Source organism: Glycine max, chromosome 10 (assembly GCF_000004515.6).
Source record: "Glycine max cultivar Williams 82 chromosome 10, Glycine_max_v4.0, whole genome shotgun sequence".
NCBI classification, from domain to species: Eukaryota; Viridiplantae; Streptophyta; class Magnoliopsida; order Fabales; family Fabaceae; genus Glycine; species Glycine max.
Window position 1 is genome coordinate 2,695,261 of NC_038246.2, and position 60,948 is coordinate 2,756,208.

The 60,948-nt window shown below is 31.6% G+C and overlaps 7 protein-coding genes across 13 annotated transcripts in view; 5 read left to right on the top strand and 2 right to left on the bottom strand.

Moving 5' to 3' along the window:
• The window catches only part of LOC100814646 (beta-carotene isomerase D27, chloroplastic), a 6,027-nt gene extending 1,515 nt beyond the window's left edge, over positions 1–4,512 (bottom strand). Inside the window, exons 1-5 of the mRNA XM_006588589.4 lie at positions 4,245–4,512; positions 4,006–4,145; positions 2,832–2,924; positions 1,144–1,205; positions 493–599 (exon numbers count right to left, since the gene is read on the bottom strand). Coding sequence (XP_006588652.1) covers positions 493–599; positions 1,144–1,205; positions 2,832–2,924; positions 4,006–4,145; positions 4,245–4,455 — 613 coding nt within the window. The 5' untranslated portion in view covers positions 4,456–4,512. The remainder of the gene's footprint in view (positions 1–492; positions 600–1,143; positions 1,206–2,831; positions 2,925–4,005; positions 4,146–4,244) is intronic.
• Positions 4,513–8,705: 4,193 nt separating this feature from the next.
• LOC100306323 (uncharacterized) lies at positions 8,706–10,290 on the bottom strand. The gene is made up of 3 exons (NM_001250096.2): positions 10,249–10,290; positions 9,911–10,031; positions 8,706–9,233 (listed from the first exon to the last, which is right to left on the bottom strand). The coding sequence occupies exons 2-3, from the start codon at positions 10,022–10,024 to the stop codon at positions 8,937–8,939; spliced, it is 411 nt and encodes a 136-aa protein (NP_001237025.1). The 5' UTR covers positions 10,025–10,031; positions 10,249–10,290; the 3' UTR covers positions 8,706–8,936.
• Positions 10,291–19,239: 8,949 nt separating this feature from the next.
• Positions 19,240–21,703, top strand: LOC100782749 (uncharacterized). Its single transcript, XM_041006281.1, has 3 exons — positions 19,240–20,638; positions 20,733–20,925; positions 21,032–21,703. The coding sequence occupies exons 1-3, from the start codon at positions 20,252–20,254 to the stop codon at positions 21,520–21,522; spliced, it is 1,071 nt and encodes a 356-aa protein (XP_040862215.1). The 5' UTR covers positions 19,240–20,251; the 3' UTR covers positions 21,523–21,703.
• Positions 21,704–30,925: 9,222 nt separating this feature from the next.
• LOC100787000 (guanylate-binding protein 4) lies at positions 30,926–41,437 on the top strand. 2 transcript variants are annotated; one of them, XM_003536750.5, is made up of 17 exons: positions 30,926–31,215; positions 32,042–32,144; positions 33,202–33,271; positions 33,378–33,416; positions 33,509–33,626; positions 33,715–33,772; positions 34,809–34,873; positions 35,063–35,069; positions 35,196–35,256; positions 36,810–36,869; positions 36,984–37,003; positions 37,101–37,166; positions 38,049–38,216; positions 38,841–39,098; positions 39,638–39,850; positions 40,220–40,491; positions 40,890–41,437. In XM_003536750.5, the coding sequence occupies exons 1-17, from the start codon at positions 31,124–31,126 to the stop codon at positions 41,023–41,025; spliced, it is 1,806 nt and encodes a 601-aa protein (XP_003536798.1). In that variant the 5' UTR covers positions 30,926–31,123; the 3' UTR covers positions 41,026–41,437. The 2 variants fall into 2 exon arrangements, with proteins under 2 accessions (XP_003536798.1, XP_040862207.1); XM_041006273.1 differs by lacking the exon at positions 33,202–33,271 and having other exon boundaries at positions 31,198–31,215.
• Positions 41,438–42,289: 852 nt separating this feature from the next.
• LOC100791066 (sec-independent translocase TatB-like protein) lies at positions 42,290–45,768 on the top strand. 6 transcript variants are annotated; one of them, XM_041005580.1, is made up of 8 exons: positions 42,290–42,475; positions 43,471–43,579; positions 43,680–43,801; positions 44,242–44,377; positions 44,491–44,549; positions 44,634–44,829; positions 45,386–45,494; positions 45,584–45,669. In XM_041005580.1, exons 2-7 carry the CDS (start codon positions 43,519–43,521, stop codon positions 45,484–45,486), a joined length of 675 nt encoding a protein of 224 aa, XP_040861514.1. In that variant the 5' UTR covers positions 42,290–42,475; positions 43,471–43,518; the 3' UTR covers positions 45,487–45,494; positions 45,584–45,669. The 6 variants fall into 6 exon arrangements, with proteins under 6 accessions (XP_040861514.1, XP_040861516.1, XP_006588656.1 ...); XM_041005582.1 differs by having other exon boundaries at positions 42,291–42,475; positions 45,612–45,669; XM_006588593.4 differs by having other exon boundaries at positions 42,291–42,475; positions 45,617–45,669.
• Positions 45,769–47,863: 2,095 nt separating this feature from the next.
• LOC100793177 (transcription factor UNE12) lies at positions 47,864–52,599 on the top strand. The gene is made up of 6 exons (XM_003536762.5): positions 47,864–48,362; positions 49,520–49,639; positions 49,770–49,835; positions 51,087–51,152; positions 51,735–51,812; positions 51,891–52,599. Exons 1-6 carry the CDS (start codon positions 48,069–48,071, stop codon positions 52,116–52,118), a joined length of 852 nt encoding a protein of 283 aa, XP_003536810.1. The 5' UTR covers positions 47,864–48,068; the 3' UTR covers positions 52,119–52,599.
• A 2,588-nt stretch (positions 52,600–55,187) lies between these two features.
• Positions 55,188–57,787, top strand: LOC100796160 (protein OSB2, chloroplastic). Its single transcript, XM_003536767.4, has 4 exons — positions 55,188–55,822; positions 56,066–56,159; positions 56,242–56,345; positions 57,447–57,787. The coding sequence occupies exons 1-4, from the start codon at positions 55,331–55,333 to the stop codon at positions 57,633–57,635; spliced, it is 879 nt and encodes a 292-aa protein (XP_003536815.3). The 5' UTR covers positions 55,188–55,330; the 3' UTR covers positions 57,636–57,787.
• Positions 57,788–60,948: the final 3,161 nt, after the last annotated feature.

Genomic DNA, 60,948 nt, shown 5'->3' on the forward strand with positions numbered 1-60,948 from the left:
TTTTTTTAAAGAAAAGCTTCATTTCATTAATTATTGATGATGTATCTCATATCTATATTTCGTTATATATTACTTTAAAATTAATATTGTTAGCAATATTAATAACATGAATTTTAAAGATCATAGTAAACACGTACAAATGAACACAAGATTTAGTGAGGTTTGAGAAGTGTATCTATATTATCAGAAGTAAAACAATTGTTTCAATTATTAATTGATAAATAGAGTTACGACAATATTTATAAAATAAAATACAATACAATTTTTATAATAACATCCCAGTACCGAACCGGTGTTCGTCCTTAGAATATTAGTAATGCACGATAAATATAATATGGCTTAATACTCGATATTCGGTATTCAATATTCAATGAATCTTTCAATGATTATTGAGTAATTGCTCCTCAGATGCAAATTAAATTCGTCTATGTAAACGTAGCTCTCTTTGGCCATGGGAATGTGCTCATAAAAATAGTTGTTAAGGAAACTTACTAGGGACCATGTTGACTGAAATACCCAGAGAATCCTTTATAAACGATTGAGATGGGAGTTTGCAAAGGTTGATACACATTCCTACACAATTTGTCCCTTCTAAGAACCTGCATATATTCACTCTTCTATTATAAATTTAAATCTTTACTCTTTAAATAAAGCATTTTTTAAAAACAAGTTGTGTTCTTTCTTATTGAGTCATGTGTCTTTTTTTTCTTCTTCTGTCAAATATATCATTTTTTGCTTTAATGTTTATATTATTTTTTGTTCCTCTCAAAAGCTCCTTATGCATATTTTTTTTACTCTTATTTAATAGTGATAATGTTTTGTTTTATTTTTAATTTGATTTACATTAAAATAAAATGTACAAAGTTGCTAATTGTCGTTTAAACAAATTTAGAGCGGGGGAGGGGTAGATGTTAGATTGCTTGGGTGAAATCATTAGAATGATGGGAATGAAAAATCATGATTTTGGGACTGGCATTACCTTGGAAGCCGACCCCACCTAGTAGAATAAGGCTTGTTGTTGTTGTATTACCTTGGACAGTGATCATGATATATAGTCATAGTCTCAAATGGAGCATAATAATTGGAGTCCAAAGTTCTTTGTTAAAGATAAAAGGTTCAAATAGAAATGAAAGCTAAACTGACCTGCATTTTTTTATGTGAACTACATTTCTTTCTCTTCTCCCCTCGACCTCCGATTCTCTCACCTTCACATGGTTAAACTAATGCGGTTAATCTTTTTAGATTCAAAAATGAACAAAACATAGGATAGAAAGTAAAAGGATATATACCTGCATATGCTTGTCCATTATGTTATTTATGCATGCAAAAATTGGGAAATGATTGCTTTACTACGCCTATTGCATGATGTCTAGGGTATTAATCATCGCAACACGATTTTATATCATAATGCATAGTCCTTTTTTCTTAAATTTTCTTCAATCTGTTCTGTTCCCCATAGGACTGGAAGGTTGTTTGTATTTCATGCTTGATGGAATGTGCTCCAACTGTACCCTCCTCAAATAGTTAATAACTATAAGAAATCTTAAATTTATTTATCACCTCATTACTCTTCACCAAAAAAATAGTGAGCAAATAAAATAAGTACTCGTTTGGCAATAGCTTTGTTTTGAGAAAATAATTCATCTTTTTTTTTTTAAATATTTCAAGAAATTAAGCAAAAGTTGGATTTTTTTAAAATAAATTGAATTCCACACATTTACGAATTTGTTTTCAAATTAATATTTAAATATTTAAAATTTCAAAAAAGTATATTTTAAGAATTTAATGGCTACACATTCAGTATTAAACTGTCACTCAATCACATATCAATGTTAGTATGCTGCATGACTTTTAAGGTAGTATGACTTTTCATAATTATTGTAAAATTAACAATTTTATTATACATGTTAGTTTTTAATTGATGAACTATATTATTTTATTTCACACTATCACTGCATAGTCTTTTTTCTATTATTTTAAAAACTAATATGATAATTAATTTTATTATTGAAAGACTAATTTAATAATAAAAAGTAGATATTTAACCTTTAAAATATTAGTTTAATAATCAATTTTTAAAAGGCTTATATAATGACCAACAATAACAATAATAAATATCACTTAATTTTAATTTTAAAACAATAGTAGTTGTAATTATAATTTAAAATAAACTTAATTTAATTTAATTTTAATTTTAACATAATAAGGTATTCATAATAGCAATAATTTAATTTTAAAAAATGTATATAAAATCTTAAAAAAAAACAATATCACTCACATAAGTTTTTAAAGATTATATAATGAGGGGGGATATAAAAAATAAAATAATTGAAAGAGGTAAAATCTCATTCTCAAAAATAAATACAATGTGCAAAACTACAATTATTCTTTTTAATTATTTGAAAAATGGACTCTCAAAAAATCTTAGTATTAGTCGTGGATTAACACTCAGCGAGCATAAGATCCAGATTTTCCTTTGGGTTCACAACAACATGGATGTGGTTTAACTTATCCCAACTTCTATTGGGCCATCATCCTTCGAGATCTCCAATTGTACGTTCCTATTATGAAATCAAATTATTTATCTTTTATTTTTTTGTATCAATAATTAAAACTAATTTTCCTAAAGAAAACAGTTATGAAAATAAAAATATTTTTATTATAAAATATAATATTTAATATTAAAAAGAGTTTAATTTAAATATATTGTTAGTGTAACACTCTCAAATCTCAATCAATTAAAAATTATCTTAATAATACATAGGATTAGGATTTTATATAACAAGTAGCATGTGCTCATCATAAAACTATATATAGTGTGGGTTGCTTACCTCAGAGGGCCCAACTAACCAAGCAAAGAACAAAGTGGTGAAGACGGCAAACAATTTCCTTGCGAATTTAGATGGTGGTAGCAGTTTCCTTATCTGCCGTTGCTCATGCATAACAACATATAATTAATCATTGCTCACAATTAAACTAGTTTAAATTCCAACAGATTGGAAATTGCACAAGTGGACCAGAAAGACCTTAAACTAGTGTATTGTATATTGGAATCAACAACAAGGAAAAAGTACAGTTCCAAGAATGTACGCTATGTTCCATTTTTCTCCACTTCTATAATGCCAAGCAAATGGAAGTGGGAAGTACTCATTTTGAAAGATAAGAAATATGGGAGAGAGAAAAAAGATATATACAAGAAAAGATCAAATCGAAACAACCAACGAGTTCTAAGATGAATGCAGTTGATAAATGATTGAACTTCTTAAATATGTTAACAAAATTTTGATTCCATAAAAATATAAGATTAACTTGATGGTAAAGGGTGAAAGAAAAAAGGGATAAATGAAAGTGAGAAGTAGTTATTTTGAAAAGACACAAAACATGGGAGAAAAAAAAAAGATAACATATACAGGAAAAGATCAAATCAGAACAATCAACGAGTTCGGACAAAATGAATGAGTTGATAGATAATTGAATTTCTTAAATATGTTAATAAAATTTTGATTTTATGAAAATATAAGATTGACTTGATGGTAAAGGGTGAAAGAAAGAAGGGATAAATGGAAGTGAGAAGTAGTTATTTTGAAAGACATAAAACATGAGAGGAAAAAAAAAAGATAACATATATAAAAAAAGTTCAAATCAAAACAACCAACGAGTTCTGTCAAGATGAATGCAGTTAACAGATGATTCAATTTCTTAAATATGTTAACAAAACTTTGATTTTAAGAAAATATAAGATTAATTTGATGGTAAAGTGTGAAAGAAAGAAGGGATAAATGGTGAGTACAAATCTTCCCACTAACATAAACATACCAACTAATAATTAACATTTGTTTATAAAAAAAAGTTTTGACTTCGTAATTATTCATACAAAAAATATTTTGTTAAAAGAAATAACTTACTTTAATAATTTCTACTATTCTTTATCTCATAACTTCTGCCTATAAAAATATCTTGACAAAGAAAAAAATAATCAAAGCAGAACACTAATGCACAACTCACCAATAAAAGCATTGGCTTGGGGAAGGCTCTGTCAAGGGATTGAATGACAAGTTGATGTTGTTCAACAGGACTAAATCTCTGTGAAGCCACGGTAGCAGCATCTACCAGGCTCTCATACCCACTCTTATTATTTCTGAGTCCTGCATATATTATAAGACTCAAAATGAAGAAAAATGACAAAAAGAATATTACAAATTACTCATTGAAGGGTAGTATGAATTAAAAGGGAAGCTAGGAACCTGTTGCCTCTTGAACGCATTTTGATAAATAGTTTATGGTTATGCGATCAAACAAACCATCTTTGTACACATGATTTGTTTTTCTTGCTTCTCCTGAAATCTCATCAACAGGCCTTGCCAGCACTCCAACCACCACACAAGGGTGTTTTGGTTTTCGGTGAGCTAAACTTAGTGTTGGACTCTTGCACTGTGCAACCAATTTTGCTTCCATTTTGTGTGAGAGAGAATGGGGAATGGAGGGATGAGAGGGCTTAATTAGTTAATTATATATAGAAAGTAAAAAGAAAGAAAGAAAAAAAACAAACAGTGCATGGAAAGAATCTTCACACAAAGCTTATGCTCCTGGTTCGGAAATAGTGGTCTCGGGGTATTACATGCTTTATTTTGTAGGTTATACGGAATTCGCGGAGTATGTTTGGATGGAAAAATTTAACAGGAGAATTTATTTTTTCAAAGAATTTAAAATGATTCATGATAAAATAGCTTGTTTGGATAGAGTATTGGAAAGGAGATTTAATTTTTGGTATTTTTATGAATCATTTGGATTCACTAAAACAGTGGGGTTTCAAATTCTCTAAAAAAATATAGAATTTGAAATTCTTTTTTCGGAGATGCTCACTCTAACTCACGTTCTTGCTCGCGACTCTTTCTCGCTCAACACTCATAATTACGGGTGACCAAAGTTTTTACAGCCGATATCGACATAAGTTGTTTTTCACTGACGTTGGTCGAGGTTTTTTGGGTCAGAATTTTTTTTTATAATATCAACCAAAACTAATTTTTATCGACTAAGATTTTTTTTAGATAATGTTGGTTAGGGTTATTTTCTCATTAACGTCAGTCATGGGAAATTTTTGCTAACGTCAACCAAGGATATTTTTTTTGCCATTGACATCCAGGTTTTTTTAGTTGATGTTGACCAATGATTTTTTTTGCCGATGTTGGCTAGATTTTTTTCTAATGACATCGATCATGGCTAACTTTCGAGTAGACACCTATTGGGATTTTTCAGCTGACATCAACTAGGTTTTTCCAGCCAACATCAGCCAAAGCTATTTTTTAACCAATATCAACTAGAGTTATTTTTTAGCGGATGTTAGTTAGGGTGTTTTGGCTTATGTCAACTAGATTTTCTTAACCGACATCGGTTAGGATTTTTTTACTAACATTGACTAGGGTTTTCTGGCTAACATCAGTCATAGTTATTTCTTAACCACATTAACTAGGTTTTTTTATTGATGTTGACTAGGGTTTTTTCTGTTAACATCAGCCAGGTATTTTTGACCGACATCGGGCATGACTATTTTTAGTCGACATCGACTAGGCTCTTAAAGTCAACATCCACTAGAGTTTTTTCGATCGACATCAGTGAGAGCTATTTTTTAGCCAACATCAGCCAAAGCTATTTTATAGTTGATGTTGGATAGGGTTTTTTGTCCAACATTGGTCAGGGCTATTTTTTAGCCAACTTCAACTCGAGATTTTTCATCCAACGTTGACCAATGATGTTTTTCAGCCGACATTGGATAGGTTCTATTGGTCGGCATCGACCAAGCTATTTTTTAACCAATATTGGGTAGATTTTTTCGTCAATGCCTGTTAGGATTTTTTAGGCCAACATTGGCTAAAAATAGTCTTGGTCAATGTCGTTCGGAAAGACCCTAGCCGGTGTCGGCCAAACAAACCCTAGCCGACGTTGGTAAAAAAAATCAAACCAACATCGGCTAAAAAATAGACTCAACCAACGTTAGCAAAAAAATAACATCGACTGACGTCAACTGACAAATATTTCGAGCATACTTTGACAAAGAAACCCTATTTGATGTTGACTGAAAAATAGTCTTGGTTGATGTCGATTTAAAAACATCACTGGATGTGGTCTGGCAAAACAACCCTAATTAAAATTATCAATATTTTGTATTTATAAATTATTAAAAATTGAAATTATTTTTTAATTAATATTTCAAAATTAATTGTGTTTATTTTCTATAATGTTTAATATTAAATTTTCATCTATTTAAAATGTAAAATTAAAATTTTGCATATGGAGGAAATTGAATTACCCTATCCAAACAAAGAATTTAAAATAAAAGAAATTTGAATTGATTTATCCTAACAAAACATTTGAAAAATGAAAATAAAAGCAATTCAAATTTTTGGCATTTGAAATTCCTCACCCAAACACAAGGTGAAGTCACAACTTGGCGAATTACTATTCTCATTTTTTTATTGAGATGTAAGCGTTCTTCATATAAAATTGCCTCCACAGAAAAATACCATTTAGAAAGGAAAAATAAAAATCTTGTTGGCTTATACGTTCTCCTAAGATGATGCAAATATATAATGAATTAATAATTCTATTGTTCTCTATTTCTATCTACATCGCCCTTTGGTGTTAAATGAAATACTTGTAATTACATGAATGTAATTCGTAATATCATTTTAAGTCTTTGTTAAAACTAATGTCTAGGATAGTTTTTCCTTCACTTGATTGTTTTTTTTTTTACAAACACCTTCACTTAAATTTTTGAACCTACAAAATAAATGTTAGCTCCATCACGTAACTTGGCATAACAAACTTCATATATTTCATATAGTTGCCATGTCTAAATTGCGTATTCTGTCCCTTCAAAATCAGCTTAATTAAGTTCCAGAAAATGAATTGTGAATATATAAATCCAGTTTCATATAATGTACTCCATCTTCTCTTTTTATCGGATTCCATCTGTTTTTATTTTTTCATTATATTATTTCTCCTCCTCCGGCCCCACCACCTGCTATCTATAAGACCTCTCCCTAATAGAAAAAAAAAAAAAATTGATTACACGTTGAAATAAATTATAAAATCAAATTACACCTTTCAAAGTTTCATATATAATATAAAAAAAATCTTACACATTGAAATTTTGTGTACATCAAAGGGTTTTTTTTTAAAAGGTGTTTCTTATCCAATAATTCAAGACTAATTCCTTAGGCTAAAGCATAGAGATTACAAAAGTAAATTTGTCCTCAACAAAACATTTTCCATAAACGTAGTTTAAAATATAAATATATAACCCTGATTGCTGTACTTAAAGAACTCAATTATTTTCTGACTGTCCGCTAGAATAAAATAAAATAAAATTATTGTTCTCCCTTTTTATAATTTACCCTAGAGGCCACAACTTTCCTCACTACATTAGTTACTCAGTTTGTCTTATTAATGTAAGAAAATACAAATGTTAAAATATTGAATTTAATTGGAATGCATAACATCATTATTGTAAAGGATTTTTACATTATTATCTATGTATAGACTCCTTTTTTTTAGTTCACTAAGTATAGACTGTTGTATTTTGTATAATTGAAAGTATTTAATTTTTACAATAGTTACTTTAAATATTATATTAAAGTAGTTTCAAATTAGGTGGCGGTTAAAAATCTTTACAATAACAGAATATTAAAAGTAAACTGTACTTGTAGTTTGATAATTAGCGAGAGGTCATTTAACAATATAATGTCAAATAGCTATTATAAATTGGATAATTGGCAAGAAATCTTTTAATAATAGCGTCATTTAGTTTAGTGCAGGGCGGTAACCAGAAGTACAGTATGAAGAACAAGATTTAATTCTCAACATGTTGGCAATTTTTTAGTTAATAGTCATTTTTTTAGTAAGTCAAGACTCACCTTTGAAGGACAAGATTTAATTCATGTTGGCAATTTAAGTCATTACTTATAACTCACCTTGGAAGTTCATTGGAAGGGGATTTCCTTGTGGTATCTTTCAATGACCTAATAGGGTCCAGCAAAAGGGATGAAGAACAGAAAAAGAGAAATTAAAATGAAACGTGTAAGCAAGAATTGAATCCCCATTCTTATTGAGTCACTTAGTTCTAAATTCTGATTATCTGGATTCTGGACTAACAATAAGATAACACATCAATTTTTGCACTCAAACCTTCCCCGCCAGGTTCTTATTTTTTGGGGGATCAAGACCTGCTCTTATACGGATTGAAAATATTGACCGTAAAAGAGATTGTATATTTGGGTAAAATATTATATTGTTTAAGTATGAGATTAGAGGATGCATCTGTCAATCTCACACGAGAAACAATAAACAGTTTACTCAAGAATACTATCTATCTAGTATTTTAAAAACTGAAAATCATGACCCAAAAAAACGTGAGAACAATATACGTATATGTAGGTAGAAATTGAATAGCGTGGAATTCTGGGAGCTGGGAACTAATTTCGTCTAGTAAACACCAGAGCAATACTTAATTTTATAATCAGCATCTTATCCGTTGCATAAATCCATCAATTGTTAAAATATTAATAGTTCTTAAAACATTTTAAATAACAAGGTCCTAAATAAATAACAGGTCACAGATCGCAAGATTAAAGTTAGAAAAACCATATATGAAGGGGTGAGGGGTCAATTGCCAACAAAGACAACAACAAATCACAGATTGCACCTAAAAGCAAGCATTGTCTAGCAAGCAATCCAACATGGTTAAAGCTCTAACAACAGACCCATTAAAATAGTTAAAGAAAGCATTGTCTAGCAAGCCATGTACACACTACAACCTGAGTTATAAAACTGTTAAAATAAATCATTCATACAAACCTACTACTGTGATCAATTCACAATAAACACAAACTTAGTTCTCAGTAAACAGCAACATGAAATCAGAAGGCCAAAGAGCGAGCTCAATCCTTGGCTGTTTTGTTGATCAAGGACTTGTGGATGTGAGGAATGACACCACCACCAGCAATGGTCCCTTTAATAAGGGTGTCCAACTCCTCATCTCCTCTGATAGCAAGCTGCAAATGCCTTGGTGTTATCCTTTTCACCTTCAGATCCTTGCTTGCATTCCCAGCAAGTTCAAGAACTTCAGCAGTAAGATACTCAAGAATTGAGGCTAAGTATACGGCAGCAGTGGCACCAACACGTCCATTAGCTTGGACCCTTTGTTTCAGCTGCCTATGGATACGTCCCACAGGAAACTATATTTCCAATACAATAAAACAGTTATAATAATCTATCTATATTGAAGTAAAGAGTGAGACAACCAAATTTCTATTTTCAGATGAATTTCAGTAAATAGTAAAGAACATGTTCAGAAAAGCGTGTTAAAGAATAAGATATTGGTAACGTTTCTCCAATTATATTGTCATCATTCACAATTAACATATTCACTTATATAATAGATTTATTCATTTTTTGAAAAAAAAATGCATTAAAAGTTATATCTATCTAGTTGATTAAAAACACAAGTATATAAAAATTTAACAAAAAATAAAGGCCTGTACTCATGCAAAGGGCAAATTCCTACAACAATTGAAGAACATAAAACCATATCTACTCATACAAAGTACAAATACCAAGCAACTACAACAAAATCAATAGCACGTGAAGAACAAGCCTTACATTTCATTTATTCATCTGTACGAAATTTTCCGTACGCAAAACTAAAAAAGATCCCTACTTTGCTGTTAAATTGCAAGTGGGTAAATCTAGGAATTTCGTATTTATCGCCCCAACCCAGTGTTCCTTAAATCCCAGAACAAATAAAGAAGGAATAAAAAATAGAATAGCGGAAATCTTCGAGAATGTGAAACAGATAAAGTAACTTTGAAATGTATAGCAGAGAGAGAAAGAAAAAGAAACAAATCTTTGTTACCTGGATTCCGGCACGAGATGAACGAGAAATAGGTCTCTTCTTGTCCTTGTCTTTGTCCTTGTTAGCCGCGGTGGTTTTCGCTGCAAGAAGCCCCTTTCCTCCTTTCCCCGCCATTGCTTAACTACACTTTTCAGTTTCAGAAAACGGAACACGGAGAAATAGAAGAAACAAGCCAAAGAAGAAAACGATTTTGAAAAGAAAAGAAAAGAACTTGGGAACAAAAGGTAAAAAAAAAAATGAAATTTTTGGTTGTGAAACGATGGAAACATAATCGGAGAACATGTTTCTTGGTTGCAAAGAACAACACTCGTAACAAAGGGTGAGAAAGAGAGAGATACCTGTGAGTGTGAGTGAGGGAGTTAGAGAGAAAGGCTGAAGCTGATTCTGAGGATTAGATCCAAATGGGTGCCTATGATGTCATTAAATGTGGTATGTGTTATGTTTGAACTTTGAATTCTCAATTTTCTCAAATCGAGAGGCGCGCAACCTTGCGTGGGAAAACACTTTTCATTCCCAATTTCAAAAATATTTCGCACTCTCTTTCCTTTTTCCTCTTTGGGCCTCACTGGCCCACCATGCATTTCATTAGAATGGCCCAAATTCTTTAAACGGCCCAGTTTTTGGTTGTGAACTGCAAACTGCATTGCTCTATTTATTAAGAGTGTATGATTCTTATCTTCCACCGACTACCATCATTTTCAACCTCCCTGCTAGTACTTTTCTTTCTCCCCCACCTCACTTTCCCGTATCTGCAAGTTTTCTTCTCATTGAAAGTTCAATACTGCTTTGGATTTTCTATCCAAAAGTTGGAAGAGAATTATCCAGGTTGCTATCACAGATAAAGTAAAACCATACCATCATTAAACGAGTGGCAGCGCATTATATTATATCAAATTCTAAAAATACGAATGTCAATTCATTTAATACTCAAAATTACGAAAATTTCATTTGAATTCTTAGGGAAGTGAAAAATAGGAATTAAAATAATTTATTTTTACTAATTTTAAGAATTAAAACTATTTTTTGTGAGAAAAAAAAACATATTTTCATTACTAAATTATTTAACTTAATATTTCCGAGTTTTATTAAGACAAGTGTTAATGCTTTAGGAAATTTTATCCCGCTAAATATTGGGGTTTTTTATTTTGTGATATTTTTACTTTTTATTTGTATATTTCATTTATTTTTCTTTTGGGTTTATTTTGTTAAACCTATTTGGGTTGGTCTAATTAGTTAGTAAGTTGATTTTTGGTTGGGATTAATTAGATTAAGTGGGTTCTACAATAAATTGGGCTGCTTCTGAACTCTTTTGGTCCAGATAAATCTAGGCATTTGCTATATGGGACATGCTAGGTGCACCCAGCAACATTGCTGGTGCACCCAGCAATTAGGTAAATGGGCAAAATTGTTCTTGTGTTAAAAAAATAATTCCTTCTTCCGGTAGAACAATATTCTACCGGAAGAACTTTCTTCCGGAAAAGCTACTGGAAGAAGTTTTTCCAATAACTTCCCCAGAAAAAGATTCTTTCAGATGAACAAATTGTTCTTCTGGAAGAACCTTCTTCCAGAAAACTTTTCGGAAAAAGGTTCTTCCGGTAACACAAATTGTTCTTCCGGAAGAAGGTTCGTTCTTCTGGTAGAACATAAATTGTTCTTCTGAAAGAAGGTTCTTCCGGTAAAACACAAATTGTTCTTTCGAAAAAAGGTTCTTCCAGAAAACTTTCGGAAAAAGAAATTATTATTTTTAATGCAAAGACAATTTTGCCCATTCACCTAATTGCTTGGTGCACCAGCAATATTGCTGGATGCACCTAGCATATCCCTTGCTATATCCACTCCTATCAAATGCCTAAATCTATTGAAAAAATATATTGGGGATTGCTACCTCCACATGAGTTTTTACTCTTCCCACCTCATACCTTTACAAAAATCATAAAACATTTTTGGACTCGGATACATAACAGAATCTTGAAGGTGGTGGAAGGAGAGAGGGGGCAGTAGTGGTCGAAAGGGAGGGTGGCGATTGGAGGTAGTGCGGCGGAGATGGGATCTGAAGTGACGGCGAGTATAAAAACCATCTGAATCTAAAGTTGAGATGAAATTTGTAATGTAAAAATTTTAATTAAAAAAAATATGACCACTAAAAACCGTCCTTATGTCTAAATAATTAATTTACACAATGTTATAATTTTTAGTCATTACGTCAAATTAATTAATTAAGTTTTAACGAAAAACTGACAAAAATAAACTAAAATATGTCTATGAAAACATAAAGAATTAAAATGAGTCTTTTGAAACATAAAGTATCAAATTAGAAAATACAAAAAAAAAATATAAGTAAAATGATATTTTAGCCAAATAATTATATTGCACATTATCATTAAAATTATAATCTAATATTTAAACCGTAAAGATAATATATTATGTTAGATTGTATATAAGTAAAATTCAATATTATACTAATTCTAATAAGTTAATTATTAAAAAAGAAAATCTAGCCATGCATTGCACGGACCTGGTAAATCACTAGTTAACATAAGTGGTGGTTGTGACTTGTGATTGCATAAAAAAAAAAAAAAAGCCTGGAAAAGGGTATTATTCAGTTGATACTTGACATTTGCAGGAAAAAGAAGTAATGAAATACTATAGTGGCGACAATTGGACAATGTTCTGATGCTTGGAATGAGGTGTTATTGGGAGAATGATCAAAATCGGAGGTTACGCAGATTTGTATCTAAGGATTTTGTTGTCTGCCACAAACACAAGCACAACTAGCTACACAATTGGTTGCACAATACGGCCAACTCGCAAAATGGGGCAAGTCTACTACACTAACACCACCGCTAACAGCATTTTTTAACTGGGATTCTTGAATTGGACTCTTCATTTCAAGAATATCAGTTCATTAGATTTATTATTATTTTTCTTTAAGAATTTTTTATGTTACAGGTTGAATTTAGAGAAAAACTTTCTAATAATTTCACTTTTATAAAAAAATTATTTTTTAATAGCATATGAGAAATAAAGAGAGATTCTAATTTTTTCTTCTCTCTGCAAGTAAAATCCAAAAATTTAAATTGGGATTCTACCATATTTTACCATTAAATTAAAAATGACAAAAGTTTTTTATTTTATGTTATATTATGAGACCCACCAAAAGTTTAAAAATTTAAAATGAACTTTTCTAGTGCTCTAAGTGTAACCCGCAAATTTTAGATTCTACCGGTGATAATTAGGATGTGTTTGATTTAATCTTAGATTGAATATATATATATATATATATATATATATATATATTTTGTCACATTAGGTTAGAAATAAGAAATAAAAGTTTTGATTTAAAGATGTTTGAGATCTTTCATTGAAAAAACAAACAGCACTTAATTTTATAGTCCATTAAAAGGATCAAAGGAACGGAATAGAAAGAAGGGGAGAGATTCTATCGAAAAAAACAAACACCTTAATTAGTTACGCAAAAATTATACGCGTGATAATAAAAAAATATAAAAAGTGTTATAAACATTCGGTTTGTAAAGTATATCACTATTTTCCAATATTGAAGAGATGGATATTTTATCTTGTAAAAAAAAACTGTTTATAATTCGGCCCATGACACTATTTCATTTATACAACAACGTTTAGGACGATTATTAAGTAAAAATAAATAAAAAATGCTACCAAGACAGATGTTATTAAAATCATTGCATAAATCTAGAAATTTCATGCTCAAATTTTAGTATAGTACTTTCACTACTTCTCCCTTCTCATTTTGGATAATCAATTAACAGAACTTAAGTAGCATACAAAATACAACCAACAAAGTCGTAGGACCAAGTCATACTTACCAAAATATAAAAAGAGGCCGTGCCATTGTGGCACCAGTTACTTATTTTTAAAAAAATTACTTAAATCAATTCCTCCAACACCATTTTAATGTGAATTTAGTATATTGTATTAAAAGTTAAACTAAAAACAACTAAAACCTTGTAAAGGCAGTGCTGACCAAAAGATTGGATAATTCATATTCCTATCAGATAGTCGAACACTCTAATTTTATGATATTTTAAAAAAATACTCTTCCTTTGTTTAAGAAAAATAAAAATGTGAATGATATATTTTTAGCACATTTTAATATATTTTTATTAATAAAAATATATTAAAAATTATAAAATCATAAATTAAACTCGTTAAATAAAAAATCAGACTCACAAAGTTATTTTTTTTAATAAATTTGAACTAATAATAAAAATATATTCAAAAGAATATATTAAAAAATAATAAAATAGATTCAAAAGTAATTAATATCAAGGCTACGGTAGACAAGTCTTTTAAGTGGCTCATCATGAACAAATTTTGTTAACCGTTGGATTCATTTGATCCTTATGGTTGTACTCTACGCTCCCCACACGTGATCCTTTTTCCTCCCCAACTCTCTTCTTCTAATAATCTCAATTTATCATTTTAGGGGTACCAGTATTTTTTGTGAAAGAGACGATGGTGGTCAAAGATTGTTGAGATGGGGAGAAATAAATCCAGTGGGGATAATGTAAATTGCAACTACATAAATAAGAAGAATCCAATGGGTAATAAAATTTGTTTCAAACAAATAATTTTATTTTTTATTTTTTTTTTAATTCAAATTTCAAACTTTTTTTCATCTCTTATTTTCTTTCCTTCCAACAAAACGGAACTCGTAAGTATATATGATCATGAGTTCCCAACGTGTGTGTATACCAAGTTGAATGAGGCAAAATAGGATTGGCTATGGCAAGATGTCCCATCAGATAAACTAGGGCATAGGGAAGTATATTATGGGCCTTACTTTTACTATATTGGAAAAAAATGTAAATTATATTAAATCAAAAATATATAACAATAAATGACACATATCCTATATCTAGATAAAATTAAAAGTCTCCCTAATATATCAAAATATTAAAACAAATATAATAGGTGCGCTTATTTATACATTAATCATCATCTTTTCTTTTTTCCACTGGACCCCACTTTCAAACTTCAATTTCTTCATTACGGACCACCATTTATTACCTTCTCCCACCGCTTCAAATGTCCTCCTCCACTTCTACCAGATAAGGTGATACTAAAAGTAAATCCCTCTTTTATTTTGATAAAAAAAAAATACAGTATTTATATATTTTTTATTAACTAACTGAAACTTTTAACCGAAAATATTTAAAATAGGTCGATTTGATATATTGCTAGCTCTTCTTTTAACTACTTCATAAATTTATAAATTTTAATTGGTAAGATTAAATTTGTTAATATTTTATACTCCAAATTATTTAATGTTGCCTTTGAATATTTTGAAATTTCACTTAATTAATTATTATATTTTTACTCAAGAATTATAAACAAAATAATTAATTTTAAAAAAACGGCCTTTTACAAAAAAGAATCTTATAGAAAAATAAAGATAATATCATTATTTCTACTATTATGCAATCGTTATCATTCATTTGTCCTTTTTCTCAAAACAATTTTTGTCTATTTTCTAGTTTACAATAATCATTGTCTAGAAATTTCCCCTCTCGTTCTCTCGTCGAAAAAGACACTTATCTTTGTTTCACCAAAAGAGAGGAACACAATTACGCGAACCCAACAGTTTTAAATATTGTAACTCTTTTTTTTTTATTAATTATGCTTGCTTAAAAAATGACTTGCGTGATTTTCATTTCGCAACAAACAATCCAACAGCTTAAAACTACAATGTTACCCGTGGCGTCTTTTGAAGGGCATGTCAACGTCGTGTTCAAAGAAGGGCCACATTCCCTGCATTATTATTTTTTTCCAAAAACAAATGCAACTGTATTTTTCCAAAATAGCCCAATATCTCAAATAACAGAGAGTGTCGATTGGAAGGATTGATTCTAGTAAAAAGAGTTAATCTTTTATAACATATAAATAATTGTTCAAATTTTTGTTGAAAGAGATATTTATATTTAATATCCAATCATGACTTTGATTGGATAACATCCGAGAAGGAGATATGTGAGGAAAAAAAAAAAAAACATACCTGAATGTCCCCCGACTAAAATTAACTTTCAACTTTGGATTTTTTTTTCCTGGGTACATTGGACATTTAGGGGGGGTTTGGTTTGATTGTTTTCTGTTTTCATTTTCACTGGAAACATAAAACAGTGATGAAAATGTGTTTGGTTGGATTTCTTAAAACATTTTCAGTGAAAATGAAAACAGGAAACAACCCGAAAATGAAAACAATAAATTCTCATTTTCAATGTTTTCAGTTGAGAACAGAAACCTCATTTCGGGTAAAATGAAATTGCGGTGGTAATAAATGTAATTTTAAGCAAATCTAAAAATACAAAAAGATAAGAAATCAATATATCATAAATTTTCAGTATTTTTATTTCATGAAAACAGAAAACAAGAAGTCAAACCAAACATATTTTCAGAATTCTAATCTTTTGAAAATGAAAACAATTCTCCAAAAATGAAAACAAGAAATGAAAACAGAAAATGAAAATGTAAATCAAACACACCCTTATTTTGCAGCATAGAACATAGATATCGCTGTGTTCCCTTTTTACCCGTTCACTTTTTCTTTCAAAATAACATCCTTTTCTATCTTCAAGTGGGCTAGCAAGTGGCCATACTCTCGAGATTTTCAATTTAATATGTTTCTAATGTTCATGAACAATACTTATTGTTAAGTTGTTATTTATATATACGGTGAAGATTAAGTTATTAGTTCAATGATTATTTCTGCAAAATTAATTTTAATGATCTAACCATATAATGTTTTGTTATATATTGTCTTAATTATTATACATACCAAAATTTACATAAACTAGACATGTGTAATTAGGCAATTCTACGTTTAATATTTACTTCAATTTTTTGAAAAAAAATTGTTAATTGCTATAACTTCGTGCTTTTTTATTATTATTTATTATTGCTAATGTTGACGAATCTAGCTAGCAAATGTTTTGAGTTTTTTTTTTCTGAATTAATGGATGCAAATGAAGGATTCTTTCAGTCTTTTTTAGATAAATCAACTTATAATTTTATACAATCTCAAATGTTGTCAAGAAATTCACTTTCTTCTCATTTTGTTATTCTTAAGAAAGGATTCGAAAGAGTTTTACATCACTCAAAGTGACTATAGTTGTGTTATCTTGATGAGTTATTTTGAATAAGTTGACACATCAAAATTTAGTTTGTGTAAAAAATAAATTGTCTCAGCTACAAGACATGCATATTATCACATGTTGTTCCTTTGAGAAAAACATTTATCATCTTTTCCTATCTTGTTTGATGACAAATCAAAATTGAAATATATTTTATGCATGAATTGATCATTTTTTAGGTCTTGACTAATCATATTTCAACCCATTTTATCTAGTTTAGTCATCTCTTGTTATTTGATCAAGGAAAAAAGTTTTATGGTATCCATACTTTTTTGACATGTTGTGCTTTTGTCTATTTAGATCATGGATAACAATAACATATTTCAGAGTGTTCATTTTTACTTCAACAATGTTTAGGACTTGATAAAGATCATAATGTGGACTTTACTTCAATACTCTCCTTTTCTTAATAGGGTATTGATTTCAGATATTGTCTTTGTTTATCCCTTTATTATGACGTATTTGATTTTGAATATATATTGTACTCTATTTTTCAATAACCTTTAGGTGGGAAAAAAAAACCAATTAAGGGTAGTCTAGACATTTTGTTTGGCGTTATTGATGTATATATATTTACTCAAATTTTGTGACTGCATTAGGTGATACAATAGAAAACCTATCCATCATTGTTTTCAATTCTGTCTTCTTTATGGTTCTCTTGTCTTCTTCCTTTCTATTTTTGTACATTGCATTGCAAATCTTGACATGGTATAAAGAGCAAGTATCTTTACAATTTCCTATATTGTATTGTAGCTTTTTGGTGACTCATTGGCAACAATCGGACGATTAACTTGTTTTTAGCAAATTGTATAGTCGGCTTGGAGCTATCAAATCCCATTGTTATTAGTATTTGATTTGATCATATATTTTTACATTATCTGTGTCGATAATAGTAGTAGAGTTAGTGCACAAGCAAATACGCTAAAAGTTATTAGTGTGCAATTGGAAAGGCAAAGTAATCATACTAGAGTTATGTGTTGAAGATTCTTTTTTTTAAGGCAAGAGAATGTGAGGTGTATGTTTCTAGAACCATGGTTAATTAATTAAGTCCAAATATTTTTTAAAAATGAGAAAAATGGTAAGTAAGTTAGGAGTATGGAAAGCAAACAACTATAAGTTAGTCACTTGAATCACTTATTTTAATTTTCAATTAGTAAAATATAAAAAAAAAAGTTTGGGATCATTTGAAACTGTTGCGCATGCACTCAATTTTTGTAAAAGAATACAATTCTAACTAGAAATAGACAAATTCTAGTTTCTTAGTAGACATGATAACCATACAAATTAATGATAAATTTGACTTTTCTCAACCTCGCAAAAACCAACATGACATTAGAGGCTTGGGTTTAAAAAAATCAGAGGTTAGAAAACATAACCAACCCTAATCCCATTGGGTTTTGTCAAGTAATTTTTTAGAAAATTACATTTAAAAAATAGCTTATATATTTTTAAATAAATATACATTAAATTGTTTATTACATTTTAATCTATCCAGTATATATAATAGTAAATAAAAAAAATTAGAAGAAAATAACAAAGATCTTAAAAACAACATTTACACAATAAAACAAAGAAAATTAAACAAGGTAAGATTCTTAATGAACACGAACTATATTTTTTAATATTGGAGTCCAAAATAAATACTCTAACATAGTAATTTTTTTATGCGACAATTATTTATTACTCAACTTCTAGGAATGCAAGCCATCCATATTATTATATTTTTTTAAGACATTGATTAATGTATTAAAAAAATATATTATTAACAACGATTCACACAAATGATAATAATTAATATTTTTTAATTATATAGTTCAAGATTTAAATATTGATTAATCATTACATATAAAATAAATCTTGTTGGCAAGAAAATATATATCTTATATGCAATCAAACAATATAATTTTATGATTATAATAAAAAAAATTATTTAATTTTTTTTAATTAGTGTTAATACTAGTTATCTCTCTAAAGAAAACACTAGTTGTACTTTGCTCTATAAATAAACTTTGGTTAACGAGATACTCTCTGGCCCACATTTCTTAGTACTATTTATTTAAGAAATCGATAAAAAAAAATAGAATAAAAATGGTTTTTTCTTAGACAGAATAAAAATTTATTTTTCTTTCTTGGTTAATACAGTATAATTTTTTTAATGCTCTGAAATATCCATCATTTTGAAATGTTTAATCTATAAAATATTAAGAGAATTGGTAAAAAAAAAAATTGAGAATATATGATTGCTGAAACTAATAACACAGCATAAATGGTTTTGGAATTGCCCCAGGGCCATGCCACTGTCGTGAGCCTGTCCGCATCACGAGGCTTTCACAAAGGACGACCACCCACACCTCCGTAACGTGGCTCCGTGGGCCGAGATCACGAACCAAAACCCGCTTCAAAAACACACTTCACCATGACGCTTCTCCAATTCCGCCACGTAGGATTACAGGTGGCACTTTCTTCCCACGTCATCCCATTTATTTTTTTGTCTTCGTTGCCTTTAAATAGTCTTCGCTTTCTGATCTGCTCTTTATCCCTCTCTCGCCGTCTCCTGCACGAAACCCATAACCTCACGCAACCACACACGCCTTAGCTCCTACCCACCCTCATCATCGGAAAATTCAACCACCACGCCGTGAAATATGGAGGCTCCGGCGGTGGCTGGCGGCGATCTTGGGATCCAATTGACGTTGTCTTGCCGCTACTTGTTTGGAAACTCTAAGCGTATCTGCTAGTACAACTACAAATACAAATTACAAAACCTAAGCAAAAGCAACTTTACTTAGCATAGTTTTCAAGTTATTCCATGCTTCATCTCATAACCCCGAGGCAGATTATTATTATCACTATATAATAATACGAGAGGGAAAAAAAATCGAAGAGGCTTGCTCTGATTTCAGCGTCTACAGTTTTGGGCAGAGAACATTAATTTTTTTATATTTTATTTTTTACTTTTTCCTTTTTCTGGATTTTTCTGACTTTCTCCGTCCTCAAATTTTAAAAACGAAGACGGAGAATCGAGAAAGGTGATTGCGCAGAACTTAGAGGTTTAATTGCTTTTTACACAGTTTTTGTCTTCTGAGTTCTCAAGAATCGGTAATGGAAAAGACGAACAAGTGAGAGTGTGAGTTTCAGTTCTAAACCATTGTCGTCGTCGTCGTTATCGCCGATGCATTTTCCGATGAAAATTCAGCCAATTGATTCCCAGGTTCCGTCCGAAGGGACTCGGCTTGAGCTAGCCAAGCCGGTTGTGAAGTCACGACTGAAGCGGCTCCTCGAGCGCCAATTCTCTGGCGTTCTCAGAAATTCGGCGCCGGAAAAGATTGCCGGAGGCGATGAACCGCTTAACGGCTCCAATGATTTCGAGCCGAGCTCGGCGTGTTTGGCGAAAATGGTGCAGAGTTTCATCGAGGAGAGTCACGAGAAGCACTCCGCTTCACACCACCGCAACCGATGTAACTGCTTCAACAGGAACTACGACGACAGCTCGGACGAAGACTCGAACTCGTTCGGCGACTCCAATTTCTCCTCCGGCGAGGCCTGCGAAACTCTCAAGGTAAACAATAGTTCAGGCAGGTTGTGTAATTGAAAGCGTTCTCAACAGAGGACGTTTCTGAAATCTGAAACACGTTATTTTCCGTTTTTGACAGGGTTTGGTAGCGTGCGCGAGCGTGCGCGATAGGAGTTTGCTTGCGGACACTGCGAAGATAGTTGAGAAGAATAAGATCTGCAAGCGCAAAGACAGTTTCTGCAGAAAAATTGTCACAGACGGATTGTTAGCCCTCGGATACGATGCTTCCATTTGCAAATCTCGCTGGGAAAAATCTCCTTCATATCCCGCTGGTACTTTAATTTCTCTAATTCACTTTGGATTATAGGTTAATTAATTGTGAGGAAATTTAACCAGCGTAGAGATTTAATTTAAATTAATGTATATGATTTTGTTCAGGGGGATATGAATACATAGATGTGATGATGGGGAAAGAGCGAGTTGTTATTGACATTGACTTCAGGTCAGAATTCGAGATTGCTCGATCCACCAAAGCGTACAAGACGATTCTCCAGAACCTTCCCTACATATTCGTTGGCACGTGCGAGCGGTTGCAGAGCATCGTGGCGCTCGTGTCGGAGGCAGCGAAGCAGAGTCTGAAGAAGAAGGGAATGCACGTGCCTCCATGGAGGAGAACCGAATACGTGAAAGCGAAGTGGCTCTCCCCTTACACGCGCACTCACGATATCAAAGAGGAGAAGAAGAAGGAAGAAGAACAACAACAGCTTTTTAAGGACAATTTAAACACCGCGGAGTCAGAGAGTTCCGGCGAAGATAACACGGCGGTTGTCGAATGGAAGCCACCGGAGTTGAAACCTAAGGGTTCGCTTTCCGGCGTGAAGGTTGTGACTGGTTTGGCAGTGGTTTTTCATGATGACAATAACCCATAAAATTTTGAATTTTTTTCGGCTTTTTTTTTTCAATTTCAATTGTCTAAAATGAGGATTAAAATCTATATGACTATATAACTGTAACAGTTCTGTGACTTCTATCCCCTTCTGTTTTTTTTCTTACATATGGGGTGGATTTTTACTGATATCAATAAAATAAAGCTGAAATACAGTAGTGATACATTAAGGTGAATTTTTCTATGTTTGGTGTTGTAGCTTATTACTGTTTCTGATGAGTTAGGAGACAAGTTGTTTGATTCTGTTTGTATTGAGGCTTGAATTCTGGTTCGGCTTCTTTCCTTCAAGATGAAAAAAATGTTAGTTGATGGAGAAATTTGTTGGTGGCTTGGTGCAGATTTAGGTGCCTTCGTGAAGAAATAAAGAAAAAAAAAAATAATAATTATGTGTAATGTGTTACCATGGTTTACGTTCCTCAAATCCATAGTTCACGCAATGAATTTCTGGATCATTCAGCATTTCAGTTATCTTATCTTAGTTAGGTTTTTCTTTGTTCTCTTGGGTTGTTGCCGTTTGGCAGCCTTGTTTAGAAAGAAATTAAAAAATTATAAGTATAAAGTAATGTTTATAATATTAATCGTCCGTCAATATTTTTGGCCATGTGCATCATTAACAAAATTAACATGCATGCATGAAATCATTTTAACATCAACAAATGATGCACACAAAATCACTTTTTCATGATAAAACTAAATTGCACTTTACAACCATCCCACCTATTTCAAATTTCGTCATTATAATGTTTAGAAGTTATTATTAATCAATTTAAGAAGAAATATGGATAGAATAGAAAAGACTCAAAACAGTGACACTCAGAACTCTTTATTTTGTCTTTTCTTTTTATATGCGAAATTATTGTAAAATACTTTTCCTTTTTTCAGGCCTGGAGTCGTATTCATACTTCAGGATTCTACAGTTTCCACCGTTTAATGCAACTTATTCACTTCGATGTGCTTTTCTTTTCAGTTCTTATAATTTTTAAACAGATGCAGTTTTTTGCCTTTTAAACTTTTTTTGATGTTTGTGCGCCTCGTACCAAATCGAGTGGATCCACGTAGTGCTCCAGAATTGAATCGTACTCATCTTTTCATTTATTTATTATTTACTTTAGTTATTATTTATTACGTTATTATTTGACTACAGTTCTGTACAATTGCAGACAATTGCAGATAATTAATCTTCTTATAGTAATTAATTCCAGATCGAGCACATAAATTTTTCTTTTTCATAAAAAGAATAAAAAACTGCATATTCTTTTTTTTTTTTCCTTCAAAGTAATAGGTAGGTGTGCTAGCTCTCTGACTTTGACACACACAAAAAAATACTATTGTATTATTACAATTAAGAATTAACATTTGGTACTAGTATTTGGTAGTTGGTACTAGAACTATCCATCTCTCGCGTTACAAAACTATTTTAATACCAATATCACCAAGTTGGAAAAGTGAAGTTATTTTTTTATAAGGAAAAATGATACTTTGTATACTACTCCATCGCACATCTATATCTTCAGAGATCAAATAAAAGAGGAGAGAGTGAAATTATAAAACCGGTATTGTAACAACAAAGTCAAAATAAAAATAGAGATAAATATGAAATGTAAAAATATTTTCTCGATTCTTATATATAAGACTTCATTATCTAATTTATTAAGATTAAGGAAAATTATTTATTTAAATAATAGAAATAAATTTATTTTAAATTTATAAATTTTTGCAAAATTATCTTTATTATTAATATTTTTCTTTCTTTTAATAATTTATTAATATATTTTTATTTTTTCTTTTAATGAAAGATATTTCTTGTCTAAAAATAATTAGTATTATAAATATTATAAATTAAATCTTATAAAAAAATAAATATTGTTTTAAATTTAAGTGTTATATATGGAGAGAAAAAAATCATTCTCGGAATAAAATTTTAAGCGAGTTCTAAGTACAATTATAGAATTTGGCGACTCTCCCTCTATTATTTTAAGAATCATTAATTACCTTCCGAAAGAAACATCTCACCTACTTTATTTAACGACCCGTATTTTTTTAGTATTATCGACCCATATAACTAAATATATTCCCAAAGATTCATAATTATACATAAATAGTAATAATTTTCTTAAATTATTATTATTATTATTATCTCAACAAACATAATCTCATCGAAAATTAATGAAGAGGAAAAAATTTTATTAAGAGGTCCTATATCTTTTTTATAAGTCTTTAGTTATGGGTCAATCTTTTAAATTTTCAATGTTGAATTTGATCTAAAATATATAATTATAAGTATAATCAAACAAACTAATAATATGCATTAAATAAAAGATGTTATAAAAAGAAGAGATGAACATTGAATGAGAAAGGTGTCATAGGAAGTAAAGAATATCATTGAAGGAATTTCCTCTATGGAAGAAAAGAGGAAATATTTGAGAGCATTATACTAACTCAACTCATTGATTTGTGAAAGGGAGACTTATGATATAAGGGTATTTACAAGTTTTCATTCTTATTATAACATACAAGTTTTGTATTTATAAAGTATAATTTATAATTATCCTTAATCTTATAAATTTTTATTAAATCTTTATCATCGATGACTTTGGTCTTCAATATCTATCATTGATGATTTTATCTTTAATTTTCATTGTTAATAACTTTGATATTCAATCTCTACTATAAATAGTTTTATCTTCAATCTTTACCATGCATAATTTTAGTCTTCAATCTTTATTTTTTAATAATCAAAATATCCAAAAACTACCATCACAAACATAATTATGTTAACACTTATACTATTGGACGGAATTTATGACACAATCTTAATTTTATTATTAACTATTCTCTTGCATTTATCTTACAAATCTTGTCACAAATATGAAATATCATTTTTTTATTAGAACAAATATCTAATCCTTGTTCGAGAAAAATGTTTTTCCTATACTCGCTCAATAAGAAAAAGAAAATTCTAATATTTTAAAACATAACAAAGAGATAAAAATAGAGATTTATTTCCATAATTTTCTACGTAGATAAATTTAAAAATCAAATCCAACAATTCCTAGTTCCTACCCAAAAGAAAAAAATCGCAACACTACATAACCTACATTGTCATGGGAATTGGGAAATGTTTGGTAGTTTATGCTAGCAACAATTAGACACGCTGTATGTGGTTCTCTTTACATGATTAACTAAATTTTTTTGATTTTTTTCCGTCTAACTTCTTATTTAATAACTTTATCTTCTAAATTAAAAGTGAGAATTATCAAAACGTATAATTTTAAATAAATTTTAACAAAATATAAAAAGACAGATAAAAAAGTAAAATTTTGCTAACAATAACAGAACCCATAAGCCTCAAAAACCCCAACTACATATGCCAACACAATCTCTGTCAAATAACAACATCTGTAATGACAAAAAAAAAAAAAAAAAAATAGTATAATAGTGCAAAGAGAAAAGAAATAGAGGAAAAAAAGAAAAAAAAAACCATCAATTGTCAGGAACCTCCGTGAAGCGGCGTCGCCGCGATTGTTACAAAATTTCTTCCTCTGAAGGTTGGTGGTGGATTCGGTTGGTGGCGGTTTGGTTGGGTTTGGGTCGCTGTTGGTTGGTTGTGGTGCGTTGAGGTTGGTGACTGTGGTAATGGGGTTGTGACGTCGGCGGCGGCGATCGAGTGGCCTCCCGATGGTTTGTTGCGGTTCAGGAAGCGGCGTTGGTGTTTGGTGGAACGGTGGTTATGGAGGTGAGGTATATATAGCTTTGGGTGGTTTACGGTGAAAGAGAAAGGAGATGGGCGTGCTTTAGGAGGAGAGAAAGTTTTTTTTTTTCTCTTTACTATCTATCTGCACCCCAACATGACTATCAGCACCCGACTTCTGTTTTTTTTTTTTTTAAGAAGCACACCCCGTTTAAGAAGGGTTATTTTGACCTTTCAATAAAAGTTTAACAATGTTAGTTAACAGAAACACTTAGGGTGCAAAAGAAATACAAGAAGGGAGCGTAATAAGTACTAAATTCAGGAAAAATAAGTGTATCAATTGAAATCAGCACTATTTTCCCCCCTAAATTTAGGGTACAAATTTAAACTATTGCAATTATTCATAAAACGAAACAAGATAAGTTATTTATTTATTTATATATACATAAGAAGTTTGAAAATTAATTATACACATGTCAAAAGAATAAAACTCGATCGTTAATATTAAAAATTTATAAATAAGAAACTTGATAGTCATTTTTCTCTTGATTAAAATACTATTACTCAACTCTTGAAAACACCGATCACACTTCCAAAAACATACATTATGAATTTCAAGGTGATGATGTATATGTATTTGTCACATTCTCAATGTGAAATCTATTTATGCTTAATTTACTTTTATTGTACTTTTCTCTAAATTATTAATGTCTTTTCATTTTCTATTTCTTCTCAATTTTTTTTTCAATAATCTAAAAGAAATATTTATATCACTATAATAAATATTAGCATTATTATCGAAATAATAATCAATATTTTCGTTAATATACGAGTAATTGTGTTAAGTTGAAACTAATAGTTGCTTGTTTATCACATAATTACTAAGTATCTGTTAGTGCTATTATCGTATTAAATTAATAGTATTTGTTTGTTCTTGTTGAGAACAACGAGGCTTAGGGTATAAAACAACTTGGGGTATGAAACGTTATAACTTTGCCGTTTCAAGGCTGAAGGTATATGAAACGTTGCTATTTTATATACTAATAATCTCCTAAATCCTACTAACCAAGTTTGTTTATTTGCATAGAGATTTGAGAAGCCGGAGGCTATGAGATGGAAAGACGAGCCAAAAGGAATAACGTGCAATGCAATCAATTGGCACCATCAATTTGGATAAAATCATCATAGTTATTTTTTTATATAAAAAAATAGTATCTTATACTACTATAATATATACACAACTACAGTATAGTAACATTTATTTTGTATTGCAATAAAATAAAATAGTTCTTCAAATTATTATAATTTTTTTATTATATCAAAATCTTCAAAATTATTTGATTTTATGATGATTTTTCACATAATTATTAGTTTGATAAAATTTAATAAATGTAAAAAATTACTAAATATAAAGGTTCTTAAATCTTGATACCTAATTCTAATTAATCTTATTTTTCATATGGTAGAAATTTACTTACTTCAAAGGTAAGTATGGTTACACTTCATTATTTTTTTAAGAATATTGAGCTTCATTAATCCAATATTATTTAAAAATAATAGACTAAATCAGATAAATAAAATATTACATAATTTTAAAATTAACTGATACGTCATTTGTCAAAATTATTTTAACATGTAATATTAAAAAATATCAATTATAAAGCTTCACATTTAAATATTTGATTTATCTAAAATTTGATATGTATAATTATTGAGATATTAATGTCTCGCGATAACAGGAAGATTTATTAGATTGGTGTTTTATAAAAAAATATTAAGTAAAATAACCATAAAAAACATACATATAAGATAAGGAATATCATACAAGTATCAAGAGAGCAAGTCTTTCTTATATTATTAAATCTTATTATAAATTAAAGCATATAAATAATGTGCATGATTTTAACAAACTTTTAATTCTAGTTACTTTTATATGTACATGAGAGGGTCATGGCAAATATTTAATTTATTTGAATAACATATATTACATGTTTAACTTCAAATACATCATAGAAACGTGGTTAAATTGAACAAATCTAGATGGTATGCATCATGCATGTATGTATTTTCTTAATGATCATGTGTTGTAAATATGCAAGATGACTTTCCTCAAAGCTGTCAGGTTCTTTCTCTAGCAGTTAAAAGAGATCCAATTTGAACTTGCCGTGTCTAAGGCATTGAGAGTTCCTTCAACTTTTCTAAAGGCCGAAATAATAAGGTGCTTGCCACACAAGTCAATCATTTTTTCAAACTTGTAACTTTAATTCACTTTAGATAGACTATAAAGTGAAAATGCGTTCGTCCCCACTCCACAAATACTATAAATTAAAGTACCAAATGTATAGACTAAAGAGTATATATTGACATTGTTAACATGTCTAAAACTCAATTTTCTTTATAACATTAACGGAGTAAACAAGTAAAGAATCAATTACTTTTGTGACAGAGTCATAGAGACTTCCGGGAAGAATGTTAACATGATATAATATATGATTTATATAGTGTTAGTTGTTGAACATTTTGATTTTTCACGGGAATTATGAGGTATATTTCACAATTTTTTTTATTAATTATGACACTAATCTTTGATTTGATGATTAATTATACTTAAAATTTTTCTTTTTTTCAAATAAATATATAATGTGAAGATGAAACAAAAATATTTTCCCATAAATATAACTTATTGTCAATTAATCTACACTCATTACTGTTGAACATGTTATATCATATATTCTTTCTAATCTCCATTCTTATTTAAAAGACTAAAATTTAAAATATTTTTTTTTGACTAAAAATACCACTGATTTAGAAAAAGAAAAAATATATTCACAAACACTTGAAAAGAAAGATAACTATTAATCATAAGAATAATTTAAAAAAAATTATAAATTTAAAATAAATATATTGTTACTAATCAGTTTTTTAAATTTTAATGAATTAAATAATTGAGTTTTGTAAATAGGAAAATGGACTATATATATATATATATATTAGTAATTAACATTACTTTCCATCTTTTATATTGTAAAAATAAAATAATTAAAATATAATTAATAGTGAGTGCTTATTTGCGTGTTAACTTGACATTAATAATATCTGAACCTGTGCATACATGCATGATTACACCGTTGAATGGGGAGCAGTGGACCACAGTAGACAAATAGACCTAACCTAATCTAAAGCAGGATGAGATCAGTACTTCACTGCTATGTTAATTTTCTCAAGGAAAAAAGGAGAAGCATTCTTTCCCGTGACTTGACACTTTCAAAGCTCTCTGTAACAAGTGCGTGTAAGCAAGATTGAAATTATAAGTTTGTGTCGGTGCAAAACACACACGAGAGTCGCGTTTTATGGTTCATGATGACCATGTTTTGTTTTTGTGATTCTTGCATTACACTCTTTTGTTCCTATAAAGCACCTACACAGGATACAGTAGAGAAATGAATATATGGACATCTGTAATATCTAAAATATAAAACGTAGTATGGGTATCATGTGGGTGTTAAACGAACACTGACACAAACGCATATCAGACATCAAACATAATAAGGGATTGGAGTGTCACAAACGCATATCAGACATCAAACATAATAAGGGATTGGAGTGTCAGTGCTTCATTTGTTCAACCTTTTCAAGTTTTCATTATTAACAATCTAAATTTACTGATAAAAATAAACCTTTCATCTTGCTCACATTTTCATTTTTTTTTCCTCTAGTAAAAGATTAATTTTGTCACATCCTCAAAGACGAGATAAATCTGGAGCAAAGAGAGAAAATAAGGAACAAGCTTTGTGATACCAAAAAAAATAGCGTAAATTTATATTTAAGATATGTGAATAAATCACATGACATTATTAATATATTAACAAAAAAATGATAGATATGTACTTTATTTTACTTAGGAGTACTTGGTGACCACTGGCACTGGGCGTTGTAACTTGTAAGTATGTTCGGATTGAAATATTTATGACTTATAAATATCATTATTGATACCAATTATTCCTGTTTTTATTTTACCATTGGATGTGGTCAAACGTATCTGGCAATTTGCGTACTTAGGTGCAGAACTGTAATACAAATTTTTAGGGTGAAATACAGATTTTAACGGAACTGTACTGATTTTTTCTGAACATAATTTTAACAGCTACTTTTAAATTTTCAACGAGTTTGGAGGACCACCATCTCCTTCATATCTTCAATGCCATTATGGTGAGGTAGTTCTGTCCTGAATTTGCATTTAAACATGACAGAATAAATTATATACAGCTTTTGTTGAAAAGCTATTAGAAATACATTTGAAAATGAGAGTAAAACACAAAACAATTTTACCATTAATGTATAAACAGTATGCACTTATTAAGGAATAGTCCAGTTTTTATTCAAGTTCAAGTCGTGGACAAGTGCTGGCCCAAGAAAAATAGGAATAAGCCGTTTCTTTGGAGCCCATGAAAAGACGGGACAATTAAATTTTTTTTTTCTCTGCATTTTCGGAAGTGCAGAAAGTAATTCGGGAAGTGCAGAAAACAATTGTCTTAAAAATATTAACCACACTGCCCGCCCCAAACTGAAATAGTGTATGTGTTTGGGCAATTTAGTGTTTGTTATAATTATAGTTTAGAAAATAAGATCGGTATTGACTTGGTCGAAATATTGGATTAATGAATCACTTATCAAATTAGTGGATTAGTAACTAAATCACACAAATCAATATAAATAAAATAAAATAAAATTATGTATTAAGTGAGTTATAAGTTTAATAATTAATCATTATAATTAGGTGATGAGTTGATCACTAAATAAATGAGTTGTATATTATAGAAATAGAATCCACATCCTACATAATTAGTGAGTTAAAATAAAGTATTCGTAGAACATAATTCATATAATTAAGTATAATTCTTATACAATTTTTAGTTTTTTTCGGCTCTCAACTTTTAGTTTAAGTTTTTAGTTAACTTAGAATTTTACAGTTAGCTTAGAAGTTAATTTTGCCAAACACACATTCATGTAAAATAATATAAATAACATATTTAATTATTTGGTCATAACTCTATATAAACGATTGTGTAATCATATTATTTTATTTTTAATATTTGAATTTACTTACAATAATTTATCACCTTAAAAACTAGTGCACGAATTTTAAAATAATATATCATAAAGGAGTGATGAAGATGTAATAATTTTCTTTAATATTTTCTGAGTATAGCAATCTATTAGCTTTTGAAAAAAAAATAGAACATCCTAGTTGTTTTATTTTTTTGTGATGTGTTGTTTTCTTCTTTTTCACCTAAAATTATAATCTAGTAAAAAAAAGATAGAGAGAGATTTTAAGTAAATCAAGGAAGCTAAAAATAGGAAAAAAAAAAGTAGCTTATTCCCTCTGATGGTTTTTATAAGAAACAAAGGAGTCTATTGTTTTGGTCCTAATTATAAGAAATATGAACTCATTTTAAGATGTATTAATGGTTAAATTCCTTTTATACCCTTAAAAATTATAAAATAACATTTAAAAATAAATAACTAAAGTAAGTTGAATTATTAACTCACCATAAACTAGTACTAGAATAAGTTCCAAAGATTAATAATTGTTATAGTAAAGTACTAGAATATTGTTTGCTTTTTGGGCCGATCTACATTGGTCTCTCTTTCGTGTATGTATTGGGCCTTGGATTTCATTCTCAAGGGTTGGTTTTAGCGCTGACAGAGAAAAAGAAAACGTATTCCAATCTGGAGGACTTGTTCAGATCCCAGTTTTCCCATTTCTGACACATTCTTCCCTTGGTCATGAATAATACCATTGCTTCCACACTCCTCCAACTTCTTCAACTTCAATCCCCTTCCTTTCAATTCCGCACATAGGCACAAACGCAGACACCTTTCTCTCTGCATTATGGAGTCTCCGTTTCTTCTTCTGCTTCTTCTCTTCCTCTTCCTCTCTCCCACTCCCTCCTCCTCCTCCTCCATTGACAATTTCCACCAAGCGTGAGTGAATTACTAATTTCTTTTTCGTTTCTTAACTTTTCTTCCTATGTTCAACTTGCATTCAAGTTTTTATTTTTATTTTTTTTATGTATTTTCGAGATCTCGTTACCGGTAACCGTTAGAACCTCCCAAACTTTGTTTTTCGTTGACATTTTTAGATCCTCGCTGTGCTTTCGTTGTTTTCCTCATTCATTACGCGCCATGAATTTCAATCAGTTCTATCAATGCTAACATGGTTTCACACACACGGAAAGAGGTCATAGGATGAGTTTTTGTCAGTAACATGGGAGATATGTTGTTAATTGTACTTTGTCTTGTACGCTTTTTTGTTTTTTTTTATCGGCAAATGTTAGTTGTTAGTTTGTTAGTTTTTGTTAGGGAGAGGAATTTGAATGCACGGCCTCAATAGTTCAAAATATGAATAGAGGAAAAAGAGATACACTATAGACTTATGGCCACGGCGAGAGAGTATTTTCAGATTAATACTTGACAATGTTGTGTTGATATGTGTAGATTCAGTGCGGTATTCTCTTTATGTTAGAATGGTGCCAATGATAACATTGTACTGTGTCTATATTTCTATTTCTATTTGTTTGAAGGTAGGTGTATTTTGAGTCTGGGACTATGTTTGTTGTTATTGGTGTGAATAGTGAGCAAGTTTTCTTTATTGCTTCTATTATATACTGCATATTCTGTTCATAGGCATGGTTTTAGTGATCTCTTCTAGGGCTTTGTATGCTGGAGTTTCTTTAGTTTTCTGTGAAGTGCTTTTTACTTCAAGTTGGGGCGAGCTTCGCTTATTCCTGCCCAATTTCTGTATTTACAGCTTTCCCATCGTGGAACCTGATCCTGGTCACACGAAACTTCGTCTTTCACGAGAAGGTTTGGAGGCTATTGAGAAAATTACCAACCCAATTGCAGCAGTGGCAGTATGTTTGACTTAAACTTCAAAGCTTGCTTTATCTGTGTTTTTGGATTCCACCTGATGTTTTTAATATGAAATTTCATGAAATATGGGATGGACTGATTGATTCATGATGGAGGGATTAGCTAATGCTATTATGTTGATTAACATTATCCATGTTAGCAATTTCTCTTTCTCCGTGTTTGTCACTGAATGCTGATTGCTTTGTGAACACTTGCTTTAATTTGTTTGTTCTAACACAATAACACTGGATAGGCAGAAGCAGGCTAGTGGTTGGTTCAACTTCAAACATGAATGTAAAGTTCAAGGCATTTGACCTCTTGCACTTGAGACAAAGTGTGGCCATATAAACATATTCAAACGAATTGGCCTTTTATGGATTATTACAATGCAAGTGTTTTCCGAACTGCAGAACTTTTGATATTTCATAGTTTAAGAGGATCATTTTCTTCCCCAAATGATGAGAGAAAAAACTTCATAAGAGAGATTAAAATTTATGGTAGTTTAAAAAAACTACACAAGTTGACGATCCAATCTCTCCCCATCTCCACATAGTGTGAATCTTGGTATTTGTTCTCTCAAATGGTTTCAGTTTTTCACTTCCTCGTCAAATCAGGATCATCAGGTCATATTATGAGAGAAAAAGGACACAAAAACAATTATACTAAGACCCACAGTCATTTTATGTAGGGGTCCATTAATTTTGCTTTTGTGGTTTCTCTTTCTTATAACAGAGTACATTACATGACCCTTCCATCTTAGTAATTAATACGAGAGAGTCCTGATCGTTTCTCTTTCCAAGAGTGTCTAAATAGTTTACAAGTTAGATAAGTGTAAATCTATTAGTTCAGGACTGAAGCCTTATTTTGTGAAGATAAGTTCATCTTCTTTTCTTTTGTAATTGATGATTTTCTTAATATTATTGGTAACCCCGCTGTCATATTAATTTGATTGGTGATTCACATTGATGTAAACTTGTGCAGTATTGAAGAAATGTTGTTAATTCACTGTTTACCTGTTTATGGGCTCAGCTTTTATCATTTTATGGTTGTTTTTATCAGGTGATTGGACCGTATCGTTCTGGAAAATCTTTTTTGCTTAATCAACTTCTCTCTCTTTCTTGTTACGAAGGTGTATCTTTTATAGCTACTAGATTTTACCCTTATTACCCAAATTTTAGGATTGTTTTGGTGTAAATGTTTGGTTGAAAGGTTTAATGAGATTTTTTTTTTGTTAGGGTTTGGTGTTGGGCACATGCGTGACACAAAGACAAAAGGTAGATAGAAATTACTATCTTTCTCATGGATATGCTTATTTGGATATAATATTTTACAACATATTTTTTAATCTTTTGGTTCACATCTCCAGGAATATGGGTTTGGGGAACACCTATAGATTTGGATATTAATGGAGTAAGAACTTCTGTCTTTTACCTTGATACAGAAGGATTTGAAAGTGTTGGGAAGTCCAATGTATATGATGATCGGTAATTGCTTTCAGATCATGCATTCTGTGTTCTGTGTTGAATCATATATGATTGTTTAGTTGGCTTTTTCTTGTGTTTGCTTTTGCAGGATATTTGCTTTGGCAACTGTCTTGAGTTCCGTGCTCATATATAATTTGCCCGAGACGGTTAGTTATTGTTGTCACCTCCCAATTTCTGGTTTATTCTGTTGTTTATCTTTTTGTAACGTTAAATGGACAAAAGAATTGGTATTAGGGATGATTTTAAAGCAAGGGTACTGAGTATGGATTGGAGAAAGGATTTGGTAATCCATGAAGTTAAAGCTTGTTCAGTCATTAAAATAATTTGTGAAAAAATAAAATAGTGGACAAAGCTTACCTCATGATTTGATGACTAATTCTAATACTATAAATAGTCCTATGATGTGCAACATTGGTTGTTGTTAGGGCTGTACTCTATTTAGACTTGCTATATTTGCTAGGATTTCTAGACAACCGAGACAAACTAATGTTAGAAACTTGACCCAATGCCCAAATATCAGCAGTTGTTTTTAATATACTCAGTTGACGACTGTATTGATAGTTAGTTAGTTAGTTAGAACAGTGAACAATGTACATTAAGAATAAGAGGGAAACAAACAATAGAGGGTAGGTTTTAACTTGGAATAGAGAAAACTAAGTCTCTCAAATACCTCAGAGAGAGAGAGAGAGAGAGAAAGTATCACTCTTGGCTTCTGGTTCTGTGTGACTTCAAGCTGGGAGAAGAGATAAAATCTATCTATTCACTTTATTTTTGGTCCACTTTTATCAACAAATTACATTGGTCTGATGTGGACAGAATAAATCTACCTTGTACTCACAATTCTAAATTTGTAACAAATGTTGGGTTACCGTTTGGCTTTGAACCATTGAACAAATAATTTTTCTTATAAAAAAGCTGATAGGGATTTGAGTATTATGGGGTGCCTAAGTCTCACATCGAGTAGTCTGGGATGCTCGGTGGGTATTCAAGTGCTTGGTTCTCTCACTTAACAACTAGCTTTTAAGGCAGGGTTTCCCAAGTGGTTGAATGATTATCAGAATTTTACTTATATCTAGTTTCAATTTACTTGGTAAAGACTTAATAATCTTGAACCCTTCAACCAGCATATTTCATTTTATTTGTTTTATAGGTTAGACTGAAATGTTATCTTTGTGTATTCAGATACGTGAGGCTGACATCTCTCGACTCTCTTTTGCGGTTGAGCTTGCTGAAGAATTTTATGGGAGGTTTGCATCTTGATGAACTTTTTATTTGTTAATAATAGTATTATCTTGAATTATCAATGTTGCTCTCCTTATCCTTTTAATATTGCTTTGTAAAACATCTTTTGGGGGATAAATTGTAGTTATTAACTTTGTTTGTTTGATTCACAAATTCTGCACATACTAAATTTGCAACTACGGTGTGTTGAACAGAGTGAAGGTAAAAGCTAAGACCTTAGCGTTGTTACCATTGATCTAATCTTCCTTTCTTTCTATTTCTATTTATTTTTTATGCAAACTGTCATTGATAATTTGATTTTTGTTTGAATGTTCGGATATTTTATAGGGTCAGGATGTTGCATTTGAACCTGCTAAGCTCTTATGGCTCATCCAACGTGATTTTTTGCGTAAGTTAATCTGAGACAAATTAGAGACTTTGAATTAGGGAAATATTTGCTTGAGAGTTGAGAGTCAGCCCTTCAATTATATAGATATACTGCACAAGAGAGATCCCCCAAGATATGGAAAAAATCATACATAATCAGGAAAACATTCTAGCCTAATTACCTATATTATGTACAAATAATAAAAGGAGATATTTACAGCAATAAAAAAATATTCTTACATCATGTCAGCCTATATCAATCGTGGGGTGAACCTGGTGTTGAACCCATGAGAAATAAAAACCTAGAGAAACAGTACCCTCACAAAGAGGAGTTTGTACAATTGATCCCTGAAATTGACAGAGGAAAGGCTGATGAGGTGAATGGCACTGGCAGCGAGTTTGGTGGTGGTGTCCCAGGGAGAGGCTGATTTGCGGTTCTGAACCTAGGGCCAATGAAGGGACAATAAGGTGATGACTGGACTTGGGTTCTCTTTGGTGAACAAAGATTTTATTTGGCCCACTGAACATGTACCATACCAACTTCAGACAAAAATTAGAGACTTCGAATTGAGGGAACAACTTGCGTAAGAGTCAGCCCATCAACCTACAATTATATAGATACATTGTACAAGAAAGATCCCAAAAAATATAAAAGGAATCATACAAAATCATAGAAATATTCTAGCCTAATTACCAATATTATACAAATAATAAAAGGAAGTATTAACTGAAATCAACGAATAATCTAACATAATCTCAGCCTATATCAATGTGCAGATTCTTTAGCTAACTTTGCTGTATCTAACAGGAACTCTTTTTGTGGGATGATGCTCCCGTATTTTGCTCCTCTCATTTTGCCTGTAATTTTAAAGGGCTTCCTCAGTATTGGGTTGCCTTACAGTAGCATGGGTATTGGTATAGTCCCCCCATGTTGTTTTTTGTTTCATCTCTTTTGGATATATAAATTTAGGTGGGGTTGGGGCATAGGATGGGATGTGAGCAAGGTGCCAACATAGTTGGGATGTTGTTCATAGCCCCAATGCCTTACCTTCCCCCCTTTTTCTAAAAAAAAATAAAATCATATCCACAACAAAATCTCAGCCCCAACCTCACATAATTTAGATAGAATCTGAACAAGTTAATAATTTTGTTGCTTGTGTTCTACTATTTTTTCCATGCCATGTCTTTTATTCCCCTTTTCCCAGTTTCTCACCTACCATCTATTAAATGCTTGGGTTAGTATTGAATTCTAAGCATTGCATCTGTTGTTGCTGCACTTGTCCATTATTAGAGACATTATAAAACCATTCGCGAGTCTTCACCTAACAGATTAATCTTTAGGAGGGTTGGTCCTGGACATGATATTCGAGCCTCTGTGATTAAGTGGTCAAAAGTTTGATCCTTGCGATCCATTCCTTTAAATAAAAGTTGAATTCCAACATATGGTAAAATAGGCTTGTGCATTGACTATGCTTCAAACTCAAAGTGCTCTTGCATGAGTAGGCCAGTTAGTCGACCTTGACATCTATCATGTGCATTTTATTGGATGCTGATATGTTCCTTAATTGTTTGCAGAAGGGAAATCGGTGCAAGAAATGGTGAATGAAGCTCTGAGACGAGTCCCCAATACTGATGGTTTGTACCAATTTTTTCAGCTTTGCATGAAATTTACTTTTTCCACTGTATGGTTTTCCATTTGTTTTAAAGCAAATGATCTGATGGAAGGCTTTGTTTACTATTTAATTGCAGGGAACAAAAATATTGATATGGTATTTTATCTTCTAAAATTCAATTTCCGATTATCAGTAAAATAGTACTAGTCTGGAATTGAATATGTTTTATAACACTAAAAGTCAACTTCGTCAGGTCAATCAAATCCGAGATTCATTGGCTGTTATGGGTGACAACAGTACTGCCTTTAGCTTACCGCAAGTATGTGTCCCTTGGTTCAAAATTCAAATTCTCTTTAATTTCTTATCCTTTCTACTGTAATTTGGGTTTCATTATCTGGATTTCTGATATATGGAGCTTTGAGTGTAAATAAAATGATATCAAGATGAAACTTATCTTATTTATCAATTGATTTCCATTGAAGACAGAATGATTTTTAACTGTCATTGTAGCAAACCCTATTGTCAATCATATACGTGGCAAAGAAAAATAACAATGTCTGTTAATTTATCTGACATTAACATGTTGCCTGGGTGGCTTTCTTCATGCCATCACAACAAAAATCTTGGGTCGTCTGCTGGAGGACACATTATTGACTTCTCATTCCATTGTCAAAATTTGGGATTAGAATATAAACTTATAAATTCTATTAGTGCCCAAACTTGGCTTGCATTGAATGCTGCAATCCAGCACAAATTACAATTAGTCACTCTTCATATTTATAGACATGCTAGTATTAGGTACAAAACCATTTTTGTAGCCCTTTTGTGTTGCTTCTTGTCTACTACTTAGTTCTGAAATGTGCTTGAGAAACGCCAATGGCAGGTTAAGCTAATAAGGCATGTTAAGACTGAGTTATTTATTTGTATGGTGATTTAACTATTCTCCTTATTAAGGCTGTGTCATTGGGAAAGACCTTTGACTTTTTTGGTCATGAAGAATGATATTGTAGTATTGTTATTTAAATTAATAATTTCTATTGTTTTCTTCGCATCTTTAATCCACCTGCCTAGCATAGTAGCTGCCATGTATGTATTCATATTTCTTAATGGAAAGTTTTGCAATATTAAATGTAGTTTTCAACTTTTGTTAAAACCATTGCATTAGTTGATATAACTGATTGTTGAAATTTGACCTTAACAGCCACATATCCAGCGGACAAAGCTTTGTGATATGGAGGATGTGGAGCTTGATCAATTATATGTCAAGAGAAGGGAGCAATTGAAAGAGCTTGTTGCTAGCATAATCACTCCAAAGATTGTACAGGGAAAGACTCTAAACGGGAAGGAGTTTGTCTCCTTTCTGGAGCAGGTACTTTATTTTGGGTGTTCCAATTAGAGGAGAAATAATAAAATTAATCATAGTTGGGTATGGAGTTAATATTGAAACAGTTTTCCACAGAATGATACACATTTCTTTAAATCATCTATGGAGAAGCTTTACAGAAGAGTCTGCAAGTTCTCTCATCTCATAATTATTGTACAATAGAATCAGCAGATCTATTAAGTAGGACAAATTTGGCTGAATCTCTCATAGTGCTTTATCTTATTGTTGGTTTTCTTTGAAAAAAAGATTAGAACAGCTTGTGAAGCAGTTCTACTTTTGAATTTAAGTTTTTGTATGGACAATCTAATGATGAATAATTTAAACAATTGGAAACCAAATTTTTGAATTAGACTTTTGCAATTGTTTTCGTATGTGAGAGTAGAATTTATTTGTTCCGAGTAATACTTTTAACCTTGACACTTAACAAGGTGCTCATAATTTTACCTTTTTCACTTTCTGTTATAAGAATTTTCTTTTGTGAATATTTCACTCTTGTCAGTTCTAATATGGCCAGATTTAGACTAATGATTAAATAAAATAATGCTTTTGATGTGACTTCATTCTGTGCATCTCCATTAATTCACTTTGATTTTGACCTTTCAAATTTAGATACTTGAAGCCTTGAACAAAGGAGAGATTCCATCAACAGGCTCTCTTGTGGAGGTTTTCAACAAGAATATTCTTGAGAAATGTCTGAAGTTATACAGTGAAAAGATGGCAAAATTAGTTCTACCTCTTCCTGAGGAATCTCTGCAAGGGGCCCATGATAGGTCTAGAGATGAAGTCACAAAAGTCTTTGATCAGCAGCATTTTGGTCGTCACCATGCTAAGAAATCATTTATGCAGCTGGATGAAGAAATACAACAGGTATTGTTTGAATTATTAATTTATTATAGTAGACTAAGAACTCAAAATATCATTGGTCTGTTGTGAATTCAGTTAGCAACTAAAGTTATATTTGCCAAAGCTAGTTCAGTGATTTTCTATATCAAATATATTTTGTTTTAGATACAAAGTCTAAAGGTTCTTTGCAAAATTAACTGAATTAAGTTAATAAATAAATTCTCTTTCCTGGTATTTGATATGTTTGGAAGATCCTGTATATGATTTTTCATCTCGTTGATGGAGTTTTCAACCAATTAAATAGAGCAGCATGTCTGTCTAGAAAATAGCTAAGACATGCTAATTGAATCTTACCATGGGGTGCACAGTGGGAGAGTCAGAACAGTGAGATTGTGAGAAGTTTTGAAGAATCATGTACTTAAGCTTCTCAACATCAATGTCTGATGATATCATATCAGGATTATATTTGTTGATTTGGTGATCTTTGGACCTTTGCTCTGCTTTGGTCCTGGAATTTGAATATGATGATCTATACTTCAAATTTACTGGGGAAAATTATGCAGGTGTATAAGAATGTTGTTTTGCAAAACGAGTATCAATCTTCAAGGCTCTGTGAGGCGCTGTACACCAGATGTGAGGACAAAATGGATCAGCTTCAAGTTCTCAAACTTCCTTCCTTGGCAAAATTTAATGCAGGTTTCCTGCAATGCAATCGTAGTTTTGAGCATGAATGTGTTGGACCTTCAAAAACAAATTACGAGTTACGCATGATGAAGGTCTGATACAATTAACAGTGTCTTGTCTTATTCTAATCTGTTGTGGGGCTTATTCTTTGCTATGATTACCTTTTGTATTTACTTGAATATCAGAGTTCATGGGGCCTCATCTCACTACATAGAAATAATTAATTTCATATTTCATGTGTCTGTCTGCATCTCTCTTTTCATAGTGGAGGTGGGACAGTATTCCTTACATATTCCAAGTTGACCTTTGTTTGGCCATACAGTGGGCTTATTTAACATTAAAAATGGAGAATTGTTTCAATTCTTCATGAAGTAAATAAATTATGCCAATTCATAATTTTCCTGAATTGAAATTGGTTCAAATTCTTAATGTGCCTTGGTGTGACTAATGGATATATGCAGATGATGGGGAAGTCTCGGTCTCTGTTTATAAAGGAGTACAATCACAGGCTCTTCAATTGGTTGGTGGCCTTCTCCCTGGTTATGGTAGTGATTGGCCGCTTTTTTATAAAATTCATTTTAGTTGAAATTGGAGCTTGGGCGCTCTTTATATTTCTGGAGACATACACAAGAATGTTTTGGACGGCAGAGTCACTTTACTATAACCCAGTTTGGCATTTTATAGTTGCAACTTGGGAAACTGTTGTTTACAGCCCAATCCTGGATCTTGACAGGTAATTTGAACTTTTTCCATTGGCACTTCGAATTGAATTTATGTTAAAACCTTTGCATCAGTTGCTTTTAAAATCCATTTTAGATATAATTGATTGGTTGGCATTATAACAGTTGGTGTTAAACTTCTGCATTTTGATTCATGTATCTCACACAGTGACTTGTTGAAATCATCAATGGCCAAGTAAAACTAAGGGTGGTAAAAAAATGTGAATCCCCCCCCTTTTTTTTTGTCTAAATTCCACCTTGGTTCCTTATTTTTAAATTTTTTATTCATGTTTTTTTAAACCATGCTCACCTGACAATATCTTATTTAGTTGTGAATAGTTATGAGATGTCATGGAATACTGGTATTTTCATATCATTATACAATATATAATACTTTTGGTGATAAAAACAGATGGGCAATTCCCCTCGGTGTCATGGTGTCATTGTTTATTCTTTATTGGCGGTGTTATGGAAGAAAAAAACATGGATCCCTATTACCTTTATACAGAAGCAATAAGAATGGTCCTAATCGACCGCGAACAGACTAAATCTATGATGATGGTGGCAGTTGCTGGCATGTTTCAAGAGTTTGGCATGTTGCTCGGCAATTCGTCCTACACGGCGAGCTTCTTTATTTATTTTTTATTTTTTTATTTTTACACATAGCTCACTGGCCTGTCCCTTCATCTTGAAAAGGTTCTTCTGCAGAGTTAAAAAGTTGAAAATAGGGTGATTGACCTCTTCGGTAGCTTCTACAAATTTAGCGCCTCAAAAATGTTCTTTAATGCCACAATGGGCACTATATTTGATTTTACTTGTAACTTGTGTATTATTTCATAATAACTTACTATAGGATTTTAGAGTAAATTAAATGTTATACTTTGCTGTGCCACAATCATGTATGGACGTGTAAAATGGTAAAGTTAAAGAAGAAAGGGAAAAGATGTTGATTCTTTGTTCTCTTTTCTAGTAGGTGAGTTAGGTTTACTAGTGGACATAGAATAGATGGCCTTATGTTCCCTAATAACTTACTTAGGTTTACTAGTTTTATTATTTTATGATTATTCTTTGGTAGATTTTAATATTTTTTTATCCTTAATATATTTATTAAATTTTTCTTTTACCCTTTTTAAATAAATCATGTCTTTATTTTTTTTTTTTATTTTACACTTTTTAATTATTTCAATAATTACTTTTATCAAATACTTTTAATAATTTAATTTTTTAGTTTTCGACTAGTTTTCCAGTTAATTTTATCTAATATAGCCTTAACTTGGTTATCTCTCTTGCTGGAAGCAATGTTATTATAACAAATAACCAAAAATTGAACCAAATTGATTCCTTTTGAATATGTTTGTATGATTTTTTTAAAATTGACAAGTTTGATTTGATTTATGGTTTGAGTTTCTAAATGGAATTGAATCAAACTACAATATTTACGATATTATTAACCTTATATCACTTTACTATTATATATTTTATTTATATATCATTTGAGTTTTATGATGATTTATAATATTATCTATATGAAATTTATATAATATATATTATTTTATGTTTCAGACAATTTTTTTAAAATAAGTTTGACTTGAAATGGATGAAAATTTGACAAATTTTTATTATAAAAAGTTTAACAAATTAATAAGTTTCGTAAATTGTTATTAATAATTTTTTAATATAATTTAATTTAAAAAATGAAAAAATATATAAAATTTAATGAATAATAATTTATTAAAAATCGTAAAAAAAACCGAATATAAAGAAACCGTAAAATATTAATAAAAATAAAGAAATTAAAATTCTTACTTCTCTATCGTACACGCGCGGGATTATGAAGCAAAAATTACGCGCGGGTTTTACTCTCGTGTACCTCTCTCGCTGCAACGCTCAATCTCTCGACTGGTGCTCGTTGCTCACTTTCTCTGTTCTTCACAATCCTCTCTCTCTCTCTCTCTCTCTCTCTCTCTCTCTCTCTCTCTCTCTCTCTCTGTCTCGTTGGTAGGTTGTTTCTTTCTATTAGTCGTTGCTCACTTTTTTTTTTTTATTTCATTGATTTATTGTTTCAATTTTGATTTTATTGATTTGTGTTTCGTTTTCTATTTCATTGATTTGTGTTTCATCGATTTTGATTTTGAGTCTGCCTGTATGTTTTGCCTATGAGAACACATATCTATATGCTTTGCCTGAACAAGCACTTCTATATGGATTGGATTTATACGTTTCTGAGTTTGGTTGCAATGTTTAGTTAGAGTTTACTTGGATTTTGGTTTGACGGGGTTGGAGGAGACTACTAAATTTGGTGAAGTTGCTCGTGGATTTGTCTTGGTGGGTTTGAGGTTGAGCTAGGTGGTGAGCAGCATGTGTTTGTGAATATGCACGAAAGAGAAAGGGAGAAATAATTGATAGATTGGTGGTGTGATATTGCCTATTCTGGTTTAGGAGAATGTGTGTGAGGTTATGATATAATTAGAAAGAGAGGTTTGACCCATAACCCACATTCAAACACTTGTACCTAGTTCCAATATCTGTATGTGTTCAACAATAGCATCTGATAGGTTTGATGGTTTCTGCTCTCTAAGTTCCAGCAATTTCTTTGTAGCATATCTAACAGTTGTATGAGGTTTGCTTAATTCTGGATAACTATAAAATTTGTCTACCAAAACAGGCTGGTTTAGAATAAGAAAGCCAAACTGAGAACACCATTGAGCATCTTCAGGGTCAGTCCTCCAAGAAGAGACACACAGAACAATGGCTTGATTAAAGAATTCAACTTAGACAAACAACCCCTCTATATCCCAACCACCACCCCACCCAGCCTTCACAATCAAATTCCAAACCGGAGTATGCAGTATCAATTGCAAGTTATTTGGAAAATTTAAATTACATTATCCAAACAAGGCATTTGGAAAAATAAAGGAAATTCAATTGCAAATTATTCAAATGTCATGTATTTCCATTTTCCTAAGTTGCTAAAATTCTCTATCTAAACACAGGGTTAAGGACTAGAGAATTTCCATAGGACTTCAAGAAGACAGTGGGCAATGCTGGGCTTTTCATATGGAGAAATATTTCTGTTGCTTGGAGCTACTGCTGCTCTGATAGGTTGGGTTACACTATTCTTACATCTTTTTATGATATAGAAAAATTATATTAAATATAGTTCAAATGTAAAGTGTTTATTAGGCAAATGGATTTGTAATAGGGCCAAAGGATTTACCAATCATATGCAGAACAGCAGGAAGGCTAGCTGGTCGAGCTATTGGATATGTACAATTGGCTCGTGGTCAGTTTGACACTGTTATGCAGCAATCTCAAGCTCGCCAGGTATTCCCTTTCTTCAACCAACGTTATATATTTATAACTCAGCCTCACAGGAATTAGTTTCATTAGGATTTTTTAGACTCTGTTTTTGTTTTCTTGAGTTGGCATGAATTCCCATTGCTTCAAATGAAAAAGGCAATTTTTTTTCTGGTAAATATACATTAAGCACTTTCTCTACAGAAAACCAAACACACACCGAGTCATAATATAGCATTTCTTATGTTAATTGGAAAAAATGACAATTTGGCTTTCTAGAATCTTAACATGTGGTTCACTTTGAATTTCTTGGACAATAATGTCAAATAGGAACATAAAAGTTAGGAAAATATTTGTGTTCTATCGAGGAATGCTTATCCATGGCTCCATGCAAGGACTTGGTAATGACATTCCATTTCAAAAACTACGTAGTACATTCTATTGTATTAACCTATTTTGACTTTTAGGTTCATAAGGAACTGCAAGACACAATGGCTCAGCTAGATGCCATTCGCCATGAAATTCGAAGTATATCAATCATAAATCCTGGCCCTTTGACGCGGAGGCTTGTGGATGATCCTGACCAGACATCTATCTCAAATGGTATTATTTACATGATGTGTTTTGGAATTTGGATTCTACTGTAGTTTTCTAATTTTTTACAGATGCAATTGCTGAGATTCTTTAAATCCTATTATCTTCTGTTGATAATACAGAAAGTAGGAAACCAGAAGAATCTGGACAAGAGAATAGCTCGATACCCACTGTTATGAAGGTTTATGGACTAAACCCACAACTTGAGACAATTATATACTGGTAGAGGAACTGCGTGTGCTTACAGGTTTATAAATATTTCCAGGATTCAACTTCAATGTCATCCAATTCATGCCATATGCAAAATCAAGCAACCATTTATTCCAGATTGGTAAACTCCCCTGCCATAAAAAATGAGTTGTCAGCAAGTAGTACCGAAGTTGAGAAGATAGAAGATAAACTACAGCTTACTGTCTTACCAATTTCTGCTGAAAATGCTGGACTATTACCAATTCGTGGGGGTATGATATTTTTATGTTTTATTGTCTTCCCGTATCATGATTGTGTAATCTCTGAGTTGGATAATTATGGAACTTTTTACTTGGTATTTTTATGTTTTACAGTTTGTGCACTATATATTGTGGTCATGCCATGTTTATTGCTTATCTATGTATGCCAAATACATGCATAATTGCATATGCACAGGCTCTAAACTCTAAAGTCTAAAATATGTAGCATCTTGTTACTTCACATCACACACACACACAGATATTTCAAATGTGAATTAGTTAATCTGTATACTTCTTCATTTGGACTATATTTGGTTAGGCTGAAGTAAAGATTGTTGGCTGAGCTTCATTCATTGTTAATACTGTGGTCCATTTGGTATGGACTTGGATATTACAAAAACTGTTATTTATTTCATTGTGAAAGCCGTAAATTTATTCTTTTCCCTTTTCTTCTTTATAAATGCCTGGTAGCTTTTTGTCTTGTCTGTTCATGATTGAGGGATTGAAGGGATTCTGTTTTTTTTTTTTACAACATCTCATATGAAACAAATTATGATTGTATTAACAGCTGATGTGAAAGGATCTGACATAGTTCTTGAAGCAATTGTGGAGGCAGAGGTCGCTCATAATGCAAAGGAATTCTTTTCACAGCCCCAAAATCAAATATGATTGATATGGTAATCCTACATAGTACCTTAATTTTCTAGATGTTAAAGTTTGTGGCATTTGTAAATACAAAATAATAGGTTGTACCTTATATTTGTAGGTATTGATTCTTGTTTTTTCTTTTCAAGTTCAGGCTAGAAAATCTGTCGGAGTCTTTGGGTTCAAGAGATTATTAATTTTTTCTGATTTGAAGTGTTTCCTCACTCAACCTTCCCCACTTTCCCCTCGATAATAAAACAAAACCCTCAAGCTAGTCTCCTTAACGAATAACGAGGTTATGACAAACTATTTGTATAAAGTTTTCTGCTATCTTCTATTTGCTGTATGGTTGATGGTTGAGCATGCATTAAAAAAAATAAGAATTTTGAATTTGAATATAAAATATTTGATAATTTGAATTGTTTAAAATATTTGATAATTTGAAATTTTATACTCATCAATTATAATATGCATTTTTTTTATACTTGACCATGTTTTCATTAATTATAATATGCGCTTATGATCTTGGTTTTTGTATCTTTATCATGTTTCCAAAAACTAAAAATAAAAACTTCACTCATAAATAATGAGATTCTTATTGATTTTTTAAAATTAAGACAACACTTGGGAACAACATTAAACAAAGGCTCATCATGAAAGATGACAAATTGGCTAGGTCCGGAATAAATATAAGATTGGATTAAGATACAAATTATTATAAGTACAACAAGTATCTAGGGATGACAGCGGGCGTGTCAGGGATCACTTAGGTCATTTTCCTTTCCGTCCCCATAAAAGGTGGGGTGGGTATGAATATAAAGGAAGTGGGTTTAAAATTTTAATATCCTATTTTATTGGATTCAGGTATATGTACAAGTAATTTATTTTATTTTATTTATAATTTCACTCTACTTATATATTTTAAATAAATTATATATTAAATTTTTAGTTGTATTTTAATTCGTACAGAATACAAATATAATGAAAATAATAAAGAAATTAAAGTTAACAAAATTAAGAATTCAATTATATTTTTAGTTAAATGTATATTTTTAAGTTTGTTATTTAATTGTTTAACTATTAAGCTAATTGGTTTATATCTTCAAAAATTATAATAATAAAATATTTAATATATATTATGTATATATGCTGGAATAAAAAATTATAATAATTGTTGATATATGTATGAATATAATTTGATATTTATCTCTATTTAAATAGTTCAAATAATACACGTGTTTATACGTGTTTATACACATATCTAGTCAAAATGATATTTTTTAATTAAAGTTGGTGTGGATTCAGGGTTATATCAGCAGGTACCAGAGGTTATTTGTCATGCCTAGAAGTATCCATATTGATTTGCTGTCACGTGTTCAATAATTAAAGTTGTACTTATAACGATTTGTATTTTACTTTAGTCTATTATCTATGTCAGTACTAGCCAATTTGTTGCCTTTCATGATGAGCCTTTCTTTAATGCTAATTTAGGATAACTCTCTTAACAAATGCTTTCCAGCCTACATAACTTATATGATTGACGGGTTTATTACCGAACCATAAAGAAGTTTTGATATATAAATTTTAAAATCTCTGTATTATTTTTTTCCAACAAAATCTTTATATTATAAAAGTTTAAATATTTTTTTAGTTACTTAAATTTGGGATAACTTTAATTTTAGTTCCTCAATTAAAATTTACTTTTTAATGTCTTAATTTTAGCAAATGTTATTTTTGATCTTTCAAAAGTAATTTTGAGGCACAACATAAAAGGAATATATATTTTTTGTTTTAAATTAAAGTTGACGGACTAAACAAAATATTTTTTAATTGGAAAACCAAAATAAAAAATATCTCAAATTTAAAAGATTAAAAATATATTTAAGTAAATTGTGAATTATATATTTGTGCGTGCGTGTAGAATGGAGAGTCTACGATGCATTTTTTTTCCTTTTGGTGAGTGAGTGTACGAACTACGAAGCATTTGTGCATTACGGAAAGACGCTGCATCGCCTCGTGGAACGGAACAAGCACAAAACAATCTTTTGAGCAGTCACTTTAAGCTGTTTGATTTGAGAAAAAATAAAATATTTTTTCTTATTTATTTAAACAAAAATGTTATAATTTAAAGACAGTATAAAAAAGATACTTTGTCCTTAAAAAAAACTTCTTTTCGATAAAAAATTAAAAGCAGTCTCTGAGGGCAGAAGACATTTTCAATCTTGTATTTTCTTTCAGTTATGTTTGGTTACATTTTATAAGATTTGAATTTGACTAGTAACTTACATAATTCTAAATGCCATTATTGAAGTAAGTTTTCAATTTTAATTAAGAAGTATGATATTGTTTTCATTAAAGTTAGCAAGGTTTGCTAGAAAAGACAAGAGGATGGGTGGGAGCTGTAAATTTACGAAAAGCGCAGTCCATTTTATAAAAAACTGGAGCGTTATTTATTTTCTTCTTAACCCCTTCTTCCTCTTGCGCATCGTCTCAACTCAACTGGCATTTCTGAACACTCTAAAAAACCAGAGCCAAACCCCAAACAAAATTGTCTTCTCTTCTATTTCTCCAATTACAACTCGTTTCCCTAACTCGGCCGAGTCATCATGGCGAATCACCCTTCCGAAGCTCCCACCGACGACTTCCTGGAGCAAATCCTGGGCCTCTCGACCTTCGCCTCCGCCGACCCCGCCGCCGACGCCTCTCCGATGATGCTTCAGCTCAACTCCGGCGACGCCGCCACCCACCTCGCCGCCACCCACCTCGCCGCCTTCCACGCGCCGCCCTACCAGCTCGGCCTCAGCTTGGACCAAGGTAAGGGACCATTCCTCACGCCCGAGGACGCTTCTGGAAGCGGCAAGCGCTTCCGCGACGACGTCGTTGATACCAGACCTAAAAACGTAATTTAATCATCTTTTCGTTTTCATTTTTTTATTTTTTATTTTCTCCTCCTATTATCGTAGATTTTCCTAAATTATAATTTTACGACTTAATATATACTTTTTTTTTTGTTTCCTTTCTTGCTCTTTTGGGGTATGAATCATATGATCATGTGTTATCGAGCTATTTGTTGAGTTCGATTTTTTACGTGTTTTGTTCCATTTGTTGGTGGAGTGGAATGAGAGAAAATGGAAAGTTCTATTAGGCAAGGTTCGTCGCTTACTCTTATCCAATATAATACAAATAAATGAATATATATATATATATATATATATATATATATATATATATATGTGTGTGTGTGTGTGTGTGTGTGTGTGTGTGTGTGTGTGTGTGTGTATTTTACAATTTAACGGAATTAATGCACAAGCGGTGGAATGGTACCTTCTTTGCTAATAATTAAATCTCACAAGTGAGAAGAACTTGTGGTCTTGTTTGGATTAACTTTTCTATAATGGAAGTAAGAAGAATATGCATAAGTGAATTTGTAAAAGTTTTCTCATTTTAGTTTCTCCAGAAGCTGATTTTTAACTAGTGCATAAACTCGGTTTTTCTTCTTATTTATTTCTCTCATAAGTGCTTATGGAGAAATTTATTCGAAAATGGCCTTTTTGGCTTCCTTTTGTTGATGCTTATAGCATCAAGCATCAACAATTGCTCTTATTGAAATTCTGTACTTCATGAGTGGATAATCCTGGTAATACTTGACTTAGGGTATAAGTTTCAGATAAGAATTCAAGTTGAAGATGTATGATTCTGATTAGATATTTATGGACTGTGAGATAAGAACCCAATCTTTGGTCGTATCAGTAAAAGGCCGTTGAAAGTCTTTAAATGATTTTTTGTTTTTAACATTTCAGATTATGATATAGTGGAAAATAGGCTCTACTCAGGCCTTGGCATTGGTACTTAGGGTTATTTTTCTGTTTTTTTTTTAAATTCTTAAATCATATAGGATATGCTATATTTGGTTTAAGCTTATCTTGTGAATAAATGCTAACTTTTTACATATTGTTTTATTATTTTTAGTATATTTTCTGCTTTTCAGAGTGCTTGGCGGAAAATTGTCGATCAAAGATTTTTTCTTTTCTCTAGCTGATATATAACCATTTTGCAGTTTTTTCATGGACAACCCATGCCTACTACTGTTCCTACTGCTCCACATCCACCAGCAGTGCGACCTAGAGTGCGGGCTAGAAGAGGACAGGCTACAGATCCGCATAGTATAGCTGAAAGGGTGGGCACTAGATATTTCCAAGAATACATACTTTCTTATTATGGTGCTTAATATTCAAAATTATGACAAAATCACGTTATTTTTTATTAGCTAATTTGTTTTTATTCTTCATGTTTCCGTTCAATGACAGTTGCGCAGAGAGAGAATAGCAGAAAGAATCAGGGCTTTGCAAGAACTGGTCCCTAGTGTCAACAAGGTATTTGAATTCTTGGACATGCCATTTTATTACTACATGTAGTTTGACACTTATCTATGGAAGTTGTGAAATTCTGTCCTTGGATAAGTAAGGGATTTTCTTTCATGTTTAACCTGACTCTATAATGAGTCCATGACACACTTCATTAAGTTATGGTGTGTCAATTGATACTTATTGTCAATTACTACCAAAAATAGAGTGCTGAAAATGTATATTCCCAGGTGTGTGTTTTTGCATATTTTTATGGAACCTTGTAGATATTTTCATTATGTACTTGCTTATATGTTAGAACTTGGAAGTTGGAACAATAACCATCTACAGTTCTACACTCTTACAAAATTGGGTGTTTTTGCATGTAAAATATTCTTGAAATATAATGCTTAAATTCATTAAAATGTTGAATACTTTTGGTTTATCTAGGAACTTTGCTTTTCCCCCTTTCAAATTTGATTCCTAATAAGAATAATGAATTGCATTAAATTGAAGTGAGTGACCGCCGGACAGTGTATTAATCTGTGGTTTTTGAATGCAATGACTGGAATCAAGTGTTAATTTTTGGACTACTCTTATTTGGGTTGTGTTTTTTTTTTCTTCCTTCTTTTGGGAATAATAGCTAGAATATAGATTAAAAGATGGTTGGTTTTTTATTGATGCTTAATAGTTTTTTTTTTGCTTTTGTTTTCCCTTGTTAATGCATGTTTAGTAATTCAAAGTTATGAAAAACATAAGCCTCTATATGAAAAGGTGATTCAGTTCTTGAGACTTCTGCAGTTCCACCATTGTGGGGTCTATGGAAGGTCAGATGTTCGGTAGTATGGGGCTCTATGTACATTTTTAAAATCTACCTCAAAGAATGATTTAATGCTAATGTATTGTGTTTGAGTTTAGAAAGTGGCCTACACATGGACCTATATATTGCTTAAATCAGTTATGAATAGAGTTTGTACTATTAAATAAAATCTCCTGATAGCCATGCCTGACATGTTTTTTGTTTAACAATTAATATTTGTTTATTGCAATATAATTAATCAAGGAAAAGTCTTCTATCAAAGGAGCTATATATAGGAAGACATTTGCATATGTCCTGATTAGGTGTGCTGCAAATGTAGAGAGTTCTTGAAGTATTGAACAAGTCTACTGTATTTCATGATGTATAAAGTTTTATTACTGACTTTTGTGGTCTGCTGCATTTCTCTTGACCCTCTGCAGCATCATTTTTTCCTGTTGTCTCTGATATTATTATTTGTTCAGACAGATAGAGCTGCCATGCTGGACGAAATTGTGGATTATGTCAAGTTCTTGAGGCTTCAAGTGAAGGTTAATGCTCTTGTGATCTGCATGGATTTCATATTTCGTTTCATTTGATTTTTGTTCTTATTAGGTCTCAGTTTATAATTAATGGCAGCTTCTAGTTTGATTTGTGGTTTACTTTGTTAAACCTGTTAAGCTTTACCTTTTTGACTACTCATCTTTTCAACGTGTGCTTATCAACCCTAAGAGCCACTTTGGATGAGTACCCATTAGCCCTTGGATTTTATTCCTGAAGATGAGTGAATATCTAAATACAATCAAATGATGGAATCTTCACACTATTTTGTGCTATAACTACTTTAACTATTAACTATACAATAATATCGAAGGGTCTCAACTGTGGACTGAATTGTTGTCCACCCATGGAAAGTATGTTTTTCAATATTTGTGATTGTGAATTGTAAAACCAATTTCTACAAGCACAGCAACCAATTTCATTACTCTTGACATGTGTGTGAGTACATATTGCTGTTTGGATATGAAAGTGACAGCAAGGCATTTCAAAGGATCCAAATTTGTCAACAATATGAAACTAGAGTGCAAACAGACTTTCAATGACTTCTGAGTGCTGCTTCATCTGCCTTTCAGGTTTTGAGCATGAGTAGATTGGGTGGAGCTGGTGCAGTGGCACCACTGGTAACTGATATCCCATTATCGTCAGTCGAGGTAATTACTCTACCTAATGTATAGTTGGCACAAATTTGTTTCTCTCCAATTTATCAAATTTAGTATCTATCTATTCAGGAAGAAGGCGGTGAGGGAAGAAACCAGCCAGCCTGGGAGAAGTGGTCAAATGATGGCACAGAAAGACAGGTAGCCAAGCTTATGGAAGAAAATGTGGGTGCTGCCATGCAGTTTCTTCAATCAAAAGCACTCTGCATCATGCCCGTCTCACTAGCTTCAGCAATATACCAGTCACAACCCTCAGGCACTTCTAGTATAGTTAAGCCTGAAACTAATCCTCCTTCATAATCATAGTCAGAACTCTGGCACAGATGCACCATCCAGTGGTCCCATCAAGGGCTCACCTAACACTGCTAGGACCCACGTGTAATTTGCCTGTTTCAAACCCCCTTAACCTTAGTCATTGGTTCGCATCAAGTTGCATTCAAGGTTGGATGCCATAGTCTTTCCTTTTTGTCGTTCTTTCAACTTTTTTGTCTAGACAGGGTTTGATGTCAATGCCCTTCAAAACACAAGCAAACCCCATCTTGATAAATTTCATGTAAAGGGAAAGAAATTGTCGAAGTTCACTTGATATGCTCTTCCTTTTTGTATCAATTAGTGGGGGTTAGTGGAACGTGATGGAAGCGCTTTTATAGTGGGGCTTGGTTTTTTGTAGTGGGCAGTGGGACCTTCTAAAAGGTTAGGGTGGTGTGTATATTTTATTAGTGATGTAACTCTTAGGGAATTTGAATTGCAGAGCTGAAATGGATAATGATTGCTTTAACAATGCTGGGTGTTGCTAGTCCACCAGAAAATGATATTGCTTTTTTTTTTTTTATTTGAGGTGTGCTTTAGTTATTTATTTAAAAGTAATTTGGACTCCTTTTTTCTAATGGAGGGAGAGATGGAATGGAAAGTATGGTGCTATCTTAATCCAAATAGTTTCAATCAGTAAGCTGCTTTGTTCAAATCTCAAGTGACGGAAACTGTTGCTCTGAACTCAGTGCGTATAGAAAAATGTTAGACCAAGGTCTTCTTGTGCGTGCGTTGAATTTTGTCAATAAAAGTGACGTGCTTAATGACTATTAGATGGGAAGCGATTCTTGCCAATCCAACAACCAATCTTAATTTTTGAAAGCTGAATTTTTGCTTGTGTAGTTTTGCTTACTTTTGGTACAATAGGATGGTAACAATGAGATTAAAATTATGAAAATAATTTTTGTACACTTCATATCTTGGATGTAAAATATGAAAGAAAGAAAATAAAAGTAAAATGTAGGGCTTAATGAGGAAAGTTCAATTTAAATGACTAGTTCATTAGGTGGACGAACCTCTTAAGTATCACATATTTCTCACTTGTTTAAAAAGTCTCATTTTTTTTTAATGAAAACACTCTTGAAAATTCAAAATTTAATTATGGGTATGAGAAAGTATATGTAATATTATTAGTTCTCTTGTGTAAGGATTTGATTATTGTGTTATATCAAAAGTGAGACATCGGTGAGATAAACCACTTCTCTTTGTGTGTAGTAGTAAGTTATTCACTTTATTTTAAATAAAATGAATGAATTTTTTTGAGAATTATGTTTTAGTTTTGTTGTCTATATTTGTTTTCTCAAATTCTATTTTTGTTGTAATCAGTTGTTTTTACTGTTTTCTATTTTGTTATTTATATTATTAATCTGTTAGATAACTTCCTATTATTTATGGACGTGTGAATAGAAGTTAGTTTTTTATCCGTTAGTTATCCATGTTGTAGGTCATGTAAAACGTGGATCAATTATTGTTTCTTGTCTTAATAGTGTAAAGCTACTAAGCCAACAATTGTTTTTATGATTCTGAATACACATTCTCTCTAAAATTTGTGTCAACTTCAACAATTTTAACATAGATTAGAAATATTCTACCGTAAAATAATCATTTACATTTTTTCTCTCATATTTTTATTGTAATCCGTGTCAATATGTTTAACCACAAGAAAAATGCAAGTTAATACAAATGAGTCTTTTACAAGTTGAATTGACCTATATATTTACTCAAGTCCAATGTTTACCAAAATAAGTTTATTAGTTTTTCCAATACATGAGAAATGAAGAAGAGGAATGGTTGGATCTGAAACCCCATTAAAGGAAAAGGTGAGACTTTGAGAGCGAATAGAGAGAAAGAATGATCCTAAAAAAAAAGGTGATTAGCATGTTTCTACATATTAAATAAAGTGTATAACCTGCTATTACATGTAAAAAGAATGGTCCACTCTGGTGTCTCACTTTTAAAATAATTCACCTTAATGAAACCCTTAAAAATTAGATTTTGAGTTGCCTTCCTAACTTCTAAAATCAAGCCATCACCACATTTGTATTTAGATTTTAAAATTATTATTCTATGACCCACAACTTGTTTGTGTTAACATACATCCTTTAAGCTAATTTTATTAAGAAAGCATCATTAATCTTTCTAGTAGAACACACTGCTAATAGACCTTCCATTTTGGGTTGAAAAAATATATCCCAAGTTAGTATATAAATTAACTTTCCTCATGTCATTACTCTCCCCCCAAAGGAATCTCTTTCACATTAGTGCATGCATGGATTTAACTTAATAAATAACAAGTTTTTTCTTCTCAATTCATACATAGGAATGCACAATTTTGCATTGTAATTCGCAGAAGTATTTTTGTAATTATAAACCAAACATATATATTGAATCAGAAATACAATGAGAAAAAAACTCTATCTTCCCAAAACAAAAAATCAGCACTCGCTTGATTTCCAATACCCCAATTGAATTTTTCGAGAAATCAATTTTAATTTTTCCTTACTAATTTATTGACCTGGACTTGAGAAAAAGTTATTGAGATAAGCTTGAATGACTTCCACTTGATGTATGCTATCCTATTGTAATGCCTCAGCAAATGCAAGAAAAAATATCTTTGCCCCCTCCCCTCAAAAATAAAATAAAATTGTACGAGTTACAATTAGACATCATCAACTGTGAAAGTCTTTCTAGACATAACACAAAGAGATAGTGTAATGGATGATCTCTCCAAGAATTATTTTCCCTAACAATATGAGAGAAAGCAAACATCAAATTTATGAATACAACACCAGAGAAGTTGTGCGACTTCCATAAATGAGAGAATACTCAATTAAAAAGTGACTATCACAATAGATAAACAAGGTCCAATACAGTTGATAATTGCTGGTTTCTTTAAACTTGCTGACAGGTATTTAATTTTCTGTGCGTATGAAGATATAAAACTCACTTTAATAATTTCTCTGTTTATAATTTCGACGGTGTGGATACCTTATGTACAGAAGAAGAAGAAAAAAAAAAAGACTATAATCAAAACAGTCAAACAAAATTAATACATGGGAATGGGGGCTAGTTTATTACAGTCTACAAAACTGGGCTCCAACCAATGGGCCGAAACCCAACCGTTCTGTCCGAAACCGATTACAAATTTTCCAGTTCCCTTATCTATCCGCGCTGTGGAAAGAACGAAGACACGGGAAAGAAAAATGGTGCTAGAACAAGCAGTATCATCATCAAGCACCTTGAGGAACGTTTTCACCAATCCCAAAACCCTAATTTCAAAACCCCAATTCCAAGTCGCCGCTTCCCCTTCATGGAAACCACAGCAGCCGCGCTGGGAAGGGTGGCTGGGGATAAACTTGAAGTGCTCCATGACAACAACAACAACGCCATCATCATACCCTAAGCCCTCGGAGATTCCGTGGCAGAAGGAACTCTGCAACTCCGTCAACCTCATCGGCAACGTCGCCGCCCCCGTCGAAATCAAATACCTCCCCTCCGGCAAGGTCGTCGCCTGGACCCGCCTCTACGTCAAGAAAAGCGCCACACAATCATCGCCCATAAACCTCACTTTCTGGGACGACCTCGCGCATGTCGCTTCCCAGCATCTCCAGAAAGGTCACCAGATTCATGTCTCTGGTCGCCTCATTACCGACACTGTTGAAACGGAGGAAGGAAAAAGCCAAACTTACTACAAGGTTTTCGTAACCGCGGCCAATTGGTTATGATATAGGGTTTAAGGTTTAGGCTTTAATTAATTGAGTTTGATGCCTATCCACTAACTCTAAAACAAACTTACATCATACGTGTTTTGATTGGATCACTTTGCAAAACTTTTTACACTGTTAGTGCATAATTCTTCTTCTCTAATTAGAAATAGATGTACATTGTGGCCGCTGAAAAAACAGTTATGACTTGTTTTGTTATTTGAATGTTGCCAGGTTGTTGTTCAACAGCTGAATTTCATTGAGAGGAATTTCTCTTCGGTGTCATCATCGCAGGGTCAAGAGTTTGATTTTGCGATGGCTGGTAGTGGTAAGTTATGTGTTCTGTGGTATGTTGTGTCAACTTGGCAGGGTTTTTGTATTTTGCTGAATATTTTTGCTTTTTGTTTCAGGTAGGAAAGTGAGCAATGCTGCAAACAGTACTGGTTCTGTGGTGGAAACATGGAATGCGTTCTTTGCTAACCCAGGGGAGTGGTGGGACAATAGGAACAACAAGGTGAATTCTTGATTAATTCTGTGAATTAAGACAATCTGCATATCTAAGCTGTAAACTGTAATGTGTTATTAAGTGATTGTTTCAAATGTTTTAAAAACTGTCCGGCAATGCTCAAGGTTGTTGGGTTATCCGAGTCTGCAATTGTGTATGCATTTGTATGCAATTTTCCACAATATCAAAGATTGTGGTGAAACCCGAACTGCAACGGTAATTTAGAACTTTGGTTTGAAGTATTGCGTGCCTATCGAATATTGCTAATTTTCTGTTTTGTTTATGGAGTTACTTCTCTCTTTTAGATCAATATGATATCAACCAGACTTTAAAAAAAAAAATGATATCAACCATATGATTTCAACTTGCCTTTCAATGATTCCCCATTAATTTTTTTATGCAAGATAGTTTAGGAAAGGGTATGCTGCCCCATTTCAAGGTTGGAGCATGTCATGTGCCTTGGCAAGGTCTTATAGTGACAGATGATTTCAACTTCTGTCATTGCTGTTCAATCATCTGCCAGTTAAACCTACATCATTGACTTCCCATTTCACTTTACTGAGAACCAAGAAAAGCCTTTTATCCTAAGAGTTTAATTTCTATGCATTGTTAGTATAAAATTGGTAGGTATGACTTTTAAGGTTGTTATGATCAAAGTCAATAAACTTATCATATATGTAATTTGTAACTAGCTGATAATATAAAAGTCCTTTACACTGCCAGTACACAGTACATGCATTAGTGTTATTTACTCTTATCATAATGATAATAATAATAAACCTGACTAATGTTTTTAGGCATTCTGTTTTACATTTGTTTGCCATTTGTCTTCGCCTGCATGAAACATACACCCAAAAGTGAAGGGAACAATCCCAAGACAATACAGCATGCATTATATTCAGTCAACAATTTATGTTTATGGATCTTGATCAATTTCTGAGTAATAATTCAGTCAACTATCCTCTGCCATTTTGTATAGCCATGTCTTGCTCAGTTCATAATTGACTGATGAATGTGATTTTCCCCTCAAGTTGTATCCTCCATGTTCTTTTAAAGCCCTTGTGAATTTTCCATTCCTTTTATCTTCAAATATGTTTGGAAAATTTGCAGAGGAATCCAAAAGCTCCTGATTTCAAACACAAAGATACAGGGGAAGCTCTGTGGATCGAAGGCAGATACAATCCGCCATGGGTCAAGTCTCAACTGGAAATACTAGACTCAAGAATGGGGTCGTTTGCTAGTCAAAATGCTAGGATGCCTGTAGGTATGGTAGCTGCAGATGAAATTGTGTCTTTCTAATGGCTCATGCCAAATCTCGCCCATGTAATATTCAATTTTAACTGTGAAACTTCTTTGTACAGTTTGCATTTTGCCCCTAATTTTAAATTGTATGTATGTCAGTACTGATAATGGTTAAGTTTGCCCTTGAGCTATATTTAGTTAGTGATCAAGTGATTGTGTTGCATTCAGCATTCTCTATTCCTGTTGTGCATTTACTGGAATCGATAAAGCACTAAAAACTATTCAGTCTTGATGAGCCATAACAAGGTCATCATTTTAAACAAATGTTAGTCTTGTTGTTCTTCTAAGTTTTGATAACAACTTGACCGTTTAGATAAATTAACAATATTCAACATATGACACAACATTAAACTGTGGATATAAAGGCGTCAACAATGAAAGAGTGTGATTTTCAGTTCACAAACTTCAAACCATGATTTGAATAAAAGCCATAAGAGACGAGTTTTATTTTTGGGTCCTCAAAATAGGGTCGGAAAGAAGTTGAGTCGAGCATGATTGGCTCAACTCATTTAATAAGAATCAATTTATCTTGAAATTTGAATCGAGTTTGATAGGAACCATTTTTTAAAGTTCAAATTTGGTTTGATTTTAGGTTGTGAACAGTTCAGTTCAGTTCAATTTTTTAGCTCTAATTGCATAAACTAGTAATAGTTAAAGTATTTAGATTTAGTACTCTTTATAATTTTAATAATAAAAGTATAGTTTTGTTAGAAAGTTAATGATATAAGTTTAAGAAAAATAAAAATAAAATATTTAGTTTATGTTTAACTTAATTGGTTCCTGAACTAAGTTCAAAAGATAAGGAAGGACTAGAATGTCTAACTATATATCTGTGTTGGTTTAGGTCATTGTCAATTTTGTTTCCATACACCCAACTAATCATGCTAGAAGCGTGTAGGCCTTTTCCTCAACTTTGCACAAGTTGTGCTTCTCTTGTATCCTTCACAGACTGATTCTAGGGTGCACAACTGGTGTGGGTCTTGTACCATGCACAAGTAGGAAGGACCGTTGGATCTGGTCTGGACTGGCAGATCTGGTGCCTGTGACGCATGTATGTAAAACTGACCCACAAACCACAACACACCTGATTGAACTTATAAAAGCAGTCACCTGATGCTCATTTTGTTAGTCTGAATTTAATATATTAAAAAAACAGTCAGAAGCTTAGGGACCTTTATCTCTCTTCCAAAAAGAAATAGTAGTACCTTCGCCGGATGGGTCATTATAGCATGAGCAAGTTTGATACTTCCCCATGAATGGGGACTTTACCTCTGATTAGAGGTTATTTCCAGTTATGAAAAATTATATATTAACTCCAACCATTTGAAAGTAATATAACTTAATAGTTATGTAAATTTAGTTGATAAATTTTAAATTATGATAATAGATGAATAAAAATAGAAAATTGTTAAATCGAATTAAATTAAACCGTAAAAATTGATTTATTTGATTTGTTTTAATGTTATATTTAAATTAAATCAAACAAATCATGTTTTTATTTTGTGTTTAATTCACATGAATTTTTGTTCCAAAATCGAATTAAACTACACGGTTTAATCATATTTCACACCAACAACCTTATCATTACAAAAAAAAAATGAACACATCTAGACAAGAGTGATATCTTTACTCCAAAACACTTAAAACACATCTTAAATTGGCAAAGTATTTGTCACATTCTTAGAATCATGTGGCAGACTTAAGTGACAAAGTGTATTTCTTTAGTTGTTTTTCACTAGTACCATTATTTCTAAAATATGAAATGCCTATTTGTGTATAGAATAAGTCAAATCAAATTTTATTGCGAATAGGTGGATCATATACATTGATATGACGAGATCCACCTATTTGTGATAGAATTATACTTATTGCACCCACAATATTTACTATAATTAATTTTATACTATAATTATATTCATTTACTTGTAATGACTTATAAGATAAAATTAATCATATTTATACGTCTGCTTTATTAGCATGTGTCACGGCGTGTGAATATATGCTATTATGCTGGGTACGTAAATAATAAAAAAAAACTTGGCAGTGTGATAATCTATTACCGTCACGGAACACAGTTTGTGCAATGTGTCACAAAAACAGTTTTGTTAGCATTTCTGTTGTAACTATTACTTGTTGAAACCCTTTCTACCTATTATAAATCAGAAGAAATTAAGACGTATGTCAGAACTCAGAAGAGAAGATTTGACTAATTGCTACTGCATAATTTGTTGGCTAATGGAGGTGATATATAACAGTATTGGAATTGTGAAGCTAATCAGTGACAGTTAGGCACGCCAAACTCTCAATTCGTATACAGTGTCACACACACCAACTTGCTGCATGCACAAATGTGAAACGAATAAGATTCTTGGAGGAAAAGATGCTAATAAGCTAATTGATGAAATTAATTAAATCAAAGCGTCTACGTCATGGAACTGGCGAAAATGGCAGAATCCTATGGCACCAGACAAGCTAGCAATTAAAGCAAAGTTTATCGGATAAGGATTCCTGTATAGTAATCTTCTTTACTTTTTATATATATAGATTGATGAATTTCATGACGTAACCATGCCTGCCAACTACGAAAGATCCTAAGCTCCTGTTAATATTGCACTACCACAGGGTATGGACACTGCCCCCACCACACAACTCAATGGGTTTTGAACTCAATCATCTCTTCAGCAATAATTTTGATGTCACAGTACACATGCACCCAATTAAACTCTATATATGATCATGTCTTTAATTTAAAGAAAACCTGCTTTCTTTTTTATTAATATACCACTTCACGTGCAACATTATAACTTCTAATTAAGTTTCTAACAGTACTGTAAATTCAATCGTTGTCGATTCTAAGTTCTAGTAGTACTGTATATAAATTCACGCGGATCTTCATTTAGTTCATCTTAACTAGGTTGAAATTATAAGTACTAGCAAAGAAAAAAGATGTTTTGACTGAACGGCTTCATCAGATGAATTATTGTTACTAGCAAACAGCCAGATCCCGGCCCGGAGGGCTGGTGAGATCTTGAGTATCTTCTAGAAAAAAAGTGAGAAAAAATTGTCACCATATTTGATGACAGTTGTGTTATATTGGAATCTTTAAACCACTTTAATTTGTTTTCTTAAGTAATCTTTAAACTAATAAAACTATATAAATAATTTTTCAAGATATTGAATATTTATTAGTTTAGTTTTAAAGTTGATATATTAATTTTCAGAGACTAATTTAAAATATTTTTTTTAATATTTGGGGACTCCTCATTTATAATACAGTAATACTTGGGAGATTACCTATTTATTTCTTATT

Bases quoted from the DNA above. Each gene is read 5' to 3' on its own strand.
- LOC100306323 (NM_001250096.2), bottom strand. From the start codon at position 10,024: ATGGCGGGGAAAGGAGGAAAGGGGCTTCTTGCAGCGAAAACCACCGCG. The intron at 9,234-9,910 runs GTAACAAAGATT...TTGGAAATATAG, and splicing joins CATCTCGTGCCGGAATCCAG to TTTCCTGTGGGACGTATCCA.
- LOC100782749 (XM_041006281.1), top strand. From the start codon at position 20,252: ATGCATTTTCCGATGAAAATTCAGCCAATTGATTCCCAGGTTCCGTCC. The intron at 20,639-20,732 runs GTAAACAATAGT...CGTTTTTGACAG, and splicing joins AGGCCTGCGAAACTCTCAAG to GGTTTGGTAGCGTGCGCGAG. The intron at 20,926-21,031 runs GTACTTTAATTT...GATTTTGTTCAG, and splicing joins ATCTCCTTCATATCCCGCTG to GGGGATATGAATACATAGAT.
- LOC100787000 (XM_003536750.5), top strand. From the start codon at position 31,124: ATGGAGTCTCCGTTTCTTCTTCTGCTTCTTCTCTTCCTCTTCCTCTCT. The intron at 33,627-33,714 runs GTAATTGCTTTC...TTGCTTTTGCAG, and splicing joins TCCAATGTATATGATGATCG to GATATTTGCTTTGGCAACTG. The intron at 40,492-40,889 runs GTAATTTGAACT...TGATAAAAACAG, and splicing joins CCAATCCTGGATCTTGACAG to ATGGGCAATTCCCCTCGGTG.
- LOC100791066 (XM_041005580.1), top strand. From the start codon at position 43,519: ATGCTGGGCTTTTCATATGGAGAAATATTTCTGTTGCTTGGAGCTACT. The intron at 44,378-44,490 runs GTATTATTTACA...TTGATAATACAG, and splicing joins CCAGACATCTATCTCAAATG to AAAGTAGGAAACCAGAAGAA. The intron at 44,830-45,385 runs GTATGATATTTT...TTGTATTAACAG, and splicing joins ACTATTACCAATTCGTGGGG to CTGATGTGAAAGGATCTGAC.
- LOC100793177 (XM_003536762.5), top strand. From the start codon at position 48,069: ATGGCGAATCACCCTTCCGAAGCTCCCACCGACGACTTCCTGGAGCAA. The intron at 49,640-49,769 runs GTGGGCACTAGA...GTTCAATGACAG, and splicing joins CGCATAGTATAGCTGAAAGG to TTGCGCAGAGAGAGAATAGC. The intron at 49,836-51,086 runs GTATTTGAATTC...TTATTTGTTCAG, and splicing joins TGGTCCCTAGTGTCAACAAG to ACAGATAGAGCTGCCATGCT.
- LOC100796160 (XM_003536767.4), top strand. From the start codon at position 55,331: ATGGTGCTAGAACAAGCAGTATCATCATCAAGCACCTTGAGGAACGTT. The intron at 55,823-56,065 runs GTTTTCGTAACC...GAATGTTGCCAG, and splicing joins AAAGCCAAACTTACTACAAG to GTTGTTGTTCAACAGCTGAA. The intron at 56,160-56,241 runs GTAAGTTATGTG...TTTTTGTTTCAG, and splicing joins TTTTGCGATGGCTGGTAGTG to GTAGGAAAGTGAGCAATGCT.